Genomic DNA, 72,089 nt, shown 5'->3' on the forward strand with positions numbered 1-72,089 from the left:
TTTGGAATGCTGCACTATTTCATATCCTTAAATTAGGATGGATTTAGGGACTGTCTATAGTGATAAATCTAAAATTCACTTTCTCAGTCTCAGTACCCAATCTACTGTGTCTTCCTTAACAGAAGACATTGAACAAACCATTTAGACCAAACAAATCCACTTAAAAACAACACACTGAAAAAGTAAGGATAATGGAAATAAAAAGGTAGATTGTGTGGGGAGATTCAAGTAATCCTATGCTTTAAATGATAGAAATCTGTGAATTCATGCTGGCAGACCTAAGTAGGTCACCTAATTGGTTGTTTACTGTGCTGTTGGATATGAAGCATGATAAAGTAAGCAGGAAAGAAACAGTTTGAGCTCCATCTCCATAACAACAGAGAAGAGAACAATTACAAGAGACCCTGGTCAGCCACCTCCACAAAAGCAGTTTTAACCACAGGGTAATGAGGAGTGACATAGCAAAGTACTGCTGATGTCTGAACAACACAGGGCATTGAGCCAGGTAAAAACTTTCCTTTTTCAGAGGCCTGAAGACTTTGATCCATGGACAGTTTTGCTGAACCAGCTGAAACCATAAAAGAACCAAAATAACTACTGCAAGAATAGTGTAAGACTATTCTTACACTAGAATAAGAGTTTTTTAAGTGACTTAGTTGTAGTATATACTATATTAAAATGAAACATCTAGTAAATATTAAGAAACTGGTATATAGTCAAGACTTACCTGCATTATCAAAATTCATCTTGTCTTAGACTTGTTATTGTAAATAATAATTATTTCATAGTACAATTTATTCTTTTCTCTGTCTTATGAAATGTGAAAAATTAAACCAAATCAAACATTTAACTCTACTTTTTCAGGTCATGACTGATGTCCCTGAGTATTTCAACAGTTCTCTTCAACAAACTTTTCAAAACAATCTAAATTATTTTCTTATATTTATTTTTAATGCATAAGAGAACTTACTTGGGAGATTTGTTAACAGAAATTTTTGTCAGTACCTTAGCAATTTTATCTTTTGGCACAAAATCATTCATTGCATTCAACTAATCTACTTTTTAGATATGACCCAGGGACATTTGAACTTGACCTTTGCTTTTACATTTCTAGATATTTTCCAGAGAATTTAATAATTCTAGGAGAAATTTGGGGATTGGATGTGTTCTATTTTTTCCAATAAAGAATATATTTATAAGAATTGCTAGTAGCTAATTCAGGTATCAGTAGTTACATCTCAGCTCCTCAAATTCTTCCCAACAGGACACAAATCCCTTCTCCTTCCTTTCAACCCTGGTCCTTTATTCCTTGAATTCTTTCAGGCAGGAAAGTTCATTTGTATTGAGCAGCAGGAACTGTGTGTCTCTGACCACAGCCAAATTCTATAGACTATTGATAAATCAATTTTGCAAAGAGTTAGATAAACATCATTCAAGAAAACTTTCCTGGCTTAAGTGGACATAACCAATACGGATTTGGATGCCAGTCTTTGCAAGTCAAAATTGATGCCGGAAAGCTATAGCGAAAACTGTGCCACTAAACAGATTTGTATGTAAATTCATTCTAAACACTAAATGAATTCATTCCCAACATCTGGGACATTATTTATTTCCTTTTATTCATTGCAACATACACAATTAAATTAAATTTTAACTAGGTTAGTCTGTTGTAAAGAGATAGGATTTAATGTAATTGGTCTTTGGAGGAGGCCTGTTCCTCTTAACCTGTGCTGCCCTTTCAAGAGATCAAAACAGTATCAGAAATGGTTAAGAGCCCAGACTGTGATTGTGATGCACCCCACCTATCATTAGTCATTGTGCGAATTCACGTAACTTGCTAAAACTCTTTAAGGATTTGTTTCCCTGTTTTCAAAAAGGAGTCATAATGATAGTCTAATCTCCTCACCAGGATTTAGTGAGGAGCTGATGTAATAACATGACCTCTGTCAGTGCCTGATACAATAAGTGATTAACAAATGATTGTGACTGTCATGTTTTCACTGTATAGTGCTCTGTAACTGAGGTTTAATGGAAATACTCCTAGCATTGAAGACTTGATATTTCTAGAACATAAATTTGATTCTACTTCCTTGTATCATAATCTTTCAGTGATTCCTTATAATTTTGCCAAAAAATGTGCAAATCTATTGTTACAATGCAAAAATTTTCACTTCATCTTCTCTCTTCTCAAGTCACATTTTCCTAGCTTTACGTGCTACCACTCTGGGCTTTAATAGATAGATGCATAAGATGTTACTCACAGCCCCTTGACTATGCCATGTGTTCATCCCTTTGTGCCTTTGTTTAAGTCATTCCCTATAGAAGACCCTCTCTTTTCCTTCCTTTAATGCCTGCCCAACTTGCACTCCTCCTTCATTACCCAGCCTATGTATCTTTTCTTCTCAGTAATCTTTGCCAGTGCTTCTCATTCTCTAAGCAAGAATACTCACTTTTTCCTTTATACTTAATCTTGTCCTCATACAATGAATTAAAAGCATATATTTCCACACCTGCCTCCATTAAGTGATGTGTTTACTGAAGGCAAGCATGGGCATTGCCTTGTCTGTTACTTCCCCAGCAGAGAACACTCTGCTTAATTCATGTACTTCCTTACTAACACTTGTTTTAGTAAGTGAATGAATGACTGATGGAATTTATTATAATTTCTACCAGTTCTCACCACTTCCATTGCTGTACTTTGTTCTAAACAATCATTGTCTCCTAGTTGTTTCCTCTATGTCATCTGCCTTTTCAGTCTAGTCCCAACAACACAACCAGACTCATCAGACTGATATTTAGTACAGAACAAGTTTCTCGTCACTTTTAAAGTAAAGCCCAAAGTCAATACAATGTTGCCAGTCAGGACCTCATTGCCTCAGGATCCTCATTTCTTCTAACCACCACATTACTCCATTCACAAGGCCTTCTCTTTCCTTGTATGAACACCAAGTGTGCACTTGCTTCAGGACCTTTCATTTACAGTTCTGCTTGACAAGCTCTTCATCACACATGTATATATCAACGTCTCTTCTTTCATTTGAGAATCTGAGCTGTATTATAGAACCTTCTCTGATCATTCCACATAACCTCCCTGCAACAACTACTATATCCCCAGTCTTCCCAAATCTTTATTCTTCCTTTTCTTTCCAGTACCCATCTCCATCTAGTTTACATACAATATATTTACTTTTGCATTTGTTTGTTGCTTATCGTTCCCATTTTTATATAAGCCCTTGATAAATATGTATTGAGTGAATTTATATTACATTTAACATTATTCCTACTTCAGAATAATAACTCTCTTCTTGGCTAATTAATAGTTTTGGTTTACTCTATAATCTCTATTCATTAACAGGAAAAACTTAGAATGGGGCAAAGCTAAGAAATGTATATAACTTGAAGAGCCATATTTAGGAGGTTATTCTGTTTAAAGCAGAAGGGTAGGGCCTTGGGAAACATTGTAAGATAGACAATTGGTCTTTGAGTTTCAGTTTTTTGTTCCTATATACCCCACCTTTCCCACTCATTCCATATGCCTTAACCATTTCAAGTTGTCAGTACTTTGTACTTTTTCTCTTCAATTTGGTATTCTTAATAAACCATATTTTGATCACTACCCTTACTAGACATTTGAGGAAGACTTCTCTCTTTTTTCTTACTATAGTACTGTAAAGACTTCTTAGGAAGCATTGGAAGTCATGCAAGCTAAATCCAGAGAGGATTTGAATTTTGCTAGAGATTAAATTCTTAAAATAGAAAACTCAAATTTTGTTGTGGATTATGAAATGCCAACAGGAATGAACAGAAGGTTCATTTCTGAAATCACATTCTAGGAGGTTATCTCCAAAGTGCTAGGTTCTAAGCAAAACAGAAAACTAATTAATCTTCTCAGGAGTTGAGATCTAGCTTTTGTTAAATGCCTATAAGAGTATCAAGTATACAGTGGGCACTGTGTAGACCCATTTTCTTTATATTGAAGATTTTTGTGGCTCAATGAAAATGTAATAAACTTTAAAGGAAAATTATGCAAAATTTCTGCAATTATGGCTTTACTGAGTTAAACTACTTCCTTGCTATTTCCTCCATGATTTTCATATCTTTTCCAGGTCCAGAATTTCTTGCAATTCATGTTTGTGGACCATGATAAAAAGGCACCTTTTCCATACAACAATAGGAGCATGTTTTACAGAATTTTAAGAATCACTTTCACATTAAAGTTGCTCTTAGATCTCGTACAGGGGAATTGTGTAATTCTTCCAAGGTCACAGAGCTAGTTAGTAACAAAAGAGATGGATGAATCACACCCAAAGACCACAAAGGAGGGGTTGTGGTGTTGTATCATTCTTATATGCATGAACGACATTATGATTTGCTATTAGAAGGGTTCACACCTTGAGTTGTTTTCCAATAAGCAATGATAGATTTTCATTGATCCACCCACAAACTCCTAGTTACATTCATGACCTACAGGACATGTTTTTTGTTTTTTTTTTAAAGTATACTTGACTAATTGTGTAAGGTACAACAATTATACAAGATCCATACAGGGTCAAGTGTATTGATGCTCTATAGTAATGTGCTCTACCCAACTGTTTTATCCAGTTATCTACTGTGTAGGGCAGAAATCAACATAGTACTAGGTAATTCAATTCAGGAATTCCTATCTAATTAGAAGGGCCTGGAACTAAGGTTGCAACAGTTTTTGATTCTGGTTTTGAAAATTTTGTTGTTCATAAAATTTTGAAATGGTTTTGATGTACTTTTGTGACACAAAGGGTTCTAGATGAAAGATGTTCTAAAAGAAATTAATAAATAATGAAATTATAAATATTTTATGACGCCTAATCAAATCAAAATTACATTGTGCATTTTTAAAAGAAACATTTTATTTCATTATTTTTTACACCTACTCCAGGGAGGACTCTGGGTAAATAGTTAAATGCTAAGAACAACCAAGGTAGTAAAGCTAAACCGGTGTTAAAAGATTCCTGAGCAATTCACTAAACAAGCCAGAGACAAAACATCTTTTCCATTTTGTAATCTTTTCTTTAACATTGATGAGTTGTTAACATGAGACGCTGCTATCACCCTAATCACCACTGAGTATGAGCAATATTGGCAGATAATTCCATTTAATTCAAAATTCCTATTAAGTGTTCATTTGGAGATTTGTGTCATATGCCTTCATTTCTCTGTGATTGCTTCTGGATGTGTTCCTACAGCATAATTTGGGGAGGTCAAACATGTTTTGATTTAGTCAGCGAAATGCAGGCAAGGTTTTCTGGTTTTGAGAATTATAGCCAAAATATAACTTTTCAGTTTTTCCGTACAATCTTAATGAATTCTTAAGTATGAAAATCACATAGAATATTTGGAGGGGGGAATAGTAACACTAATACTTAAAATGAGTTGTCCCTTGCTCTTCTTTATTTACTCTATCCTGCCCCCTTTGCATTAAAAAATTTCAAGCACTGTACACAAAAACTGGCAAAGCAGTGGGAAGGGCAAGTGGAAAAAAGGAGATTGAGACAGATATAGAGGAGGAAGATGAGTAAGTTTTCTTGGAAATAAGTTCCTCACATCCACTTGACAAGAGGTTTCAGACAATGTTTTCTAAGCATAAGACAATCCTCTTGAAATATTATCTTCTGTAGAATTACACAAAGGAAAACAGTACTGTGTACATGTAGAGGTTACCAAAAAGTATCTGTGAAAGTGGAATACTTTGCTACACCTAACCACCAATTGTAATAAAGTTTTAGCACTTCTTGGTTTTGACCACTGTCGAATGATCCAGCCCCCAGTATGGAGTATTCAGTTATTTTGATGAGGCACGCTTTGAATTTTATTCATTAAAAGACGGGTACCAGACAGTCCTTCTGGGCACCTGAACAGCAGCTGGGCAGTAAAGGTGGCTGTTGTTACACATATGAAGTAATGCTAATGAGTTGACAAACTGTGCCAACTCCCCCCATCAACACCTAAAAGTTAACTTTATGTGAAAGTTTAAAAAAAAAAGTGAAAAGATAAAAGAAACGTGATCATTTGTGAGAAAACAAAATTTTGAAATGAAAGAGTGGCATTTTTTTTCTTTTATTGTTGCGCTAGGTTCTTACAATGTATCAAGTATATCATACTTGCATCTACACCCTCTATCACTCTTTCCCGTACCCCCTTCCCCGATTCCTGGAATAGTTTCAACAGGTATTATTTTTGCAGTTACATGTATTCACATTTCTTGCACTGTATTCATCCTCCTACTCCCTTTCCTTGCCACCTCCCCCTTCCTACTGCTGTCAATACCTCCCCCCGCCCCATAGAACCTGTTCTGCCCTCTGATTTTGTACAAAAGAAAAGAGATAAAATGAAAAACATGACATTTTTTGCTTGTTTGACATAAAGGTAGCTACACAGGGAGTTTCCTTGTGATATTTCCATGTATATATATATTGTAACCATTTGATAAAAAATTCCATTGATGCTCCATGTAGAAGAGAACTGCATATCAGCAAAGCATATAAACGTTGATCCCAGACTCCTTGGTTGTACTTCAACTGAATTCTTGTAAATCCCAGTCATTCGTGCCTTGGTTTTCTCATCTGTAAAAGAAAATAATGCTAGTGTAGTTCTGAAGGGCTTATATGAAAGGTCAAATTAGGTGATATTTATAAAGTGCTGATAATAGTGTCAGGCACATAGGACTATACTGTTATTTCCTTTAATAAATCCAGGCAGAATTTGTATGCCTGTTTCAGGGCAAGTTCTAGCCAAGACAAAAGTGACTCATCAAGTAAGAGAGAATGTCTTAGGAACACTCTAAAGAAAAAAAGTGCATGGGAGGTATGTGTACCGTGATGGAAATATGACTTTCAAACAAACCAGGAATGAACAGATATTTTTGTGACTCTGGGAGATTTTGCAGGATGCAACCTCACTGAAGAGGTTTCATATTGAGCTGATAAAAGCAACCAATAATTTCAATGGGGAGAAGCTTTCTGTGCCAAAAATATATGAAAAGAACTTCACGTTGTACTCAGCTGGTGGAAAATGAATATATCTGCCCTAAGGATGCATATGGGCTTTATTTTCCTAGAGCGATATCATCTGAGACAGACATATTGTCTTGATCTTCCTTTTTTTGCTTTGTCCAGCAGATTCCTTGGCCCTTGATAAATAAATGGGAATAACAATAATCATGACTTGATTATTTCTCAAGATACTATATGATCATAAAACATATATTCTCTTCCTTCATCCAGCATGTCAGTGAAACTGGCCTTCAAATAGGACTCTGATGCATTCCAGTTTACAAGGAAGTATTACTTATTGTTGCAAGTGCTTTCTAAAGATGAAGAATGCAGGTCTTATGCTATCAAGAAGAATAAAGCAAATTCCAAAGAGTGGTATTATTACCCACAAACCTGTTATCGTTAAAGTGAAATAAATGTGAGTGATTCGATTAAACTCACAGTCTGAAAAATAATTTAAAGGCCTCTTTCTCCATATTGGTGTGTATAAATTTTCAATTTTTTATTTTTAACTTTGCTAGGATTTGTAATATCAATATATCATAGAAGTGGCAGCTAAACGATTCATTTGTTTGGGGCAGAATGTTTCTGTGACTCTATATTCATAAACCACCACATCCCCACGTTCAACTGCAGTCTTCCTCTCAAGCAATTCACCTTAACTTAATTATTTTCCTGAGGCTGTGCTTAAACCTCAGCTTTAACAAGTTAATATGGCTTGCTCAAGAAAAAAGAAGTAACTTGAGATGTAAATGATAGGTAGCCACTGATGTCATTTGTCTTCATAACCAACATATCTCATCTCTTTACAAGGAAAATTAAATGTTATGTGAGTCCATTCACCTTAGATTTTCTTCAATAGTCATAGAAACTGGTGCATGCTATTACTGCTACTTTGCTTATCTGGAACTGAAATATTTTTAGGAGAATATTCTGAGTGATGTACAATCAGGAAATGATTCAAGCTGTGATCCCTGGCTAAATTCTTGTTATCATCTGTATACAGTTAAGGGATTAGCAGCGGGGCTTAATAACTACCCTTCACCAGCCTGGTTCCACAACTATTAATAATGTACTGCTTGAAAAACCAAAATGGCAGCAATATCTGTCCTGTCCTCTTCCCTATGCTTCTGAAAATTTCTAGGTCCTAAATCTTCAAGGCCATTTTGAGCTCTGAAATTTCTTCAATCATCTATGGATTCTATGACTTAAATCTTTGAGCCAGTCTCTTTCTCCTATTATATGAATGCCCAGAAGAAGAATTTCAACCCTTTCTCTGGTTTATCTCCTCCCCCTCAAGATAATCACTACCACTACTGAAGGTTTGAGGCATCAGTACTTTTCATTTGATTTAGCATTTTTTACATTGTAATATATAACAATTAGACATTGCTTGAGACCTCCTGTCTTCTAGAAAGTGCTCTCACCTTTCAGCCCCCTCATTTATTATACACAGGAGTTAGCTCACCATTCCCTGTTCAAGACTCGCTGCTACATGTCTGCAAATCCTGCTAAGATCAGACCCCTCTGCCCCAAATCTTATTCTTCTAGTAGTACAATAACATTTCAGAGTGTTAGGACTTTCTTGCTCTCTGTGCATGTTTCCCTGACTACTCCTCCATTCCTGGTGAGCCATTTACTGCTGTGATAGCAAGTCTTACCCTCTGGACCCTTTTGTACTAAAAAGTGGTTTGCATGCTTTGACTTAACTGTCAAGTCTGTTAAAAAATATTCGAGATGTTCCAAAAATAACTGAGTCAGACAGCTGACTTGGTCTTCCTTCCTTCCTTCCTTCCTGCCTTCCTTCTTTTCCTTCTTTCCTTCTTCCCTCCCTTCCTACTTTCCATAGTCATTAAAACCAATTTACAAAAAATATCATTCCAATTTCGAGGCAAGGAGGAAATCTGGGTCATGTAAATTTTATCTGTATTTAAAAACCCCTAGGTCCCCTCAAAAGTATTACTGTTAGTGTTTTTCTCTAAATGTATAAAGTTCTGATTTAATTATTATTTAATGTATCTTTGTGAATTGAGTTCTCATCTTTAATTTCACATGGCTAAAATAGAATCTGATTGTTTACAAAGTACAACCATCAAGATTGCACATTAAGCAAATGTCATATACTTTGTTTATCTAGACAATGGTCAATAAAATAGGATCACAGTAACACAGGTAAAAATATGATTTCTCTAATTCTGCTCTTATTTCCTTGATTAAAAACTCCAGGCCTCTCAAATGCCTCCCAAGTAATTCTGGAAGACATGTCTCATTTTATTCACAGCAACTACTAGACAAGAGCCATTTTCACCCTGTCTTGCTGGGCTCCCTCCCTGGAGCAATATCTGTTGCTAAGGATTTTGATGCCAGAACTAAAGGTTGCAGGGTTTATTGCTCTGCTCTCTCACCTCTCAATTACAAATGCAAATAAAGTGCATCTTCCTAGCTTCCTGTTCAGACATCTGTCATCTATCCTTAAATATTACTTCTTCTCCCACCTTCAGCAAACCTTTGCAATATAATCAACAAGTCAAGATTTATTGCCAGTGCTTTCTCTATCTTGCTGTGATTTTTTGGTAAAAACAATTATTTATTTTTTAATTCTAAAATGTAATTTCCTCTCTCTAAAATGCACACTGTATTGGACTGAGATACAAGTGTAGATGCTGTTCTCACTTCTAACTTGCTTACACCTCTCTGTCTTCTTTATTTAGGAAAGTCCTGTGCCCTTCAGAAATCCCAGAGATCCTCCCCATAGGATTTTAAAGATGTCCAGGCCTTGAATTAGTATAGTGAAGGCTCCAGGTTTATCAACAGGTGGGCACAGGAGAGGGTGACATAGAAGCTGGAGACAAGTCTTTCATCTATGTCTAAGTCTTCAAATATCGTGTTCTTGGAAATAAAGAAGATTGGCCTTTCCTCCCTCCCTCCCTCTCTCCTTTCCTCCCTTTTTTCCTTTCCTCCCTTCCTTCCTTTCTCTCTTTGTCCATTCCTCCCTTCCTTTCTTTCTCTCTTTGTCCCTTCAGGATTCAAACACTAATCCTAAGAAACACTGAGGGTTTTCAGAAACATCTTTATTGTAGCTTCAGCTCATGATTAATAACGTCTCGGTTTAAAGAGAACCACCAAAGAAGAAATCTTTATGTTTAAACCATGTGTTAGTGATATATAGCCAATCATTACTTTGTGCACTTTTCACATTAGAATAGTGTGAATAAATAAGAGAATAAAATATCTGTACAGAAGGCATATCACTCACACTATTTATTGAGAGGTCCTTGGGTGGCAGGCTAGTGGGACCAATTACCATACTCACTCCTTTTCCTCTGATGGTGGGACTGACTTCCTCTGAAAAGGGAGCAGGGGCTGCTGCCCTCCTGGAAGTTAAAGTGCACACTTAACTGTCAGGTGCCAGCTGGTGGAGTTTGAAACAAACTGAGTTTTCTGCGTAAGTGAAAAAGTAATTTCTTAAGTTTTTGAGTTACTTCTCTGAACTCAATTTCACTTTTCCCCTAATCACATGTTCTTTTGATATACTTTGAGGGGAGTTTTTCATCCTAAAGTCTTTGATCAACTGTCAACAAATCACCTTCAAATAAGCCTACAGACCAAGCCTTAAGTACCTTTACCATCACAAGCTTAGATAAAATGGTAGGAAAAGGAAGCTGTCACAACCAATTTTCAAACTGCTACACTCAACGTCAGTATCACTGGTAAATTGTTTGAATGATTGAAGGTATAAAGGAAGTTAACCTATGTATTGCAGTAATGTTTCAATTTTTCCCACTATTTTCAATATGTGTTGCAAATGTTTTAAAACAACTAAATGTGAGAATCTTAGACATGTTTATAATTTTATTTTGCTGTCTTGTTTTCATCTAGGCAAGCTGACCAGTGTGGTCTCTACACATTTACAATACCCTTGCTTTACTCTGTAGAGCTCAAGAGACTATAAAAGTCTCTACCCAAGCCAATGTAAGTGATGGATTAAAGGTAAATGCAGTCAGCTGTTTGAACAGCTTGATTACATATGCTGCAATAAATGATTAAATGGCCATATTGCTTAAAAGGAGCCAAAGTAAAAGTTAAGAGAATAATAGTCCATTTTCACTTACTATCATTGGTATATCTATGTAGAATATGCTCAGTGTGTCAAAACATTTTTAAAAATGCTAAGCTAGGAGTTATCTGCATATTCTATTAATTTCTACTTTCAGGAAGCAAAGGGTATATTTTTGACATTATGTATTTTTTCTGTATCATTAAAATAGAATTTCTTTCTACTCATTTAATGCAAATAATAATAATCCTATATGTAACTTTCAGATAAAAGATACAAAAATTTTGAAAAAGGTAGGTAATTTGAACTTTATGGTAGCAAACCTGACAGACATCACCTGAACAAAGTAATAAGCCATTCTACAGCCTATGCCCTTCATATGGAACGACACAAAGGTCACATCACCTCTGTGGTATTCTTCTCCAAATTTCATAACTTCAGTCCATTCATAAGAAGATATGAGGCAAACTCAAACTGAGGGATATTCTACAAAATACTTGACCAATACTCTTTAAAAGTATTAGGGTCACAAAAGACAAGGAAACTCACAGATCACAAGAAACTAAGGTGACATGATAACTAATTACAAAAGGACATTAATGGAAGAACTGTGGAAATCTTAACAAAGGCAAAAATTTGGTTAATACCATCACACAGGTGCTCATTTCTTATTTATAATAAGTAAAAGAAGGCAGGTAAAAGATATACAGAAATATTGTGCTATCTTTGCAATTTTTATGAGGCTAAAATTATTTCAAAATAGAATATTTCTTTTAAAATGAACTTATAGCTCTTGAGTTATTTATGTTTGGTAATTCAGCATTCTACATCACATTTAAATAAGGTGTCAAGAGTGATGCAAGAGGTTCATTTGGTATATATTTATATCAAAATCTATATCTAGAGATAGAGATTTACACACAAATAGTCATGCACACAAACATAAGCACACAGTTTAGCTTTCTCAGTAAGCATGATGGCAGGAATGTGTGTTGTGCTTTAGTATAGACAATAATATGCACATAAACTATAAAGTCCTAGTGAAATCTGAGAATGCTGTGTAATATTTTTTCCTTCCTAAGTCTATCTGCTCACTTCTCCATAATGCATCAGTTTAGAGTGACATCCATAAAAGTGTTTCTTGCCAGTTTGTTCTCTCTGAAATTCTCCCATCTGGCTTTGCAAATACATAAAATATATGTGTTGCATCATTATTTAAGGCAGCTTCCAATGACATTCACTGACTCCAAGTATGTCCTAACAGTTCCAGAATCTGATGCAAATGGCTTCCTTAATTCTCCTCAAATCAAGCCACCCATCTTTGGGTCTAACTGTTGCTTATCATCTGTGGAGCAGTCTGCTCTACTTTTCTTCCGTCTGTTCAGGCTTAGGCAAGCTTACTGTTGAGCAATTGCATTGCTTGCTATTGCCAAAACAAGTTTTATTTTATGTAATTTCACACAGCCAAACTGCTCCCCTGACAGTAGCCATCTCACTAGATCCAAGTTCATCAAATTAACCATAGTAGCAATAGAGACGATGTAGACAAGGCTCTGTAAATGCTGACTTCAGAAAACAAAGACACACATCTTCAGAGCACAAGTGTCTATTTGTTTACCATCCAGGACTAGATATCCAGTTTAGAAAAGGTACAGGTACTAAATGGTCTTCTATGATTTAACTCAGCAAAATTTAAAATGCCATTGGGAAAGTGATCTTAACCAGAAATACCATGGATCTAGCATCTAGTTATGCTTTTCAGGAGCATACTGAAAACAAGTCTCTTGATGAATAACAACTCAAGACCATCTTGGTGTCTTTTCTTTTGACATAGGATAGGAGTAACTGCTCACTTTTTCGTATTATACTTTGGAGTTTTCAAGATGATTTGGTAATATGTATGGATCCAATGAATTTTAGAAGAAAATATTTTAGGAATGTAGCAAATGACTAACAACATCGAAACAACATATTGATGTATGGATCTCCAATTACAATGATGATATTTAAAGGAAAAAATATGGGCCAATCTTGTTCTCTGAAACTGGGAAATAGAGCCTGTTTCACTCCCTTTTTCTCTTAACAAGATGAGATGGGAAGCCTGAAACCAGATAAAAATATGATGTTGTCATTTATGAAATATTCTTTCCTTTTGTCTGAAGATTAATAATGAAAATATCATTTTCTTTATTTTTATCTTACATTTTATACTTAAATTTCATATGATTTTGATCTAATAAAAATATAACTCAGAAAAATAAATCAATGATAATATACCTTTCATCAAAATGAGTGTGTGACACTTCATTTAATTCAATAACTTTCTGGTAGATGAGAGAAAAACATAATATTCCTTCCCATGGGCACAGATTCCCATTATTAGAGGAAGTGCTCACATAACTCATAGATACCACAAGGAAACATAACAGCAATGTTCCTAGCCAAGAGAACGTCCACTAGTGTGTGGTCTTATCTACTCGCCTACTTTATGCAGAAGAAATGAGCTAAAATGGGCCTGATGTGCCCAATATATATTCAGTAAGTGTAAGCACTTCATCTCTCTCTGCCAAAGCAGAAATAAACAATCTGTCATTTCTTGTTGTATCTTTATAAGGGGATGAAAACAAAGTATTCATCAGTCCCAAAAAGAATTGAAATGGTTGATAAATAAGTCATAATATAAAGTTATTAGGGGACTGGTGATAAAATGTATTGTTGATAATAAATAAAAGAAGCTTAATGTATAATATTCTATAGAAAAGTTACATTAATGTAAATATTTTTATTACACTATTGAACAATGTGACATAGATGCCCAACAAAATCTTCTATTTGCCTTTCATATCAAAGTGTTAGTGCTATGAGTTATTGATTTACCCAGAAACTACATTTCCCAGACTCCCCTTACATGTACAAACAATGTGATTAGTCCCCACCACTGGATGGAAGCAGATATAATGATTGTCATTTCCATACAGGGACTTTTAAACAACCAAGTTTAATTCTCCACCATCTTTCTTTTTTAATCTAAGAGCCCCTAAGGTATATAAAAGATGCAAATTCAAAGAAGCTAGGGTTACTGAATTACCACATTTAAGAAACTTCCTGCTTATCAGGAACAACAAGATAGAACTGTTAAGTTTGCAAAAAATAAACTTTTATTATATTAAAACTTTAAATTTAGGGTTTAGTTGTTACAGCAAACAAGCATTGCCCAATCAGTTTTCATCCATCAAACTGCAAAGATAAATAGATAGAAAGAAGTCAACATCATCATTAATAATGCTCTATGATGGAATTAAGGCATAGGAGGCATAATAAACACAAGACAGGCTCACTTATTTTAAGGAATTTGTAATTAATATTAAAGCAAGTCAGGTAACAATACACTTAAAATATATGTTTTCACATGTGGGGAAAGTGCTAAGAACATATGACACTTAAAAGTATGTGAAGCCAGGCTCAGATGGCTCATGCCTGTATCACTGCTACATAGAAGGTGGTGATCAGGAGGATCATGGTTTAAGACCAGCTTAGGCAAATAGTTCGTGAGACCCTATCTCAAAAACATTCAATATAAGAAAGGACTGGTGGAGTGGCTCAAGTGGTAGAGTGTCTGTCTAATATGAGTTCAAACCCTAGTACCACAAAAAGAAAAGTTGCTTCATAAAAACCTTCTCTTGTATTGAAACACATGATTTGTATGGTGAGAATAACTGAGGTCTTGAACTTGGTGCCCAATTATCTGATGTAAACATATACCAGATATTTTCTACCATTGCAAAGGTCAACCATGGAGGAGCTGGACTTTCCCTACATGTATCAGCTCTCCCAACTGTCCTGAACATTGGATTGACCTGGCCCCACCTTTAGTCCTCCAGTTCACAGTGTCACTAATTTCACCACTTGGTCACAATCTAGCTTTCAGTTCCTCAAAAACTTATTTCGGTCATTTAATCCACACTAAAGACACAACACTGGTTCCCGTATCATTCTGTGAACACCAACCTCCTGATATTCTCACCTTTTCTGCAGAGGTCATTACAGGCAGTGACCTGGGGTCTCCAGTATCTAGAGAAAAGCCTTCACTAAAGAATCTGAAAGCTGGGTTTGGTGACTCAAGCCTGTATACTATCTATTTGGGAGGCTGAGATCAGGATGATCATGGTTCAAAGCCAGCCCAACCAAAAAATAGTTCACAAGACCCCATCCAGCCAATAGCTGGGTGCAATAGTACATCATGCCTGCCATCCCAGCTACAGAGAGAAGCATAAAATAGGAGGATCTTGGTCCAGACTGGCCAGACAAAAAGTGAGACCCCCATCTCAAAATTAAGCAGAGCAAAAATGGCTGGAGGTGTGGCTCAAGCAGTAGACTGTCTACCTCACAAGTTCAAAGCCCTGAGTTCAAACTCCAGTACCACAAGAAAAAAAATCTGATAAAGAAAAACTGGGCTAGTGGAGTGGCTCAAGTGGTAGAGTGCCTGACTAGTAGGGGTGAAGCCCTGAGTTCAAACTTCAGTACTACCAAAAGAAAAACTAAGACAGAAAAAGTGAACTTGATGATAAAAGTAAATAACTTCCTTTTAAAAAAACTATGACAACTAAGCTCCAAATATTATAATTAGTGGTGTTTTTGGTGGATATCCCTTAGATTCCTCAAGTCACTTCTATAATAGATTTTTCTCTTATAAACTCCTCTTAATCTAGCAACTCAATTCTAAAGAGGTGCCATCCTTTCTCACAGGCTCTAGATTCTTCCCATAAGGAAGAACATGCCAAAGGCACTCTGAAGTTCACCTGGTCTAGTGGAAAGAGAGAAATTATTTAAGATGTAACAGACAAATTTGAAAGCAATTCTTTAATTGTGAACAGTATCCCTCTTCTTTACCTTCTCTTTTTCCCCATAGCATTTATCACATTTTGTCATACCGTACATTGTCTTTTCCCTTATTGGAATGTTAACAATATAAGGTGAAACATTTTACTCTGATCATTTCACTGATAGGTTCTAGGTCCAAGTATGCCTAGCATGGAACAGGCATTTAACAAATATTTTCTGAAAGAATGGATGAATGCCAAAGCAATCACCATTCACCTCACCACAACTTTAAGAATGAGCCAATTATATTCCCATAAATTAGTTTAGTCTTACCAAAACTAAGGTGGTAAGATATTTATTATCTCTCTGGGCTCTTTTCCATCTCTTGTTTTAAGTACAACAGAAAACTTTGTAATTTATGCTTTATGGAATTTGGCTTAGTAGAAGGAAACAAAAGCCTGTAATTAATGGTTTATCTTGCTTTTTGAAAATACAACAAGCCATTGAGGAAAGTATGTCAATTGTCCTGGAGGTGAAGGTCAGAGGAAGCACAATCTTGAGAAGCCAAATAGTAAGCAAAGCGAGTGGTTTCATGGCTTCAGACTGAGAATTGGCTGAATTCTGCTGGCCCCAGGCTAGGCAAAGACAAAGGTAGTACATGGTACCTCTTAGAACACTGCAACATTGGCACCACAAAGGAAAATGAAGATAAAGTAACTAAGGTTGATTTTTCCATTTAGTTGAATGGAGACTTAAAACCAAGCTTTTAAAAACAAATAATGTAGAATTTCTTGTATATCTGAGTTTATGAGATCTAAATTCTGCTACACAAATGTTACGTTATCGTAGGTTTTAAAAACTTAAGAAACTGAGACTTTTTGTCTATTGTCTGGATTTTCAAATCATCTTTCAAAGACTAGAAACTGTATAATGATCCTTTTGGTTAAAGAAGACCCTTTGGTTTGTCGCTGAATGGAATCTGATCGGGAATTTCTAGAGCTGACCTGATCCCTCCAGAGAACTCAAACACAGAAAATATCTCACGTTGATAATCAGAAGATAAGACTGAAACTGCCATCTGCTTGTCTTCATGTTCTCCTCTCAGCCTGCTACTGACGATTCATTAAGTTGCCTTGACTGAAAAGGAGAAAAAGAGAAGTAAATAGCTAGCAAGAATAGAAAAATTGAATAAATCCCAAGGATAATGGGATAAATAAAAAATCAGTTATCTGAACTCTATGCCAAAGAAAATTAAAAGGTTTAGAAAGGGATGCTGATGTATTTTAAGTGGGAGGAAGGTTGCCAGTGTCCTCACACTACTTGGGGAAATGTGCAGACAACTGGACTGGTGAGAAAAAATGCTCACATGTCCTGACACCAAATGCTGATGTTTAGCAGAGGGAAAAGAAGAGAGAAGAGCTTGAGTTTTATGCCTGATTTCCCAAGTAGAAGAAAAAGTGAGTTTATGATTAGTAGACCTGAAAAGCATTTGAAATACTGTTCTTTCTGAGACAGGAAGGATAACAAAATGTAAAGTTTTCAAAAGGGAATAAATTAATTGAATTAGAAATAATTGCTGCCCTCTTATTAGGAAATTTTCTAAGGACAAGGAGGATTAAGGCAGAATTAAAGAAGTGGGATCAGACCTATAGTGCTGGGTGTCCAACTCTATGGATTTAACTGCTTACTCACCTGTATTCTAGGGCTAAAGGAGGAGTAGAAAAAGGGCAAGGCAAGGGATCACTCAGATTCCTCCTCGAGACTCTGAAGTTTAGTCAGAGTATTTCCTTTTTTGTTAAAACATCAGTGCATTAGTGAAACATTTTTAATTCTCTATGCTTTCCTGTGTTCCCCGCCCCCCGGCTCCTTATTTTGGTCTGCTTTGGAATCCTCATAACTTTGTGTAATCCTCTATACAACCGCAATGAAGTGTGGGGAGGCCTTGCACCCTGCAATGAGAGCTTGAGAAAGTGGGCATGTCTTATCCTACTCTGTATACCACGAGACATTTCTTCATAAAATACTTAAGGATGATCTACTAAATTCCAGTCCCTATGTTAGGTACTAAAGATAGAATAGTGAACAAGACCAACATGATCTCTGGCCTTTTATGATAGATTACATCTTATAAGGGATAAACAAAAAGTATTATTTCAAAGTTTAATGATCTCATGATAATAAAAAAATGACTAAGAAATAGCAAAGGAGGGCCTTCTTTGGGTAGTGCAACAAAAGAAAATCTCTGAAGGGATAATTAAGCTGAGATTTGAAGAAAAGAAAGAGGTAGGTATGCAAAAAGTGTGTGTGTGAAGAGAGAGAGAGAAAGAGATTGGAAGAAGGAGAATGTCAAAGGCACTGAATCAGACAAGACTAAGTGCACTAGTTAGTGTGAATGCAGAGAGTGAAGAGAGCATGCCTGCACGGGGTGAGGCATAATGTAGTCTTGGAAATCATGGTAAGGAGTGCAGATTTTTCTCTGTACATTAAAAGAGCATTGCAGTGTTAAAAGCAATATAATAGTGTTAGCTAATTTGGATTTTAAGAAGAGCACTTATTTGTGTGGGGAATAAATTTCTATAAGGGATCCCAATAAGAGATGCTGAAAAATTGGATCAAGATGAAGATGACAAAGATGAAAAGGAAATGGATCCAATATACCTTTTAGCCATTAACTTTAATGTAAGGAATCCAGGGTGACGCTCATGCTTGAGAAACTGTTTGAAAAGCAAGATGGGAAGATGTGTTGTGGTAAGGTAAGCGGCAGGAACAGTGCAGGAGGATGTGGAGTGGAAAGAAGTCAAAAGCTCTACCAGAGTGACTTGACAAATGTGTGAGATCTCCAAATGCAGATGTCAAGTAAGCTGTTGCATAAGCTAGTCTAGAACACAAGGGAAATGTGAGTTGAATAACATATCTAGAGTCACTGCATAAGACCTAATTGAACCTACGGCTACTATCTATAGTTAGGGAATATGAAAAGAACTCAGTACCTTTCAGAGTGCTTAGTGTAGGTTTGTTGCATGAAGAATGAGAACAAGAATTCTGATTTCATCACCAGTGCCCATGTAGGTACCTAAGTCCCTGTCTCTACTCCCACCCTAGGCCAGTTGTTTGCTTTGATTTCTATATTATGTCTATTGTACAACTTCCCGGATATTCCATCCATTCAGCTCAATTCCCTCATAACATGTTTTAAGGAGTTCCTGTAGGACAAGTAGCGTCTCTCCCTAGTGCCAGGATTCCTATCCTTTGTACTTTGATTTGTATTTCTGACAGAAGGATTCTAATTCTGATAAGAATCCTTCTAAACAAAAAATATATGTCCAGATGATTCTCCAAACCAAGGGACATGGTGAGATCCATTAGAAAGTATGCATAAACAAAAATAGATAAAGGTGCAAAAAAATCCAGGGAACTGGTGTTTGGATATTTAGGGGAAAAAAAGCTTCATAGGTAAAAAACATAATTGAATATATCTCTAAATATTCTATACATTTTCCATTTAGAGTAAATTTTTATGTTCTTAAACAATTACATAACTAAGCTGTCAGTTTAAAAATATAAGTATTTTGAGATTGTGTTCCACTTCCCAATCAAACACACTATTTGTAAAAAAGGAAGCAAAGTATGATGCATGAGAATTATTTAATTGAAAAGAACATCATATTCTTTACTGACATGTTTTTTGATAAAAACTTCATTGTAAGTGATCTGAATTTTTGAACATTAATTTTACCCCATTACCATAAAATCATGATCTTTTAAAGGCAATTGAGAGTACAATTAACCTTAAGCAAAGGATGTCATCATTTTCTGATTGATTATCTCAGTTTTAAAGAGCTAGTCATTCAGAACCAGTGTTTCTAATAAATTAAGATTTTCAGAAATGGAATTTGATCTATATTTTCTTGGCTCTATGGGTACAAAACAGACATTGTGGGATGCATGCCTAATGAGTCATCCTTGTTTTTCATGAAAAACATGATTTTCCAGTACTGTAGCATTTTGCTCTTTACTGATGCATTTGCATAAAATGAATATATTACAACTTGGATGTTGTAATTTAGTTAGTTTAATTATGAAAGTTACACTGATGCCTTGATGATTTCATGAATCTAGAATATGCCCAAGTTTTCAGGAGTCTTACCCTCTGACATTATGTCTCTGTACAGTGAAACTTTCTTAATTGTATTTGATTATGTTAATATTCTCTGAGTCTTGGAATGGGTACATATTTACCACAAGTACAAAAAAGAATACAATGTCTCACTTCAGCAGCAAATCTGCCATAGAAGAATATAGAACAATACACAAAGGAACAATATAAAGTAATTAAATATGATGTTGTGTTATTCTTCCTATGGAAAATGGTTTAATTTTTATTCATTGTTTTCATTTAAGCAAGCTCCTAATTAGTAGTCACCAATTCACAGCTTCAGGACTTTTACACCATATGTGTCCACAGGCGTTTACGGGGTAAGAAATCCAGTCACTGACCAGTTGTTAACATCATCAATATGCTCAGAATACCTCCCTAAGACTCCACTTACCTCTGTGTCTGTTCATTCATTTACACATTCAGTTAACTTGTTTTCAAGTACACACTATGCTTTAGGCACTGTTCTAGAGGCAGAAGACACAGCACAGAATAAGGCAGACAAGATCCCAGCTCCCAATCTCTTATATTTTAATGTAGCAGACAGAAAAATAAGTGCAACAAGCTAATTAAATAATAGCTATTTTTTATAAATCTTATGAAGTAACTGTACGGCTATAAAGAGCACAATGGTGAGCAATATGATCATGTCTCCTTCTCTTGACTAAACTTGAAATAGGTTCCTTCCTGACTATGGAAATTTAAACCAATTAGCAAACACAGATGGCCTAATCACATTGTCAGTCTCCCCTCCAATGACCTCCAGTGCTTTTCTACCAGCTCAGTCCACTGCTAAGACACTCCGCTTTTGGTTTCCGTGGCATGAAGTTCAGTCTTCTCTTCTATTGCATCAGTCTTGAGTAAGTCTCCCTTGCCTATTTAATTTGTCCAGTGCAACTTTTTCTTTGACAATGGGGGAAGAAAAACTCTGCCCTCTTACTTTAGGCAGAGTGAAGGAGAGACATCTATGAAGAACTGTCTTTGTGGTGCTGATATAAATAATGAGAAGCAGTGAGGTCATGGAAGAGCAGAAGAAGCAGTGAGCATCAAAACCCTGGGCTTGGCAAGAACTTGGAATGTTCAAAAACCACCAGGGTGATACTGACATGGGTTAATGGGAAGGCAGGAGACAGGTTAAAAGTTTAGGTTTTATCCAAATTGTAATGGGAAACCATTGAAAACTTTTAAGCAAAGGAAAGATATAACCTGGTTTGGGTTTTAAGAAAAAGGCTAATGGCTAAAGAGTGGTCCACACATAGAAACTTCCTTTTAGTATTCAGTTTAAAAAAAATCAGTGTTTTCAAAGACTCTAAGTATAGTTTTGGAAACTGGGAGTTTAGAGAATTAAGAATAAATGCAGCAGTGGAATTTTTCCCTAAAGAAAATGTACTCCACATTTACATTGTCTTCTAGATAAAAGCATAGAGAGCACATATTAAAGTTTAAAAGTTGTTTTGACAATATAAATCAAATGCAATCTACTCCAGTTACATTTAAGAGCATTAAACATGTTAATTCATCTACTTTTAAGTATCAGTAGGACTCCATCAGGACGTTTATGGCCCTACTGACTCGGGTGATGGTGATATGCCTGAGACTTAGACCTACTTCTCTCCTTCTGCCCCTATCAGAAATCTAACCAATGAACAATGAAGGACCAGACATCACTAGCACCACACATCATGTAAACCTACTTGTGAATTTGGGACCAGTAGACAGTCAACCAGTTAAACCTAAAACAACTTGGGTCAAACCTATAGGCTATCTTATCACAGTCCCATTCAGAATGATTTACAGAGGCAAAATTTTCCCTTTATGGCACCACCACCTAAAATTTAGAGCTGAATTTGACTATCTTAATTTTTTAATTGAGACAATAAGCCATAATTGTGTGTTGTAATAATATAATTGTATCATGATTGTTGACTGACTAAATGAATGAATTAGTAAAATAATACAATTCTCCAGCTGCTGTAAATAACATCCATCCTCTATAGTTAGAAACTATTAGCCAAAATCTAAATGAGACTGGTTATTTGCAAAAATAACCAACATCCAAAGCAGTTTTAATTTATTAAGTAGATATTAATTCTCTACTGCAGGGTCAACAAACATTTTCTGTAAAGTGTTAGAGACTTTGCAGGCCACATGCTCTCAGTTTCAATTACTCAATTTTGACATAAATTGCTGTGTTAAATTTTTATTTATGGGCACTGAAACCTGAACTTCATATTATTTTTCCAGGTCATGAACTACCCTTCTTCTTTTGATTTTGTTCCCTAACCACTTAAAAGTATAAAAACTATCTTAGCTCACAGGCTATGCAACGTCAACTTGGATCAGCCATAGTTTGCTGATGTCTTGTGTCAGGTATTGGAGAGACCAGGGTACAGAAGATAGTTTACTAAAGGTGTTGATGATAAGACTAAGTTATCTACCAAACCCAATTTACATGACCAAGGATTAAATTTCAGAAGACCAGTCTGATGGAACCTTGAAATTTTGTATTAAACTTGTCTAGTATGAGGTCTCAACGTTCTTGATAATCAGCAATGTGAACGTGGAAAAGTAATCATTTCAATGTATTTGAGGGCAAAAGAAATTCACTTTTAGAAAGGACAATATAGAACGAAGCAAAAACAAGCCTGCAGGCAATTTGACTTATGAATGAAACATCCCACAGTCTATTCAACTCCTTTGGCTCTAGCATCATGCTCATTAGGAAATGTTCTCATTTCCATTTCCTTTCCCAGGTAACTTGATATGGCAAAGGTATAGCCTGAGTAGCAGATATAATTATTTCTACCATTGAAAATGAAGTTTCCCTCTATGAATTAATAAACTGGCAAGCTTGGATAGTTTTAATCAATCCCCAGAGTCTGATATACAAAAACAACTTTCTGTATGTAGAAAACTGAGAGACAGATCCCAACCCCTTGCTGAGCCCACCAAGGTACTGAGTCCCTGAGGAGCTGCACACATGGCAGGCACACTGCTCTTCGCTGCCAAGTTCTCAGTCAGGCATGACACTTCTCTCCTGAAGAACTTTCTCTTAAACACTTTGTGAATCTCTTTACATTTATTTTTCATTTTATCTGTGAATATTTCACTATGTATCTCTTTAAGGACTCATTTTAATGCCACAAAACCATCACTATACATAAAATAAATTAACATTAATTACATAATATCAAAAAATATGTAGTGCTCAAATCTCACTGTCTCATGAATGTTTTAAATTTAGACTTTATTTTGTTTGCATTGATATATGCTTTTCTTTTCAATATTCTATGACTGCAAATATTTACAGGGAAGCAAATGATCTCTCTCTGTCGTAGAAAATGAAGTTCTATGAATTCAACCTAAAACTCTGTAAGCCTATGCAATAGCCTCTCTGTGTAGGAAATAGGGAATCAAGAAATTGATCAGGTTTGGAGCCTTTCTCTGTCACATTGAGACAGAGAAGCCACAGAAGCTCTCTGGGACACTTTCTTCACCCTGGGAAATGCCCTTTTTCACATCACATTTATAAGAATTTTAATTCTTATAAAATAATTTTATAAAGGTACCTTGTCTGTCACTTTCATATTTGTTGATACAGGTAATATCTTTCTCAATTCTAGCACAGTTTATTGAAAAATGAAAAATCATGTTATCATTCTTTAAAAGGAAACAGTTACACGCATGTGAGAATTTAGGTAATTCACATAAGCTGTGTATCTTTTCTGATTTACTAACAATGATATTGCTTAGACAGCATAGAAAGATCTATCCTACCTAAAATATCAAGTATCAATGCCGAATATAATTGGGTCTTTTCCTTAGACTAAAGAACCTTTCAGCTTTAGACAAAAGAATCAGCATTGAACAATATCCATATTTAAGATCTTCTTTTTCTTTGAACTTTTAGTAGGCTAAATAAATAATAGTCTATTATAAAACAAGAGAGGTATATATGATGTGGTATCAAACACAAGTAACTAACTGTGTTTCCTAAATGTCTAGTTAATATAGAAACTTCAAAGTGAAATTTCTCTCTTGTGGTTTAATATTCTCTATCACCTTCTTTGTAGTGGGTAAAGAAATTTCTCTTTTAAATGTGAAGGTCAATTGCAGCCCAAAGTCTTCAAAAAATCAGTGGTCCAGTGATAATTAAAGGTTACAATGTAGAGAAAGACTTACAATATGATGTTAAAATTCAATAATGAAGGTATAAAAAGTGGTCTAAATAACCAATACTAACATTTATAAATGTAATTAATAAAAGAACTCTTTCTAAACAGCTTCTCAAAACATTAAACATTTTATTGTGGTCTAGCATTCAATAGAAAGTCTAAGTTTGTTCCACTCACTATCTGAATTACACATTTACAACTGATCTCAGCCAATTGTCCATGCCTATCTCTGTTTTTCATGTAGAATTAAGGAGTCATCTGATTTTTATCCCCAGTAAATGTATTATTTTCTTTTTATAACATAGTCTTTAAACTTAAAAGATTAGTATTATAAAACTTGACTAAAAAATAACCTCTTACATTTGCTATAACACAAACAGGACTAAAGAAACATTCTTGTGGAGGAGGAAATCATGTCTCTCCCTCCTGAAGTAAAATAGGCTCCATGATGATAGAGAGGCCCTACTCTCCATTGTCAAGAGAGAGGGGCATCATCTTCAATATCTGCTACAACTACATCTGAGTAAATACATATGATACAAAAAAAATGTATCACCAGAGACAATTCATGTTTAGAGAAACAGGACCAAATGGGGTTCACCAACAAATGAATAGCAACTCTGTAATTCTACATTCATTACAGTGGCAGGGCAAGAGTTAAGAGTAAGTTATTTTTATCCAACAGCTCAGCTCACAAGAAAATGAAATTAGGTTTAAAATGTCCTCGATTGTCCTTAAGCATCTCAACAGATGTCATGTACATTTCCTGTCTATATCCACATTTTCTATCTGATGATTCCAACTCTTTCACTCCAACTAACCATAGGTGACCACATAGGGTTAAAAATCTAATTCAAGTGATTTTTTTTTTTTTATATGCTAGCAAACACTCTTAACTCTGAACTAGATCCCCAGCCCTGGAAACCTAATCCAAGGGAAGTCATTTTAAGGATGGCAGAGACTTATGTCTTAAGTTCTATATCCAGATATGAAAAGTTGAGTGGAAAATCAGGTTCTTCTTTTAGGAATCTGGAATTAAAAAATCTGGTATACTTGAGACAAAAGGCTGCACCAGTAGGTACTATATCAAATGAGCTGTGCAATCCAACATCATATGGAAGAACAGTTTTTTGAGGCCTTTGTGGCACCAGTCAGGGGCTGCTCCTCCTGTTCTTGGTGATTTTACTTAAGCAGTTAGAGTGAGTCTTGTTCCTAGAAGCTACATAAAACTGACAGGCACCTAACAAAACAAAACTCTCAAGGTCACCATTACCTCTAATTCAAAAACATCCAATGGTTACCCTATTTTTATTTTGTTTGATTTATCCACATTCAAGAAGATTTTGTATTCTTTCCTCTTAAAAACACTTCCTTTAATTGTCTCCAAAACTGTAATCTCTTGGTTGATCTTCTCCCCATAGGCAGTTCCTACTCAGTCTCCATTGCAAGTCTCTCCATACTTTAAACGAATGTTCAAGGTTCGATCTTTGGTCCTTTCTTATATCTACATTCCCTCACTTGGTGATCTCATTTATTGGCTCACAACTCCCAGAATTATACCTTCCACCCAGACATGCTTGCATTTACCTCCAAGGCTGTAACACCCTCTAGCTCTTCCATCCTTCTGTAAAGCATTCTCTCCCAGAATTGGTCTACATCAGCTATATCACCTCTCCGCTCTTCCTTAAACATGTGTTTATACTCATGACTCAAAACCTTTGTGTTTGCATTTGTGGTCCCTTCTGTATGAAATACGTTCCTTCTCTATATGTGTGTGGCTCACTCTCTCACCTACTCAAGCCTTTGTTAATGTCACCTTATTAACAAGGCCCTTCCAAACTACATTATTTAAAATTATACACCCAACCCATCCTGTGTCCCTCATCCTTCTTATTTGCTGTATTTTTTATTCTTAGTGCTTATATTTTGTATTTATCTGTCTCTTCTCACTATAATGTGAGCCTCAGAAGACAGAGAATTTTTTTTCTCTTTCTTAAGCCATACTTTGGTACCTAGAACATGCCTGATACACAGTAGGCACGCTATAAAAAGTTTGTTAAATGAATTAATGAGTGAGTCTGGAAACCATAGGCTCATTTAGAACTTTTAAGGATATCTTATTTTAATCTTCCAGAATACATTTTCACTTGATGCAGATTTAATGATCCTTGGATTGTTTGCAGGTAGCTAAAACATAAAAATTTGCTAATGCTTTACTAACTACCAATCAACATGCTCCATTGCCAGGGATATTGGCTGAGTAATCACAGAATAAAGATCTTTGACTCTAACTTTCTATTTTGTCACTCTGCAGAAAAAAGTTAACATAGAGGCCTGAGACTGTCATTCTTAGAAAAGTCTTCTTGCAAAGGTGGCCTTTGACTGGCACTAGGAACTTAGATTTTTGGAAGGGTTCTTTGGTTTTCACCATCCTAACTGATAAAAGGGACTTACCTGCATAACCTGAATCTACAAACAGTATGATTTGTGCTAACACCTGCTTTCCTTCTAACAGTCTGGAATTCCAGGCAAAAGCTATTTGCATGAGCAAAACAACCTGAAACTGAGTTTCTGATAAGCTTTCCTGTTAGACAACATCCAAAACTCATTCCAGGGTTAAGTAAGCACATCCTACGTAATCTCAGTGGGAAAGGACTCTTTAAGTTTGACTTGGTTTCCTCCAGATTTCATTCCATGTCCCTTTTCCTGTTGCAGTTTTTCATTGTGTCCTTTCACTGAAATAAACAGTAACCATTGTGCGATTATATCCTTAGTCAAAGCGTCCTCCTAGAAAATCATCTAACCTGGGTGAGAGGTCATGTGGAGCTTTGTCTTGACACTCATTACACTCACTTAATGTCTACCATGTGCCAAGCATCATGCTTCAACCCTGGTGAGTTGAACTAGACCATAAATAAACATGCAGGTCTTATTTATTTTAACCTTTCCTTTAAGGTAAAGGTTTTTGTTTTGGTTTTTTTCTTCTAAACTGAAACAACCTATATTTAGCTCCATGACTATTTCCTCAGAGACATCCCCTTATTGGGAAGCACTTCTGATCACAGTCATGTGGCAGAAATGTGAAGAAAAAAATACCACAGAAGAGAAGAATCTATAAGAGACAAGATCATCCAGGCTCCAGAGCCAGCTTTACAAAGTGAATATTATCGTTTTTAGAATGCACCATTAATTCTAGTATTTGGTTTGAATTATTCACTCCGTAATCTAGATGAGAAAGCCTTCCTATAGCTTCTATTTCTGACCAGAAGAACAATAATAAGTGCAAACCATATGTCACTTATGCTACACATAATTCCTATTTTCCTGCTTTCTTTACTTCAGAAGACTATCCTACTTTGCACAAAATACTGATTGGCTTACAACATTCATTCCCATTCAGATCTAATCACTGCTCTGTAGGAAAAATATTTTTAAAAGACCAGAAAAAATAATGAAGGAGATGGATGCACAGTTGTATGCAAACAGACTACAGCGATTAGGATTCTTGGGCCCAGAAACACAAAGGTTTAACAAACACGTAAAGTGCTATGAATAATTCCTTTGCTAGATTCCTAAGTAGTGACCACATGAATTGAAAATAAGAGAGCTAAGTTTTAGACAGAAAATATCAAGCACTATTTTCTGTAGTATAAACTTTAAAAATATCAGAATAAGCAGCAGAGATGGGGATTTTTCTGGGTTTTTTTCTTAAATCTGTGTTGTTTCTATTGCTGGGTAACAAATGATCACAAACCTGGCTGGCTAAAGCAGTGTCATTTATTCTTCCATGTTCTGTGGGTCAGAAATCCAGGAACAGCTTACCTGGGCATGCTAAGCAGGGACCCACAATCAGAAAGTATCCAGACTATGGTTCATTTTGAGAATCTGGAAAAGAATCCATTTCCAAACTCTTTCAGGTTGTTGGTAAAATCCATTTTCTTGCACTAATGGGCTGACGTCCCCAACTTCTTGCTGGTAATAGGCTAGCAGTCATTGTGATCTCCATTATTCCTTGCCACATAGTCCCTTCCATTCTCAAAAGCAGCAATGAAGACTCTCCCTTGAATAAAATTGTTTTCATGCATCCAGTTTATTTCCAGAAAGAGGCCACTCCCTTTTAATAAAGGGCTTATGTGATTATATCCACCAATCATATTTTCCTCATCTTAAAGACATCTTAATATTTGGGGCCCTAATTGCATCTGTACGATCTTTTAACTGCATCTAGATGAGTACATGATTGAATAATTGGGAGAAGGAACCTGTATATTGGGTGCAAATTATCTTAAGGGCTATTTTAGAATTCTGGGTACCACAAAAATCTGTTGCATAACTCAACAGACTTATCTGTTGTCTCATAAAGTTAGAGTTCTATACATGTTTCTGTTTTCATATATATAGATATGACTAATAAACTAATATATATATATATGTAAAACTAAAATATTTAGCACAGCTTGACCACCAGAATTCCTGTCTTTTTACCTAACTTCATATTGGCAGTCAAAGATTAACTTGAGTGAGTTGCCAATGGTCTATTATTTAACAGCTATGCCATGCCACCATATCAAACATATTAAACTACAACCTATCATGATACATTTTGACTTAAGTTCAATAGAAGTCAAGCAAATTATTTCATGATTTAATTTTTAAATATCAGTCCTGTAGGTAAATTCCCACATGCTATAGTGAGGCCTAAAGCAAGGTTTTGCTGCTGCCAGACTCTTGAAGGTAGTCTCCTTTGATAGAATCTGGGACACAGAGTACCATTTTGTTCCATATCATCCCATTTAATTGAATGTCCAAAGCATGAATTTCAAAAGGGCATTTTCTCCTAGCATAGGTCATATTCTGCAAAGCAAAGTAAAGCAAAAATCAAGTATGAGTGGTTTTTATGCAGAAATGGAGATATGCAAAACCAGTGGTATACCTGACCCAATTATTTTAAATATAAAGAGATAAGACTTGGAGCTTCTAAACTAGCCTCCTAGAGTCTTCATAGAAGAACATGGACTTCAGATTATTCCTGAACAGTAACAGGACATTTATCTCAAAGTTTGTCTGTAAAATGTAGATAGCACCTTTTATATATTGATCCTGTGTATTGAAATAAAATATGTAAGATTCTTGTTCCAATTTGCCACACAGCATAAATGCTAGATTAATGACAAAGATCACCATTTATCAGTAAAGGCTCAAATTGGCATAATTTTTAATATTTTGCTGTGTGATGACCTCGGTTTTACAATCAGGTCAGATAACATTTTCACTGAGTTTGTTTTAACTACTAAATTACACAAACCTGATAATTTTTGTACTTATAATGTGCTATGAACAGTAAGTCAAGTCAGTCACTCAGTCAGTGGAAAATGGATCTGTGAAGGTTAAAGTTGAAGTAGTCGTTATAGTCCCACCCAGTTAACATCCGGGACAGTGTGGAGTGGTCATCTCTATTAAAAAAGTTTACTATCTTGTCTTTAATCTGGTTTATAACTGGTTCCCCTTACTAGATTTTTATTGCAATTATAGCAAACTACTACAAACCAGGTTAATAAAACAACATATATGATTACCTTGCAGTTCTGGAAGGCAGAAGTTTGACACGAGTCTCATTGGGCTGAAGTCAAGCTGTTGGTAGGGCTGGTTCCTTCCATTTTGCTTATGCTAATGTTAGAATGGTTTTCTTTCTATAAACAAATATCAACAAATGGGCAGCGGAGAAGAGATGCATGCTGAACTTTAGAAGGAACCAGATGTAGGATTCCTATATACAAGGATAGTTGAGTTAATCCCTACCTGGATGAGGGCTCACCACCACATCATTTTGGTAGAAGAAATTGATACTTGAACTGTAACCATTATCTGTAAAGACTATTGTTATTTTTTTCTTAATTTATAAAAACAGATTACCAAATCTATAAACTTTCGTGTTAGAATCTTTTCTTTCTTAGTTGTAGCGGAAGAATACACTTATTTGTGGACACAGAAAATTATAGATGCAAATATAAATAAAATCAAGTTTACCAGGCACATGTATAGACTCAGAAGAAGAATCACATGTGGAGTGAATTTGGAATATTTAACCAAGGAAAGAAAGAATTTGATGAACCTGGAAAGCAAGAGGGAATTGAAATTAAACTGATTCAATGTAATCTTTGTGTTTACACATTAGGTACGAGAATATTACAATGATTAAGACCCATGGGCTTCCCTTTTCTTGGGGGACAATAGAAACATAAACAGATAATTTTAACATGATATGTTAAGAGTTGTTTTTATGACATGTTCATGATAGTTGTGTTAGAAGTATATTTGCATACTGTCATGAAGATATGATCTTCACTAGCTTAGTGCCATTGTAATTTCATGGTCCTTAACCTCAAAAAGATCAATGTCACCTTGTTTTCCCTTTCTTCTCCAAGCCTAGTTAAGATCCATCCTTATCTCTAAAGTAGGGGCACTAATGTTCATGTGATTGTTTTGAGGATTAATTGAACTAGTTCACATAAAGTTGCACAGCAAACAGGCTGAAACATGCAGTTCAATAAATGCTTGCTGTTATCATGACTCTCAAACTGTTGATTGCTAGAGCCATCCTCCTTCACCTTCCCAGCAGACGACCCTGTTCCATCTTGACAGAGAAAACAAGGCATCAGCTTGAAAGTGCCCCCAAATTCTGCCCCTAACCCCAAAATGTAACTTGTAACTATGTCCATTTTTTTTTTTCTTTCCCTTCTGTTATAGTGAAAGAGTTGCCTCCTCCTCCTATTTAAAGCTAACCTTCCCACCAGTTGCCTGGAAACTTTCCCCTTTAGTAACTGAGTCATTTTTTATCCTTCCATCTCAGCATATTCTTTCCCATCAATATTTGAACATGCTCAAGCTCCACCCTTTTAAAAGCAAAATTCTCCTTGAATTCATGCTTCTCTCACTTATTGCCTTTCTCTCCCCACTCTCCTTCATACTCCAAATGCTCCAAAGCATAGTCTATGCTCCCTGTCTCCTCTTTCTCACCTCCCCCTTCTTTTCCCAACCCATCACTTTTTTCCTTGGTACTTCTTCCTCGCAAAAAAAACTGAGCCATTACCAAGCTTGTTAACAATTATCTCCTTGTCTAATGCCATGATTAGGTTTTAATATTTACTATCCTTGACTTGGCAGCAATTGACACAGTTAATTACTGTTTCCTTTATATATGTTTTAAAAACCTCTCTTTTCCCCTTAAATTTGGGACATAACCCTGCACAGAGTTTCCTCCTACTTTAGTAGCGGGCCTTTTTCTGTTCTTTCTTTGTATTATTTAAATGAAGTGTCTTGGCTCTCTACTTTTCTTACTCAACATATTCTCTTGGAAAATGTCCATCTATTCCTGTATCTTTAATTATTACCTACTGTTGATATATTTAAATGCATAGCTAATGCCAAGAAAATTCCTATGAGCTCCAGACTCATACATCTTACTAACCATTGACTGTAAGCTTGTGATAATTCCATAGATACTTCAAAATTATCCTGTCCAAACCTGAATTTATTATTTCTCTTGATACCATGTCTCTTTCTATTCTAAGTCAGTAAATAAGATGACCAACTACCTATCTTTAGAGTATTATAGGGCTTGCCATATAGTGTGCATGAAGGTCAGGCTCTCAGTAGTACGCATTGCTGCCCTCCATTTCCATATACTCACTCTGTCCCATAGATCATCTTCCCAAATATCTCTACTTTCCTTATATTCCACTACCATTCCTCCAATATTAGTTTCACCATGTATTTCACAATGAATCTTACTTGACTACCTTTCTTCCTTTCTTGTATCCAATTAATTTTTCCTCCCTCTCAAATTAGTTTGAGCTTTTTAAAATTGAGTTATATCCTCTTAGATACGTTTGCCTTTAGTTCTTTGCTATATCCATGAAAATGTAGTCTAAAATCCATCAAGACCTACCCGTGTTTGCTTCTCCTTCCCCCAATTCACATATCCATCCATGATAAATAATCCATGAACCCACCATACTTTCCTTTCTCTGGACCCTTGCAAAGTCCAGTGTTTTTATGTACAATACTTTCTTCTTTGTTTATGTATTACTGCTTTCTGAGAACTAGAAGGATGTCCCCTGTGATTACCCCCAAAGTATTCTCAGATTCTATGAGGGTAGGAAACATATCTGTCCTTTACAATATTGTGTCTCCAGTACTCAGCACAGCTAGTATAATTTGTTTTCAGCATATATATAAATAAATGGATAGATAAATATGAAACCCAAAAGTAAAAAAATTGTAAATTTACTTTATGGTAAATACATTCTAGCTTATTATAAGATAAATGGAGTCTCTTGGCCAATTCAATTGTCAGAATTGGTAGAAATTAATAAATGAATCAATAACTAAAATATGATGCATTCAATATTGTGATGAAGCTTTTGCTATATATCTGAGGATCACTGAGGAGCAATGAAAACCTGGAGAGACATTCCTTCCCATGACCAACTTTTCTTAGTTAAAAATATTTATCTTTATGCTAAATATTTTTAAAAATGAAATGTTTGAATAAATGTATTTTAAAACTTTTAAAATCTATCTTTCATTATGAATTTTATATAATTATACACATAATTATAAATTTCCAGAAAGTAAACAAAAATCTTTAATGGGTCTTGCATAGTAATAAAAATTCTGACATGCACAGTAGGCATTTTAGTGCAGAAAATATGTTTACGACATCTTAAAACTGGTTCTTAGAAACATAGACAACTATTCATTAAGTCTTCGTTCTTAATGAAGGAACAGATCTCTTAAAAATTTTTCTACAAGGTAGAGATAAAATTTGGGGTAGTCGCTGTTCTTTCTATGTCCTGCTAGTATTTATATTATTAACGGAGATATTTTCATAAAGAAGACATTTAGAGAATGGGAATCAGACCTGGAGGCAAGAGACCAATATGCTCTAAGCCAACTATAAGATGAAGTTGTACTCATGTTTATCAACAACTGTCCTAATTTACAGTATATGGTTTTTTAAAAGCCTTTGCAAGTTTTTCTCAAAATGATACTTTGGGTAATTAACATGGTAGATCTCCATACTGTTAGCAGGCAAAATTAACACATTGACTTAATTAATTCTTACCCAGCCCAGAGTATCTGTGTCTAAACAAGTGACTTGAACATTTTCATTCTAAAGAATTAAAGAAACATTCTTTAGTAACTTCACAGATTAAAATATATATAAAGATGCAGAAAACTTTTCACTAGTCCCAATTTTTTGCTCAATGAAAGCAAATGAATTTTGTTCTGAGAGGTAGCATTTGTGGGGGACTCTGATATGGCTTTAAATCATTGTCCATTACCTTCTCACTGGATCTGCACACAGAAATTTTCAGTCTTCAGTTCCTGACCAGCAAACAATGATCCTGATTTTTAAAATTCTGGGCTATGTCTTCTAAACCCTGAGCATGGGAAAAGCTTCCCCTACCTGGTTTAGGGGAACCAACTTCTCAGATTCTGCTTACAGCCCTTCCTAGCCATGTCTTCCTTTTCTGGGACCTATCCCAGAATAGAGGAGGATACAAAAAAAAAAAAAAAAAAGAAATTTTCAGTCTTACTCTAGCAGAGTATTGGTCTAGAAGTCCACACCAAATGCTGTCATTTACTTTCTCTTGGTATTGATGTCTAGAGACGAAAATATGGATAGTGACTATAAAAGTCCTTTAGAGGGCAGATTCATCAGTCAAAGAAAAGTAAAGAAAGAGAACCAGTCATAGAGATGGAGTATTTCTTAAAAGGATAAAAGGAAAACTTCTCAACTGTATCTGATGATCCTGAGAGTAGAGTACAGAAGGCTGTTCAGGGCTTAAGGATGTAGAGAGTGAAGAGAAAAGTAAAACATACAGTGGTGTCTGCTGTCTTAAACAGCTGCATAGAAATAAGGAAAAGTGAAAGTGATACAAATGGGGCAAGGGAGGAAGTGAGTTCAGCTTAGTTTAAACAAAATCTGCTTTTCTTGAAGACACATGGGTAAGCCCTTAGGGGACAATAACATTATAGGGACAGTACAACCAATAACAGATACTGAAATTGTTGAGAAAGGTGAGTAGACATAGTAGACTTAGTGATGAAACTATGTCAGAAACTTTGTCACAATGCAGCTGTGAGGATTGGTAGATTTCAGATTATAAGACCCCATGTAAATCGACATAAACTAATTCATGTGACTTTGAAGGTAGTGACTGGACAATCACACTGTGGTATGGAGCAAAGGAGAAGTTAAAAAGAAGAGGCAAATGGTATAGATTATCTATTAAGATGGTTGCTAGGGAAGAATTGCCTGGTAGCTGCAATACAGACAAGATTAAGAACATATTTCTAAAGATTGCAAAGAAGTCTTGAACAGCTGTTAAATTTGAAAGAAAATTAAATAAAAACAGAAGATAGGTAGAAACAAAATTTAAGTTTCAAGGATATAATGGGCATGTCTCAAAAATGTGCATATGTTGGCTGATAACAAGAATCCAGAAGCTCAGGTCAAAATGATACCAATACAGGAAACTCATGTCATCACATGAACAAGCTATAAAAACATAAACAAATTTGTAGTATCATCTTCTCATTTCAACACTTATTCATCAGTAATGAAGAATACTTACAATGTTTAATTGACTTAGCTCTTTCATTTGTACCATTGTTAACTAAATTCCATCTAAGCTGTCCTATACTCTATTTCAGCTTAAACTGTGAAAATATTAGTAGATCCAAATTTTTGTAATGGTTACCATAAAGTTAATTTTCAAAACAAGTAACTGTCCTAAAACTTTTGAAATCATTAGTATTTCAATAGTTCAAGCTTATAAGATTTTACCAACTATCTGATAAATATAGCATTTTTCTGCTAATGATTGGATTTAAAACTACCAAGGAAAAAAACTTCAGTTCTATGAAGATTGCCAAACCAATTTCTTCATTATTTATTGCTATTAATAGCTTTCATTCTATTTATTAAATTAATATTTTTCCAAATAATGATACAGATGATGAACAACACTTATACAGTACAAATAGCAGGAAAACAACCTAAGATTGAACTCAAATCATTGCTTTGTGAACTTATTCAGCCCTGGCTAATTAACACATGGATATTTCTGTATTCAGTGTTTATTATGTTATTATGTTTGCTAAAATAAATAAGTTATTTCCATTCTATTCCAATAAAAAATATAACCAAAAATTTATAGTCTAATTAAAATTCTATACACTCACTTTTTTGTTTTTAAGAGAAAAAAATGAGCATTTTAAAATCGAAATAGATTAAAATTAGCATCTTTTCCATGCATATTTTACATATGTGTTTGTTTCATAAGGAAATTTTTAAGGTGAAATACAACAACTTGTAGAAAAGAAGTGTTTTAGAGGTTCTATTTCCCAGGCACTTTATTTACTAATTCACTTATTTCTCATAACAGCCACCTGAGAGAAAACCCATTCCTATTTCCATTTCATAGATGAAAAACAAAGAAAAGTGGTTAATTTCACCAATGATATACAGCTACTGGATGACAGGAACGATTTGAAGTGAGGTTATATGGCCCTGAAGTCAAACATCAGGACAATAGTGCCATTTTATATTCATTGGCTTTGACTATGTTAAATTTCTGATTTGAGTTATTCTTAAATGATGCCAAAACAATGCATTAAAGTGAATATTCAAAACATTAAGCAATCTTGAGTTCATAATTTCAAACAGACTACTCAAGTTAAGTCAAATTACAACAGATATATTCTGAAATTACATGTATCAGATTTTTCCTAGACCCCAAATGGATAATGAATCAAGAAAAGCTTCCCATTTCAGCAAGCAACTACTCAAATTTAAATCTGTCTTCCTGTGAAAGTTGCATTAACTCTTTCAAGACCTAAGGGATATCATTTGATATGTGAGCACACAGGAGAAGCAATTAACCTTATCTGTTGTCAGGATTTTTTGAAAAAAGGATCTAAAACTTGATTCATTGTGTATTTCATGATATACAATATTGACTCCTTTTGCAAAGAAGCTTGTAAAACTCTCAAACACTCAACTTTCAATGGCAGATTTTTTTCCTGTACCTAAAAAATGATCCCAGTTCATTGGATCCCAAATCTGCTCTTGTGGAGAGCAACATGGACTTTGTCCTAGCCAGAATGCATCGGAGCTTTCTATGCAAGGGGATTCCTGATAGTATATAATCTGAAAAACATGAGCTTGGAAAAAGCTGCCATGTGTTACAAACTCTGTACGGTTTGGTTGAACTACACAGATTTTTTTTCTCCTACTTCCACTGGTACAATTGAACATGGATAGCACTGCCATAATTTCAACTAAGGCTATTTAATGCAGTCAAAATGTTACATAATCCATAAAATGCTTGCAGTGATTCTGTTTTCATTTTGTTTTGCAAAAGAAAACAATGCATATCAGGGGGATAGCAAACCTCTATATGCTCCTTTCTCTTTAGATGAGTGGGGAAGAGAGAAAAGTGCTGAGTGAGACTACAGCATATTTTTGAGCAAAATATTTCACTAAATCTTTGGACATAAAAAAGTGGCCAAATCGAGCTTAAAAACTGGGACTAGAGGCTCTAAATTACTATGATAAGAATTAACCAAGCTAAAGACCAAATTGGCAAGAAATGACTACGTTTTTAAAGAATGTAAACGTCTGGTACTCAATTACAAGTTTCCACTGTGATTTCAAATTCTTTCCATGTCTCCAAAATGTCCAAGTCTATTTTCTATTTGTGAAAACTTGATCTGATAGGATTTATGAATGTATGGACTTAATTTAAGGAACGGGATGGAGATCTTTCTGGGCATCTCCTATAGCAGAAAAATGGAAAATATATGTGAGATTTCAAAATAATCTAGAAACAGGAAATTAGTAGGAAATTATGGACTGAGATATCTAGGAAAATGGTAAACAGTTCTCCTGGGACTCAAATACATTTAATTTGGATTTTTAGGAACAAAGCCCCTTGGCAGTCATGTGGATAAAGCCACAAAGCTCTCTGTCTTTAGCATCTCTATCTCATCTGCTTCAAATTGGAACTAAACAAATTCCCATGTGAAGGGGATGTTTAATATTGTATGACACCGCAAAATCCAGAATGTGGTGTCACTGCATAAAACCAAGGTGGAATTTACCCTCTCTGACAATCTCAACCCTGATTCCAGCAGGGAAGGCCTCACATTCTCCACACATTAATCTCAGGCACTGCACTGAACCTGTGTTATTCTAAGTTTCTACAAAAATCTCTCTAAAAAGAATAGTTCAAGTGTCTTAGCTTTTTTTCCTCCTATGCTTAAAAAAATTATGATGAAGATCTGATAACTTTTATATTTAGTGTTTAAGACTGTGTACCCTTCTTGCAGCATTCACTTCATAGAGATAGGATCAAATACCCTGATTTGGTACTACTAAATCATTCAATTCTTTTAGTTTACACTTTTCAGGTATCATTTCAAGATGAACAGTAACAATAGTATAGTCACTCTACATGTTTGTTATGAAACAGTCATTTAAAACTTTGGACTATTTTACTTCTAAACAAAGGAAAAAAGAAAACTCATTAATCATGCTCTGCAGAATGTCATTATAAATGCTGCAATGAATTGCCACAGTGGCAGAGAAATAGTCAAGATTTTTGAAAATACCAATTGCAAGATATAGCTGGATCTTTAAAAATGTTATTTGGAATATTTTCAGGGAACTGAATTTTTTTCTCTTGCTTGCATAATTACCTGAGGCAAGTGCTTCCTTTAATGGTCATTCAGGTGAAAACAATCCTGCCCACATGTTCACAGGCCTTCAGTAAGAAAGAAAAAACAATCTTTTCAAAACCCCAATTGTACACATTTTCTCTCCATCTGGAAATTAGATATCCTTTACTTCTAATCATTAATTATTAAGTGGGGAAAAAAATCCCTTATGATAGCCAAGGCCTGAAATAAGCCGTGGTTAAATGTCTTGTCCCCTCGTCTAGTCTAAATCATCAAGAAGATTCATTTAAATAGAATTGTCTGTGTCTACACTGGCTACTACAGTGGGTTCACAAGAATAATCTGTGTTTACATCTTGACTACTATTTGACATTCAGTATCAGGGATGATAATTTGAAAAAAATTCTCTTAAATTTGGTGTTTTTTATCTTTTTAAATAATAATGCTGACCGAAAATGCCTACATGATAATTCCAAGAACAGTTGAGTATCTTGTTTTACAAAGCAAAAGGACTTACAGATGTAAATAAGGACCTTGAGAGGAGGAGATTTTGATTATTCCAAATTAGTTACAAGGGCCCTCAGAGAATGGGAGGATCAGTCAGAGAAGGAGACGAGATGAAGCTGGAAACAGCAAAGATACAAATTGTCTCTTAAGTCCCCAGAAGGAACAAAGCCCTGTGAACCCATTTTAGATTTCAGACTTCCAGGCCTGTAGAGAACAAATTTGTTCCTTCAGCTGCTAAGTATATAGTAATTTTTTACAGCTGCCAGGGGTGCCTAAGGTGATCACTTTCATCATTTAAAAAATAAAACAATAAATTTTGCTGTCACATTTCTAGGGAAATAGTATAAAGTTAATATTTATGACACAATAACCAGAGACATCATGAGAGACAAATTAACTTTACTTGGCTTAATTTAATAAATGTTCTGACCATCTGATCAGATAAACAAAAGTTCAGTCTATACCATTTCTCTGCATTTTAAAGAAAAAATAATAGTAAGTTAAGACTTTCCACTTACCTATTCCTTTTTCCACCTCTAATAGTAAGCAAAGGGTTTCCTTTAAAATAAGAATAAAATTTCATTACCTCCTGTCAGGGAGACAAACTTTGTACCTGACCAGTTTACTTCAGAATAAATGTAATAGCCACTCATGGGCAGACTAACTGCATAAATACATCTTTACAAAAGGCACTAAGACTAGTAGCTCTTCAAAGAAGCAATCATTCATTGCAGTGACAGTAAAATATTGCATAGCCTCTAAAAAGCTGAGATAACAGTGTTTCAAATGTGTATGTTAAAGCCCTTTGAACACGGAAAGCATGGAAGGATTGCAGTCACAGAAGCAGACAGCATTCAGGCCTGAAGTGCTCCCAGTTTAGTCAGTGAAAATGAAAAGAGTTTTAAAATCTTGAATGTGGTATATTTTTCAGGGCAGCATTAGAAAATTTTAGAATGTTAATGCAAGAGAGTAAAGATGGAACAATTTGTCATCATTAAGAAAGGGGAATGAAAAGTACTCCGTGAAGAGAAAAAATTGTGTTTTTCAAAGTGCATAATAACTCTGAAATTGTATAGTCGAGCTGGTAATCACAAAGGGAACTAATCTCCCCTATAACTAAAGGAATAATTGACTTTTAAGGTCCTTTTCTTGATTAACATTCTGTGATTCTATTCTTCTAAGATACCATTAAGCAGACATCTCAATTGAACTGCATTATTCTGATCAAGTAATAGAGCTTGGGGGTATAAAGGTCAGGACAGACTTAGATATGTGAATTTTTTTGGAGGGGTACTAGGGTTTGAACTCAGAGTCTCATGCTTGCTAGGAAGGTGCCCTACCACTTGAGCCACTCCACCAGCCCTTTTTTGTGTTGGGTATTTTTGAGATAGGGTCTTGCAAACTATTTGCCTGGGCTGGCTTTGAACCACCATCCTCTTATCTCTGCCTCACAAGTAGCTAGGATTACAGACGTAAGTCACTGGCACCTGGGTAGCTAAGTATATTCTTTTGAAAGTATCTGCTGGATATAATGACCCCTTCTTTTGTTCCTTAAAAAAGGAAATGCAGAGATAATAAATACATTTGGAAGTCATTTTCTTGAGAAAGAAGAAAACATCCAACATCAAAATAAATAAGATTTAAAGCAATTACTTAAAACCCTGACCAGAATTATAAACCAATTATTGGGAATTCTCTCAATTTAGTTTAGAAATGCATACTCATGTAAAATACAGTAAATACACAAAGCACTTTCACCTAAGTTATTTTTTGGTCAAGTTGTGGATCTTTAATAAAGTATACTGAATATACAAATTATATCTCAATGATTCCAATAGCCACCTTCTTAGCCAATGTACAATGTAAGGCTATTCAGAACTATCACAATGAATCCCCCCATATAACAAGTATATTCTAATAAAAATGGGGAAAAAAAAAGAGGAACCATTTTTTAAAAAGAAAAAAGAGTCCAGAGGGAAAGTCCAAGTCTTTGAACTTCAGAATCAGTTTTTTAATCTTAATTATTTTTTAAAATTTTATTAGCAGATTGTCTTGAACTTTGGGACATAGCCAGTGCTGCCAACTTAAAAAGCCAAGAATAACCATAAAATCCCATAGTTGCTAATTCTTACAGAAATATTGTGAGGAAAATTAAGCATAAGAGGTGAAAATACTTTGACCATTATGGTGCCTAATATAACAACACAACTGTCAGATGAACTCAAGGTTGGAAGGAGAAAATTGGATTAACTGATAAAGACAGGTTGCATTTTCATAGGTGATCTGAGAAAAATGTAATATTTTGATATCACAAATAGCTCTTCAGTATAGCCTTAAGTCCTATCTTTGACATTGGTAATGACATTGAAATTGAAAAACAAGTGTCTCTCTTATGGAAGAACATATGGTATTGAGTTGGCTTTTTGCTCTGTTATTAATATTTCATTGGAAACTGGGATGGATCAATTGACGAAAATTTTGCAGTGGACCAGTGCCAAATCTTGCAGGCGACATTTAGATAGTGATTAAGGAAATTCACAGAGGAAGTGGAGACTATGAGTGGGGCTGGTGATGGGGCTATTTCCTTTAAAAATAGTTCCTTAATCCATTTTGTCTCTATTCATTATTGAGACCAATAAAAATGAATGTCACAGCCAGTTAGAATCAACCAGTTTTAAAATAAACTCTCAATCCTAAAAATACTTATAGAAGGAGTCTGCCAAATATTAAAAAAGAAAGAAATTAAAAGCGTCATTTGATAGGAAAGCATTGCAATAATTATCACGATGTATATCATTATCTTTTTTCATTACTAATCACTGTTCATTCTGGCTGGTTCACTTAACTGGCTATTTTCAATTACTATTTTTTTTTCAAATTTAATTTAACTAAATGTAGTGGTGTCAATTACAAGCGGTGAATCAGGGAGAAACTAATGATTATAGATAATGCAATTGTCCTGGTTAGTTGCTCTAAGAGAATATGCTAAAGCTTTATGAGAAGGAAAACACAAGCACAGCAGGCCACTGAACATGAATACAATGATATCATTTCTTTTGGCAGCACTAAGGATTGAACTCAGGGCCTTGCCCTTGACAGGCAGGTGCTCTATGATTTGAGCCACCACTTACAGCCCTTTTTAAAAACTTTTTCAGATAGGGTCTTGCAGATTTTTTATTTTTTACTTTTTGCTTTAGCCAGCCCTAGACCACAATCCTCCTGCCTTTACCTCTCACATAGCTGGGATTATAGGAGTGAAACATCTCACCCACCTTATTCTTTGATATAATGTCTTGCTAACATTTTTGCCAGGGTTGGCCTTAAACCACGATCTTCCTATCTTCACCTCCCAAGTAGCTAGGATTACAGGCACAAGCCAATGCGGCCAATCTGATTTTCCTTTCAAATCTTGTGTTTTGGCATTAAGTATCCACAGTATACCAAGATCTGAGCAAAACACGTAAAGTGGCACAGTCTTAACCAGCAAGTACATTATGTCAGGACAAATTACAAATAGTTATTGAATCTAAGTTTTCATTTATAACAACAAAAGCAGTTAAAATGTCTATTGGATGTATTAATATGCTAATTAATATCAGCATAAACACACTATTACTGTGTTAGCTTTTTATTACTGTAACAAAATATCTGAGATAATTACAGAGAGAAAAGGCTTATTTTGGCTCATGTTGTTAGAAGTTACAGCCCACAATTTAAAAAAAAAATTCCTTTTAGGTCTCTAGTGGGGGTGCCAGACAGCAAAGGGGAGAATCTGGCAGAGCAAAACTGCTAGCATAAGATATCACTACTCAACAAGCAGATTTGGCATAAGTCACAAGCTGGATTTTTCTAGAGGTGCGGGAAAACCTTCAGGTGCTATGGTTAGTCACTATATAGATTCTTCATTCATTCACTTCAACTCTTAACATAAGCATGATGAATGGCAGAATCCCTGCTTCCTGGCATTCTGCTAATGTCTTGCCAGAGTTAGGGTTGAGACTGGCCAAGTGCCTTCTGTGAGTTCGGCTTGTGCATAACTCTAACAAAATCCCTGAACTTGGGTCATTAATAACTTCGTGTCCTTTACATATGCAGCAGCAGTTCTGATTCTGTATCAGCAAAGCATACTCTCAGAATTGATTTTCTAGTAGAGGTAATACATTTGCATTTACCTCATCTGTGCTTTCTCTATCAACCAAGATAGCTGACCAGGGTTAGAAATGCAACTTGTGGTTCACATAAAACTGACATTATGTGGCAAGTGAAATGCCCAGGATTCAAGCTCAGTTGAGAAATGCTCTGTAACTGGTCATCATTGTCTGCCAGGAGCTCAAAAGGAGAATGGTGATGAATGTACATCACAATTTATTTACCTGCTTATTTACCATTCCTGCTGAGAACTGAAATTATGATGTGGATTTTATTTCTATATTGCTGTAATCACTAATACATAATAGTGACCTCATGAAATAACCAACTAACCACTGGAAGACAAAAGGGATCCCTGAACACATTGGAAGACTATGGAATTTTTGAGGTGTTGATTTAACATTACAAAAAAATCCTAAGGACATATAATCTTAATTTCCCCTTAGAAACACTAGGGAAGAACAACAGTTAATTTTGATCAAATTGAAAGAACACCAAATTTAGTATAAAGATTATAAATTCATTAGCAATATTAGTGTTACTAAATCTTTATTCCTATTTTATATGGTTGTGGGTGTTCTTTAAAGTTCAGATCATCACAAGGAGCACATATTTCAGTCCTATTCTAAAAACGATTATGAATTCAGAGATAAAAATTTTCAGCATTACTAGTATACCTTTAAAAATTATACAATCTCATATGGAGGACTATATCAGCCTCCTAAAGGTAGTTTTCTGAATGGAGAATGAATTAGTTCTGTAACAAATACAGATAATAAAATGATTGTAGATTCCTGACTTAATTTAAATTTTGAAAATGAAATGTAAAGTGATGTTTTATTTAAAATTAATCTATTGGAAATTTAAAACATCTGTCAATTTCCTTTGTTGCAACCCATATAAGTAGTTACTCTGTGTTTTATTTGCCATTTATCTATTGTTTTTTCACTCTCCATAAAGTTGCTTATGGCAAATAAAATATTTGTATATCCAAACAGATCCCAATTATCAAATTTCACCCTTGAGGCTACTGTAAATTAAAATATACAGTAACACCACATTCATTTGTATGAATGATTATATCAAGAATATAACCTATAATCTTTACATTCTCTCTGATGACAAGAAAGGATAAAGAAACATTTGGTAGAAATAACACTAGGAAATATGGAAATAGTACCAATTGAGTTAGATATTATACAGCAGCTTAATCGTGTCTTGTCTTTTTAAGCGCCTGTGTACACAGATTCCTGTTCTTACAAGACTCATCTTTAACCATTAACCAACTCTGGCAGCTTTTGCTGCAATTATACTTTATTATCAAGATTGAATTAAATTTTTTATGTACTTGCACACATATTTATTTAAAGCACCTACAACAGCTTCAAAAGACATTTGGCAACATAGACACAAAGTTCATCTTATGCAACATTTTCAACCAGATAGCATGTTAAAAATGCTGAATACCATTTTATTTAAAGTCTTCCACTCCAGAAAACCTGAGACCATCTAGACCAGAGATTTCCATACTTGTTAGATTGAGCTAGCCATTTTTCTAAATTAATTTGGCTACCTAAATTAGAAGACTGTGTTAACATACATATCTTAAATTGGAAAGAATGTACATTTTAAGTAGCATTATCTCAGAAAATGCTACCCAGTAATATCTGAGCTTCTTTTTCCTACCTAGTTACAGGTTAAAGGAAATGGCAACAACTATGCCTGCTTCCTACTGACCTCACAATTTACGTGTTCCTACACAAACCGTTGTTGAAAAGACACTAAATCTCAACTGGAAAATGATTGAGTTGATTGAGCACAATAAGCTCTTCTGAGAAATTAGAAATGATGTATAACCTTTCAATTAACCAGAGGACCCCCATTCACCATAGCACTTTATCAAGAAAGGAGAATTACAAAGAAATAAGCTGGTCAAGAAAACTTCATCAAGGAATGCCCAAGATAATTTCTCTAGTCTTCCATTCATTTATTTAATGAATTTTTTGAAAGATTTCTATATGCTAGGTATCATGCAAGATATTTGATCAACAACAAAACTAAGGCTGACATAGCTGCAGCATAGGGAGACTAGTTGGAGAATCCAATAGGCAAAAACAATACCAGCTGATATGTGAAACAATAGGGATATATACTGTGGAAAACTAACTTAGAATTGTAGAGCTAAGCTCTTCTTAGAATGTTGTCAAGTGCCTGAGCTTACAAGTAAAAGACAATTAAAGTTGGTCAATCAAGGAAAAGGGATAATTGTAATCAGAATGCATGAACAAAATATGCAAAATCTAGAGGCTAGATAAAATCAAGAAGCTTCCGGAACCTAGAAGAGGTCTCAAAATGAATCCAACTAGACTTTCATGATATTCAAGTGTTTGTGGCCTGATATATGAAGAAAAAGGAGAAGGAAAAGAAAGTGAAAGAAGTATAAAAAGGGGAAAAAGAAGAGAATGGAGAGGAGAAGGAGGAGAACAACAGACATAGCAGAGATTTCAAGGACAAATTGACTCATATTCTACCGGCAAGCAGAGCTCTTTATTCTGAAGCAGCTCTTTGGGGCTGGCAGAGTGGCTCAAGTGGTACAGTGCTTACCTAGCAAGTGTGAGGCCCTGAGTTTAAGCCCCAGTACCCCAGTACCACCCCCCTCCAAGAAAAAATCTGAAGCAGCTCCTCAAAGGCTAAAAAATGAATGGAATCAGTTTAAGAAAAGACCAAGGTTTGGGAAAGAGTAAAGAATGACAATAGAGCCCCATCTGTGATCACTAACCAAAGGGATCAAGTTCTATTGTTACTCTTTAAATTCCAATGCATGAATTTGAGAGATGCAGACAAACCATAAATATGGCTGAAAACAATGAGTTGATTCATTCCTTTAAAATATTATAATTCAGAGCTATAAGTAGAGCTAAGGCGTAGAGCACTTTCCTAGCATGCTTAATTTAAGGCTCTGAGTTTGATACTAGCACCACACGAAGAACCTAAACAAACCACAAAACAAGGAAACAGTAGACTCTTCAAGAATCATTGAGCCAAGATATGAACAACTAGATTAGTCTAATAAGTCATTCTCAGGTTCTAACCCTTGTTAGCTCAAAGAAGAAAGGATGAAGCCTTTTTTCTTCTCTAACATTTTGAGGCACAAAGTTATATAGAAATGTTAGTCAGCTTTCTGTTCCTATAACAAGTACTTAAGAAAATCAGTTATAAAAACAAAGTTAATTTTGGCTCATAATTTTAGAGGTCCTGTCCTTGAACAGTCGAGCTCATTGCCTTGGGCTGTGGTGGCACATTGTGGTAGGAGCTCATATGAAGCAAAACCATTCATTTCAGTGTCTGGAAGTGGAAGAGAAACAGAAAGGGCCTGGGTCAACTATCTCCTTCAAGGTCACACACCCAATGACCTAAATACCTCCCACTAAGTCTCAGCTCTTAAAGTTTCACCACCTGCCAATAGTGGTAAACTGAAGACTAAGCCTTTATCATATAGGCCTTTAGGAGACATTCTAAGACCAAACTAAAGTAGTGAGAAAATTACTTTTAAAGATAAGGTATATTTAAGATTTTTAAAAAATTGACCAAATAAGATAGCTTCATAAAGTTATATTACTCCATGGAACTATTCAAAATTAATTTTAGTAATGCTTGGTTTCTGAAAGCTGATCAATAAATTTTAAGAACTTTCATAAGCTGGCTGATGTCATGCATGTTGGAAATATTTTTACCATGGAAATTGGCAAATGCTACAAATGAGAATTTCCCTCCCACCGAGTGCCAGATATTAAACATTGGCTAGCATATCACTATGTACATTCATGGAGAAGCAAATAACTTCAATGCTATAAAATTATTTATTAACATATATATTCTAATCACAGTATTGTGTATGTATATATTCTCAATATCTTCTCCAGGCCACTATAAGATTGAATGCAGTTATTTTATTATTTAATGCTTCTCCGACCATCAATTATCAAATGTGTAAAATGCATGAATACCATTAAAACTAAACAGATTTATTCTCAGACTTGCATTTTATAAATTGGCTAATAGGTATATTACATTTTCTTAATTTTTAAATTGTTCTTTAACTGCTTATAAAGTAAAATATGAATTCAGAAAAGAACACTGGTTTTTTTGCCATAATGATAGATGGATAGATAGATATGCATAGATGTATGCATTCTAAAGCTATAAAATTCAACCTTAGCAGGGCTTCAGATCTTAGTAAGTAAGGAAAATCAAGTCAACTCTTAGAAAAGCAGCTGAATAACTTAAGTAAAAAATGTTTTGAAATGACCAAATGAGCTTACAAAACTCTTGTACTAAATTTTAAGGTCAGTCAAGACTACAGAGTTGAAGCATACATTTAACACAACACTCCAAACCATTAAAAAATTAGCTCACCTAGTCCCAGGTCCAGTAGAAATGCAACAAATGTGTGATAAGAGAAACTCATGTCTTCATTGCTTTGCATCCATTCATTCCTCACAAGCTCAGTGTGGGATTGAAATCAAGCAATCAACATTACAACCAATAGTAGTACATCAATTTTTAGAATCATCAGCATTAAAAATTCTCTTTTAGATAAATTACGCCTACAATACAGTGAACGAAAGTTCAGTGCCTCACTACCCATGATTTTAAAGCCTCCTTTTCCTACATGAAGAGCTTTAAAGAGGGCTTTCAAGTGTATGATGTGTTCAGAAGTCACATTTACACACAGTCCTGACACTAGATGAAAAATTCACCAAAAAATACATTGTATTTTTTGTATTTGAGGAGTAGTAAATGAGAGACACATTTGGCACTTACTCTAATTGCTTTGGCACATCTTGACAAAAAAGAAATTGAACAACCTATATTAGAAATCTTCAAAGACAAAGGAAACACCTCTAATTTGACCCTGATTTTCACTCTTCAACTATGAGCAGCCTTTTAGGGGAAAATATTTACCTGACCTTTGCTGAAGTGAAATCAAATGTGTTTGGCAATGATGAGGGAAAGGGTTAACATTACAAACACAAATCAAAATTTAAGAAAACAGCAATCATTGCATGTATGCATTATTTTATTTAATCCTCATAGTCATCTTATGAAAAAGGTGTTTAATCCCCTCTTAACAGATAGAAAAACTGAGACAGTTTGGGCAAGGTCACAGAATAAGTACAAAAGCCAGGATTTGAGCCCAAATCTTTCTGACTCAAAAACCTGGGCTCTTTTCACTGTTGAAGTACAACCAAGTGAATAAGGAACTAAATAATAAGAGTTACTGTACAATAATTTATAGCAACTTCCTCATGTTTATTACTTTCCTTATCCCATCTGTTTCCCTACAATAATTAGTAACAAAGGACCTAAAAACTAAAACACATGACCTTTGTTTTGGTTTTAATAAGAAATGTTAGAGTTTTGTTGAAGCATAGGTACTGTTACATAACCAAGCTCATAGAAAAAGGCTTCCCCAAGTAAAAAGCAGATGACAGTGGGAATTGAGAGGATTTTTTTTTAAAGGCAGGCTAATTCATAGGGAATATAATAAGGAAGAAGAACATAATTAAGTCTATTTGGTCCTTAATATGAAAACTGAGTCCAGGAGTCAAAGATTTCAGGAATGTTCTTTAGTAGCAACTTTCAGCATCTCAGTTTATATTTAAGCAAAAAATTTATCCTTAGATCTATATGTGTACTCCTTTCTCCAAGTCTTTACCTGCATTATTTTCCTCACTAATTTATTTGTTAGTGGGCTTCTTTGCAACATAGTCTTTCTTGGAGACCTTGTTTACAAAATTATTTATAAGGTTATCCTTCTCATTAAGTCCATTCTACATTAATAGCTGACCTGCAAACACACACAGTCTGCAAGTGTCTCAGAAAGATAGCCCTAGACCAAAAAACTCTTGATGTCCAGAATCTTGGGGCTAATGTACCTCCAGTTAACTGAGCCTCCTGCTCCCCTCCCCACTCCTTCTGCCATTGCAACTTATTGGAAGACAGGTAGAAAAGAAGATGGAAGGGCAAAAGAATAGAGAAATTACCAAATACCTTGTAGCTACTATTTCAGGTGCCAAAAATGTTTACAGACTTTATTTTAATAGTTATAACACTCCTCAACATCCTCTTTTATAATTTCTGTTATTTCAAAATTGATGATAGTTATTTTAACTACATCCTACTTATATCAAAGAAAAAATGTGGGGGTGGCTTCTGTTCAAAATAATATAATAAGTGTATGCTTCAATATTCCCTGCTACTATAATCACAAAGCAATAATGGGAAAAGGAGAAAATTGAAAAACATAAGTAATAAAGATCTCTGGTCAAGTCATAAGACAACAGCAACACAATGAGACAAGAACTATAAGGTTGGGTGTTTCAGAATTTAGAAACAAGCAAGGTTTTCCAGGACCTCTTCTCTTGTAATTTGTATGGACCAACAATCCCTTTACTCAAGAAAAGGAGGTAGACAATGCCATAAATAAGTACAATCACTATGTGTCAATTGAAAACAACATAAAATCAAAAAGTAAAATAACAAGCAAGAAAGAAAAGGAGACAAAACTCTGCTTCTAAATGCTGACATGGGCCAAAGCTCCTCATGACCCTCCGCCCTTGGATTTTATAATTATGTATTTGTGGGTCTCACTATTATAGGGACTTCACCTTCACCCTACTACTGCAATGGAATAATTACTCAAAATACTAAGTGAGAATAAGATCAGCTTAAAACTTTATGCAATGATATTCAAATGTGAGGAAAAATTAAAAATGTGTTTACATATAACATATGAAACTATTTATCATTCACAAGCCCTCAACTAAAAGACCTTTCAAAAATAAATTTTACCAAAAGGAAAAATGAACCCAGATGCAAAGCATGAGATAGAACAAAGATATTTATTATTAAAAAACAATTAATCTTTTTGGGTAATTTTAAAAGAGTTAATGAAATAAACTTTTAAATAGCAATTACAAAGGGATGGGTTATTTGTTTTGTGTAAAGTATTTCATGGTCATTGGTGACATCTGAGAAGGCTAAAAATACTACATAACTCTAAAATTTGTGCAAAAAATCACAGAAGCACACAAAAAAGTCACATAAACATCTTTAAAAGATACTAGAAAGCTTGAGGTCTTGGGTTCATCCCTCTTGTTACCCAAAAAAGAACTTTTAATGATAATCATTAAATGCTTACATATACCATATGGATTTTTTCAAATCTTCATAGGAGAAAGGAAAAAATAAAAATGCTATTAATCCACCATTGAGCAAAAAATATGGGGTAGGAAGCAAAGAGTAAGCATGAAAAGTAGAAAACACAAAGCAAGACAGTTAAAGTAAATTCCAATATATAAATAATCAAAAGAAATAAAGATCATTGAAACTCATCATTATGAGGCAGAGATTATCAAATAGTAACTAAAATACAAGTTAGCTTGATGCTACTTACTAAAGACCTTTGAAAAATTATACTTATTGAATACATATACACACAGGGATAAAAATACATTCTAACAAAAAGAAAGCTTCTATAGTGAAACCAACATCCTACAAAATTGAATTTAAGGCAGAAGGAATTAATGCAAATAAGCAGGGATGATGCATAATAATAATAGGAGCAATCTACCAAGAAAGATAAATTTTTACATACTAAACAAAGTATCTTCAAAATCTAGGAGGCAAAGATTGTTAGAATTACCAGGAGAAATTTACAAATCCATTTTGTTGATGTATTATTTTAATATTTATTTCAGAAGATAACTTGAACACACAAAATAAGTAATGTTTTGTGTGATCAAATAGATAAAAATAGAACAAAATATCCAATAAATACATAATATATATACTTTCTAAGTATATGTGGATATTTGCAAAAACAACCTTGATTAACTCATAAATAAACTTAATAAACCTCAAAATTGTTCTTTGAACATAATCCCATTAGACTAATGCTTAGCTAGAAGAGATTAATTCCTATGGATTTGAAAGTTAAAAATGATTTCCTAAGCAATCATCAGGTTAAGAGAAAATTATAAAAATTTACAAAATATCTAGAGTTGAAAGCACTGTCCATTAAAATTTATAGAATGCTTCTATCAGAATTCTTATAGATGAATTTATATCCTTGAGTGCAATTTTACAAAATAAGAAACACCAAAGACAGAGATAAATATGTATCTCAAAACAATAGTAGGCATATATTTAAACAAAGTAAAAAATAAGAAAATGAATGTGTGGTAAGCAATAGAATAGAAAAGAAACAATAGAAGAAACACCAAGAACATATGCTAATTTTGTGAAAAAAATAATAAAATTACTTACCTCTGATAAGATTAATGAATAAAAACTGATATTAAAAACATAGGAGATAATTATGCATACAATAGGCATTAAATATCATATGAAATTAGTACTATGGATAACTTTATGTAAAAATTGCCATTGTAAGTAAAAGTTGTTATCTTATAGAAAATTTGAATCACCAAAATTGACAATAAAAGAAAAATTCTAAAAATGAATAAACTTGTCATGACTTATCAGGAACCTGAGATATTACCCTACCAGGAGGCTAATTCATTTGCCTCCCCCAGTTTCATAGTTGTTGGCAAAAGACATGAAACTCTTGAGTCAGTAGTTTATTGCTTAGAGCAATAACAATAGTAACAGCATCAGTAGTTTTTGAGTGACCAGTTCTTACAAAGCATCTGAGCAGAGTTCAGTTCCCTTCATGCATTGAGTTATGTTACAACAAAGCAAACCTAATTTAGGGAAACTGAATTTTATATAAGGAATTCAAAACATGTCAACCATGGCTCTGGAAGGAGGCATTGTTGTAAACAGACCTGAACTTTGCTGGAGGGAGACAGTATCTGTATCTTCCAAGGATGTGTGGACTGCAACATCTGGAACAAAAGGACAATAAATGCCTCACTGAAAGACATGGAGACATCTCGCCTTGAAGAGGAGAGACAGACCAAATAGTCTGTATCCACTTTTAAATGTTCCTGAGATTGAATAGTTGCAACTATAGCAGCCCAGTGAACAACAATGGATTTTGGATTAGCTGAACCATCAATGAGTCAGAATCAAGAATTTATGAAAAAGCTCAGGAATTTATGATAACTGCTGAGCCATGAATCTACCTCAGGTAGTTGAGTGGAGAGTAATGCTTTCCCCAAATTCTCCAAAGTGTTGCGTGAGACTTACTTGTAAATCCAAGAAGGTGTTAAAATCAGTTCAGTTGCATTCTGTTTTTTTTTAATGGGTGGGAGCATTAAGAAAGGATTTCACTGTGTAGCTTAGGCTAGCCTCAAACTTGTGATCCTCCTGAGTGCTGGGACTCAGGGATGCAGCATGCCCAGCTTCCAGATGCATTGGTGAATACCAGTTTCATTTCACAAGTGAAGTTTTCTGAACCCCTTACACATGGTTAGTTGATGGGTTTGAGTTGACCCATCCCAAAATGCTACTAAAAGGACACCATGGGCCAGGCATTCAGTTTCAACAAGAGTCTTGTAGAAAGCTAATGGTTTCATTTCAAAAAGAGCGAATCTCTTGCCCATGTCAGGGCGACAAAACACTTCAAATCCCAACAGATGCCTCTGCTGAAGTCTGTCTCTCTTTACCCAAGAGTTTAGAAAGTGAAATCATCAGTCACGGAAACTTGCGGTTGAAAGAAATCAGTGGGTTTGTAGCGGCTCCAATCATAAAGAGTGTGAAACATTTGCGGGACAGCTTCCAAGGTAACTTGTGGCTTCGGCTTCACTTAGAAAATGCTGGTTTGTGTGTTAGCAGATACAAGGTACAAGTAGAACATCCAAGTGCGGTACATATACCTCCAAAATTCAAATAGCTCAGTAAAGTGTTAAATCAGAAGAGCCGGTGACCTCCTCCAGCTCACCGCAGCTACAGCCCCTCACAGTGGCACATCTGACCACCATCTTCAGCTCCTACCACCAAGATAAAACACAGACCGGGTAAAACTCCTCTTGAGATCACATCCTGGAGCTGCCTGGAGTTACAACGGGGTATTTTCCATTTGCAGATGTCAGGCTTACATACAGGCCTGCTCTCTAACGGGACAGAAACCTGTACTGTGGCACAACTACTCCCCCTGTCCTACACCACTGATGCCTCAAATCTTCCTCATACCCATCGCTCATTTTTTGAGACAATGAAGCGCCAGCTCCCTATCTTTGGTAACCTCGCCACATGGCTGCTGCCCGTTACCACCCTTCTCATTGTGATCGTGTTACTATTAACTTTTCTTCCTTGCTTTATTAGCCTTCTGCAAAGATTTCGATCAATCGAGTGACCGCCATATCCCAGACCACAGTACACGAACAAGTCGAGACCGTACTCCTCCTCCAGATTATAAGGGATCCCCGTGTGTCATCTGCGCCCCTCCGTCAGCAGGAAGCCGCTGGAATACAATAATGTCGCCCTGCTCCTTCTTAAAGCCGTTTAGAGTCTGGAATAATGGAAGGTTACAAAGGACTTGAACAAATAACCCCGCCTTGAGGCTACCTCAAAATTCTTCTCCTCTCCTGAACAGTTGCACTAACTTGCAAAATGACATATTTCACCCACCTGTTCCCCCTTCCTGGACCCAGCTATGCAGTGACCTTTTCCTTCCTCCTCCCTCCCTACTTAACCACACTTTACCACAACCATGCGCCACTTATTATCAGATTTATCTGGGTGTGTTTGGTGCCCCTCTCTGGCTTTTAATAAAGGCCCATCAGTCTGTTGAGGTCAGTTCATTTTCTTTCTCATCTATCCTGGCTTCGTTAAATAGTTTGAACCTAACAAAGTGTAGGGCCTGATTTTTGGTAGCAAATAACAAACATTTTGAATCTTCTCACATATTCACCAGAAACTACTTGGCAAGAATACTTTTGATTTTTCTCAAGATTTATCTGCTTCCCTTCTAGCTGAGGCTTCTGACTTATCAACCAACACAATGTCATGTATATAGCCAATGTTTCTGATATCAGAAAGTAGAAGCACTGGTGACAAACACAAACCGATCACTAATTGCATACAACAGAGGAATTTTAGATGACCTCCCAGGAGTAGTGAACATGTATGTATTTTGGAGGTTTTGCTGAATAAATGTGAATTTGCCTTGATCTGCAGGTGTTAATTTGATAGGGAAAAAACACACACTAGTAATGTCTAGTACAGTACAAGTGCCTTCAGTCTATAAAGATGACAAAGCTATAGTCACATTTGGGACACCTAGAACATCGGGAGCAGCAACTGAATACAATTGGTTGTAAGCCACTGTAAGCCTCCAGCTCCTGGTAGCCTTTTATAATGCTACTATACTGAGATAGCATTTCTTGGTTTTCATGAATTTTTACATTCTTATTTAACAACACCCTTACTCAAATAAAGGTTTCCCTGTATCCTCCTAGTATTCTGTATCTTTTCTAAGTTAAAAGAAAAAACACAGGAAGACAATTTGGAAAATGATTTATATGCCACAGTGTCAGCATTTTTGTGTTGGTCCTCTAAGCTTAAATTTCCACGAAGAAGTGCAAATAACATTTTAAATAATATAGCAGATTTCACTAAAGGAGAGGACCTCTCAGTTTGGGAAAATAAATATTTATAATGGTTAGTAACATCTCTCCCCTTTGCTTCAGAGGAAGATGGTATCTCTATCTTCCAAAACCAACTTTCACAAACATTCTTATATGACAGTCCCACATAAAGAGCAGTCAGTGTCTCACTTGCAGAGTATTAAAAAACACATGGATTTTGACTCATGTAGAATTGTCTCCATGAGTCAATATATAAAGGAATCTTGATCACATCATTCATTGGGAAAATGAAAACTGGATGACATAACGTACTGATTACATTGGAATTAAAAAATAGAAGTTTAAAAGAAGGAAGTATTGGCTATGCTACAGAAAAATGGAAAGTCTTATATATTTATGGTGAGAGTGTAAATAGATCCATTCACATTAGAGAGTAATCTGGCAACATCTAATAAACCTGAAGAAGCTCAGACTCTAGGACCCAGGGATTCCACTTTTTGGAATATATGCCCATGAAACTCTTGCACGTGTAGACGGTAAAATAACATTGTCAGTGTTTCTTGTATAACATTGTTAGTAAGAGAGAAAAAATTGAATTAACCTAGGAATCCTTCAGAAGTGAGTGGTTAGGGAAACTCTAGACCATAGTCAAAATAGAGGACTCTATAGACAAGAGCTGATTAGACAAAAGTTATGTGTATAATCATGTAGAATTCTTTAAAATGTTTTGAGCATGTCATTTAATCATATAAGACAAGGATTCTTAGAAGATCTTAACTGCAGTTGTAGTATTTTCCTTAACACAAATGTAGTGAAAAAGTAAATCTTCTTAAGCCTAGGTGTGAGTGATTGTTAGTCTACATTCTTGTTTATGCATTTGAAATATTTATACTAAAAATACTAAAATAACATTGGTTATAAGGGACTAACTATTAATTATTTCTACATACTATTATTTAGCCACTATTATTTTAGCATTATTTAACTGAGAGAGGAAGTAGAATTTAATGATTAAAATTTGTACTCCAATCTAAAAATATCTGAGTTCAAAACATAGTTCTATCTCTTTTTGTAAACTTAAGCAATTTAACTAACTTTTTAAAGCTTTGGTCTAGTAGTAAAACTAGAAAAATAATATACCTTACATTCTGGGGTTGTTGAAAGTGCTACATGAGGCAATAATTAAAAGTAGATTGTCTTGCCAATAGAAAGTATTTTAATTTTTTTTCCTTAGCTTGATATTTGGCATAGTGACAAATTTAATGTACATTCAATTAGTTCCTTTTGATGTATTTGCCCATAATGATCTAATATATCTTTACAACCTCTTCAGGGAAAAGGTTTCCTTAATCAAAGATATGGTATACATTTTCTCACTTCTCTTAACACACTTTTCATGCCAGCTGTCTAGTCATCTCACTGTCCACCAAAAAAGACAATCTGTTCACTTTAGCTTATGTAACTGAGTCTAGTCTGTTTCCTGGGGTTTAATACCTTTCCACATTCTGTGGTTTCCCATAATTAAACTCTTCTAAATCTTACCACTACACTTGCACCAAATGGCTTTGTCTGAATAAAAACCTATTACTATTAATGATCAAAACTAATTTCAGTGTTCTACATTTTATGATACTCCCTAATTTCAAATCACTTACATTTTATGTCACTACATGGAATTCAGGCAAAAATGATCCACTACAGTGTAAAGTATAAAGCTGAGATTACAGCCACTGATTACAAGTTTGTTACTTGGCATCATATCACTTGTTGAATACTGAGATCTTTTCCAAAAGCTCATCTTCAAAGGTATATCCCCTATCGTTTTTAATAAATATTTTCTCCACATAGATCTTAAGACCTGAAATCCATAAGATCTCCTAATTGCAAGCATTAAATGGTTAGTGATAATTAAAGTGAGCAACATTATCTTATAATATCTTATTTGAGTGGTATGTTCAGAGGTTCTGTTCTGTCTAGACACAAAATAATTAATCTAATAGTGGGTAAATATGTAGCATATGAATTAAAAATATGGACAATGGCAGAAGCCTGTGACTCTCCAAGAGAAATCTTTTTATGCTTAGATCTGTTTAAGAACTCAGAAGGTAAATATATCAGATCAGTCTGCAAAGAGCTAACCTTCTCTGCATACTCTTTCTCTATCTGTTTGGGTCATATGACCAAAAACCCTGACCTTGAGGAGCCCTACTGACGCAGGACAAAAGAATAGGAATGATTCAGGTTACAGAAAGATTAGAACAGAACTACAGTCTTTACTTTTGGCTGCAGGAACCATACAGGTAAGCTTTGGTTCAAAGGCCAGAATGTTAACTGGTTACAAAAATGGATTTAGCCAGATCAGATGTAAACACCAGTTAGAAAACTGGGAATACTGTTTAGGTAAATTTTTCATCTCAAAACAGGAAAAATAGATCCAGTTATATCTAATATACACAAATGTACTTTTCAAATAAGTTATAAATGTTTATTTACTGTGGATCTCTATAAAAATAATAGTGGGAATTGTGATGGAGAGTAAGACAAAGCATGTAAGAAGGGAAGCATGCCTGCAGGACTTGAAATGTAAACACCAAGGAAAATAGATTTTCCTTAATGATTCTGGATTTGAAACAAATGAAAGATAAGAAAAAAAATTGGGTTTTTGCATGTCCACATACATTCTGAATTGACATTAGCTTTGACAGACCAAACAGAATTAACCCCCCAGAACTAAAAATGATCTAAAACTTACTTGAGAAACTATACAAAGTTGAGTTACATAGGTATGCAACTTTGTTCCTTTCCTGAATTGTATTTTATAACTTATGATGACTCTTTTATGTGATTTAGGATGTGATTTTAAAACTGATTTTTATGGAAAGAGCAAAGAGAAGTGGCAAATGCTTATAGGTCTAAGTTCTCAGATAACTTCACTCACCTCTATCCTCACATCACTTGGAGAATCTCGTTTTGGCAGAAGAATAATGAGAACCCATTAAATTAGTATGGTGTTGTTAAGAGAATAGTTTATAAAGATAAGGAACTTAGTTCCTGAAAGATCCAATATATATCCACACCTATTTCCTGCAGCTCAGTGGATCCAAAATCCCAGAGAAGACAGAGATCAATGAAATCGGAACTCAAGGACAGCATAGAATAGATTCTCATTCTTTTCAAGAAACGTTAACATTGCCTATATTCAGTGATAGTGACTATGAGATTATGAGTAGCATTACTGGATCTTTTGCATAACTTCAAAGGTTAAATTACCAATTCCCCTCCACTTTGAAGTTAGCCAATGAGTGCGACAGCATGAGCTATCCATGGTGCTGAATCCCTAACCATAATACACTTGTTACTAGGATTGATTGGTGAATTAGGAATGAATACACATAATGCTCACAAGTTTAAAAAGTAAAATATGAGTAATTATAACAACTAATGCAGGTACAAGGCCAAAGATGAAATAGTAAAGGCAGAATAAGGAATCCATTAAAATAAATTCCTTCCATACCAGGAAAATATTTTTTCTGTAGATTCTTAGATGTAAGCAATTTTTCTAAGCAGAAGGATTGTATGAAAAAAGTATTGTTTTAAACATTTTATTTACTATTGTTATGTAGAACAAATTGTGAGAAGTACATTTTAAATGAAAAAATCCTTAAAGAATACAACTACTTTCATTAGGACCTTTACATATATCAGGCTGTTTCCCTAGTGAATCAGTAATAACCTAAAAGAATCATAAATGTAGGCACTTAGATATAATACTTTTCAACAGTATTCATAAAGAAAAGTTAGTGGAAATTTAACTTTTTCTGGAATTCATCCACAAATGTTAAGGGATTATTTTTGTAATAGTTTCACATATGAGGTCCTATACATATCAACAAAGATACTTGTACTTAAAAGGTATTGAAATTATCCACATTGATTTTATGGGATTATTGTAAAATGCTTGATGGATTATTTATTGGTACAAAGATTAATGAGGATAAAGACAAATAAATAGATCTAAATATAAATGTATACACAGAATTTCTCAGTAAGTGAAAAGCTATAATGTGTTTCTGCTTTGTTTATCTAAATGCAAATAAAAATCAAGAAACCCTTTGATAAAGTTACAAAATAACCTCAGAATGATGGATATCATGGCTAGAACCTATAGTCCTAACCACTCAGGAAGCAGAGATTGGGAGGATTGTGGTTTTAGGCCAAACCAAAGAAAAAGATCTTGTAGTGGTGCATGTCTGTCATACCAGCTGCTCTGGGAGACATAAGTAGTAGGATCGAGATTCAGGCCTCCCTGGGCATAAAGTGAGACTCTATATAAAAAATAAACATTGCAAAAAAGGCTGGCAAAACAGCTCAAGGAGTAGAGCATCTGCTAGCAAGTGTGAGGCCCTGAGTTCAACCTCAGTACTGCCAAAAAAAAAGAAAAGAAAAACAAAACAACAACAACAAAAGACTACTGCTTTTCATGAAAGACAAATTCTATTTGTCATATAATGACATTTTTTTCCTCAGTTTTGGAATACCTTACAGTAGGTCATTTGGGGAAAACTCTCAATTTGAAGAAAGCTTCCTTTTTCATTTAAGATTACATAGTAAGTCAACAAATGCAGACATTGTGGGATGAAGTGATGTCATAAATTTTTTAATATAATATGTATGTGTAGCAAGAAATTCATCTCTGCTAAATTTCAAGTTTTTTTTCAGGAGCTAAAAGTCTGATTTGGGCAATGTTCCCAGAAGTTTCTTTGGGGAAAATGATACATTCAAAAACTGTAGAACTCTAGTTGTATTTGGTCAAAATAATTATTTTGGACTGGTGGTTTTCTGTGTCTGTGCTTGAAGATCTGTTTTGTGTATGAGTCCACATTTGAGAGATGACAAATTATGTGGGCTCCAGGCTATATAATGTCACAGTTGATAATAAGTATTAGTACTGAGTTGTAATATCAGCCAAGGATACTCACATGTCCTTATTTTTGGTGAGATAGTACTGCCTTTATCAAAGAGAATAAAAACCACATACCAGAGTAGCACAGCTAGATTTTGGACAAATGTGGCACTAAGAATATTTACTTCTACCTGAAGTGGGAAGTAATTTCTTCTTAAAAAAGAAATGTGCCTTATGGCAAAATGTGCAATTACATTGTGATCTTAGTTGTTGTATATACTTCCCTGAGTGATCTGAATAAGACCAAAATGTTCCCACACTGAGTCTAGGAAGGGTGAAAGAGGTAATTATCTTTCTACACAATGCTGGATTTTTTTCATAGACATTATTGAAAACTGTTTCCTTCAAAAATTGCATATATAGTTAGACACTTCTAGACAAACTGGAATCACAATGCTGAAAACATCCTAAGGACCTTTTATATATACATATACACATATATAATACTGTGTGTATATATATATATATAAACTACTATATATGTATACACACACACATCTATACATATATATACTATATGTATAAATATATAGTATAAAAATCACTTAGAGTGCATCATTAAACTTAGAACTCAGCTGGGCGCTGGTGGCTCATGCCTATAACCCCAGTTACTCAGGATGCAGAGATCAGGAGAATCATGGTTCAAAGTCAGCCCAGGGAAATAATTCATGAGACCCTATCTCGAAAACCCTTCACAAAAACAATTGGTTTGGTGGCATGGCCCAAGGTGAAGGTTCTGAATTCAAGCCCCAGTACTGAAAAAAAAAAAAAAACTTTGAACTCATAGGAGGTTCTAAGTAAAGCAAAATTGGCAAGGCATTAGAATCACTCTTATACTTTCTTAATCAAAACTAAGTTAAAATTCTGTTCTGTGTTGCCAAGATAAAAATGATTGGAAAAGAAAAAAATGAGAATTCATGAGTGATGATATATCAATAAACTGTGGATTCCTAGGAGAGAGTAGAAATGTAAAAATAAAGACAGCAAAGAGGAAAAAAGTGTTAGAACAAATGTCATAGTAATAAAGTGTTTAGGCTTCCTGTTAGGAATGTTGGTTCAACATTAATGATGTTTTCAAACTGCAAACTAAAGGGATATTACTGACACTGAAAAAGAAAAAATAAAACTTTAAAGGAGTTTAACTTTTTTGTTTGAAATTATATACACTCTTCTCTCTTTTACACAAGTCATGCAGTGAAAAATTTATCTTTAAAGCCTCTTTTTTTTTTTTTTTTTGGCAGTACTGGAGTTTGAACTCAGGGCCTCATGCTTGCTAAACTCTACCACTAGAGTTACTCTGCCAATCCTTTTGTGTGTGTGGGGGCGGGGATATTTTTGAGATAGGGTCTTGAGAACTATTTGCCTCAGCAAACCTCAAATGGTGATCCTCCTGATCTCTGCCTACCAAGTAGCTAGGATTACAGGTGTGAGTCTCTGGCACCCAGTTTGAAGATTTTTTTTTTTTTTAATCAAACTCAACCCTAGCACCAACTACCACCAAAATATATTCTACACATGAAGATCAAGTTTTAAGATGTATCTGCTTCATTTTATTACCTTTTATTACCTTATGATAAAAAAAAGGTTTGTTTTAAATAGAAGGAGTTTAGCTTTCATGATTTTAAAGCTGTCAAAATTAATTTTGGTTGTTTCTTTTCCAATTTCTTTTTGATTTTTTGATATATATTTTTCTTTCCAACCATTCTAATATCTAGTCTATCTGCAAAGAGTTGATAAATATCAATTTAGAAATCTTGTTGGTACAGACTAAAAATATTCTTTTTTCCTCCCATTAAGCTCTAACAATGACAGAAAAATCTATTCCCAGTAAAATTACAAATAGAGATATTTTGGTGAACTATTTATATTGCAATCAAATCAGAACACATTCTGTTTTGAGTAAAACTTGATATAAATGAAATTTGTTATGAACATTATGATGGTTGATACCATTTGTTGAGTACCTTTTATGTGTTTTGGTCTAGAGGAACTAAAAAATGAGTAAAAATATGCTCACTGCTCTTATGGTGTCTAAAACATTATAAAGTCACAAAAGTGCAAATAGTGTTTTAAACAATATTAATTTCTGAATTCCAAGATGGCGGCTAGAGGTAGGAAGCAGAAAGCGAGCCTCCTATAGTGAAATCTTGGAGAGACGCTGGAGACACACTTTGCAGGCATAATCACCGAGAAAAGACATAACTTTGACCCCTCCACATCTCCAGCCGGCGCAGAGAATCTCCACTTCACGTTAAACAGAGAACCGAGGAGGGCCCCGGGCAGCCAGTGGCCGGCGCCCATACGGCTTGGGAAGACGTGGACCAGGTGAGCTTCACGGTACCGCGGTTCCCCCACAGACAAGCCTGGGCCAGAGCAGCATAGCCCCCTGGACAGACTGACCTCCACCCGGGAAAAAAAGAGAAACTGAGTACTAAGCAATAAGAACAGTTAAGACACGCTGGAAAGAGGGTGGGGCGCCCTGAGCGCTGAAGATTGGGGGAAGGGACTCCTTCCCGGGACTGTAAATAAACAAGCCGGGCAGGTGGAGAGACTCTGGCGGGAGCGGGGCGTGCCCAGCAACCAGGAGCGGGGACGCTTGTGAGAGGAGGGAAGACCCACTTCCCACGTGAACTGTAAATAAACACGCAGGCCTGACAACGTGGGGCAGTGTCACCTTTCCCAGTGCTTGGAAAGGGGAAAGCCTGTAGCAGAGGCCCCCCAGGAGAACTCTGAGGAAACAAAGCCTGTGGGACCAGGTGAGTGCTACCTCACCCCAGAGATCTGCATAAATAACGCCGCCAGCTACAGGCTGAGAGCAGCAGGCAGGCAAGCCACAGTTGCAGATACCACTCTCAGAACTGTCTCCAGACGCTTTTTTTTCTTTTTCTCCCTACCTTTGATGAGAGAACAACCGAATTACACCTGCAAGCCGAAAAACTTACTGAAACTGTATTGCATTTGAACTGGGGACACTTGGTGGGGCTTTTTTTTTTTTCTTCTGTGTATGTGTGAGTGTAGTTTTGTTCTACTTTATGCATCCTATTTGATGAGACAACTACAGAACAACATCTGAGGCACCAACTCCAGGACTGGAGATTGAGACGGACATCCAAATTATTAAGACTGAAATTGCATTGCATATAAACTTGGAAGTTTTTTGGTTTTTTTTTTTTTAATTTTCTATTTTCCATTTTATTTTAATTCATTTTTATAAATAGATATTACTTTCATATACTTACTTTTTGTTTTTTTATCTTTGATTTTCAATCCTCTCTCTGTCTCTCTATTGTCTGTTCAGCTTACTGTCGATTAGTACACTAACACTCCCTGTTTATACCTTTGAAACTCTCTTGTCTGATACCTTGTTCTGCTTTCTCCCTCTTGTCTGTATATTTGTTTTCCCCTTTTCTTTAACTTCTTGCTTTCCATCTCAGCTCACTCTTCCATTCTAAATATTACCATTGTTATTATTACAAGCTAGAAAATACTTAATTACACACAGTACAGGGACAGTAACAACACCAAGGACAATGACAGGAAGACAGAAAAAACAAGGAAACCAGTTTCCCCACAGCAAAAAATTAGTACAGGAACCAGAGGGGAATGAAGAGAACAGAAACTCAGAGCCAGACTCCAACAAAATGAAGATAAACTATGCCAAAGGACCCAATGAAGCCTACAAGAATAATTTAAAAGAAGACATACTACAAGTACTCAATGAGAATTTTATAGAGATGATACTGGATAGGGTCAACCAAAATGTACAGGAGACACTCAAGAAATTCCAAGACAATAAAAATAGAGAATTTGAAAAAGCAAAAGAAGAAATTAAGGAAACCATAGAAGCACTGTATAAACACCAAAGTGAAAGAGAGAACACAATGAATAAATGGATAAATGAACTCAGGAAAAAAATAGACAACAATAAAGAAGAAAACAGCCAGGATATGGAAAACCTCAGAAAAAAGAACGAAACAGAACTGCAAAACAAAACGGAAGGCCAATCCAGCAGAATAGAACAAACAGAAGACAGAATCTCAGAACTTGAAGATGAAATGGTAATTAAAGGAAAAACTGAAGAACTATTAATTAAACAACTCAAGACCTGTGAAAAGAAAATGCAAGAACTCACCGACTCCATCAAAAGACCAAACTTGAGAATCATGGGCATCGAAGAAGGAGAAGAGGTGCAAGCGAAGGGAATGCGTAATATATTCAACAAAATAATAACGGAAAATTTCCCAAATCTAGAGAAAGATATTCCCATACAAATGCAAGAGGCCTCCAGGACACCAAACAGACCAGATCAAAATAGAACTACTCCACGACATATCATCATTAAAACAACAAATTCAGAAACTAAGGAAAGAATATTGAAGGCTGCAAGAGAGAAAAAACAAGTAACATACAAAGGTAAACCCATCAAAATCACAGCAGACTTCTCAACAGAAACATTAAAAGCAAGAAGAGCGTGGGGTGAGATCTTCCGGGCACTGAATGAAAATAACTTCAACCCCAGGATACTCTACCCAGCAAAGCTATCATTCAAAATAGATGGAGCAATAAAAGTCTTCCATGATAAGCAGAAACTAAAACAATATGTGACCACAAAGCCACCATTACAAAAGATTCTGCAAGGGATCCTGCACACAGAAAGTGACACCCAACTTAACCATGAAAAGGCAGGCGGCACCAAACCACAGGATAAGAAAAAGCAAGACAGTAGAGAGTAACATCAAGTTAGGTACACACAATCAAACCTTCAAACAACTAAGATAACTAAATGGCAGGAATCACCACATACCTATCAGTACTAACACTTAATGTTAATGGACTTAATTCACCCATCAAAAGACACCGTTTGACAAAATGGATTAAAAAAGAAGATCCAACAATTTGTTGCTTACAGGAGACTCATCTCACCGACAGAAATAAGCATATGCTTAGGATGAAAGGCTGGAAGAAGATTTACCAAGCCAATGGCCCCCGAAAACAAGCAGGAGTAGCCATACTTATCTCTGACAAAGTAGACTTCAAACCTACATTGATCAAACGAGATAAAGAAGGACATTCCATACTAATAAAAGGGGAAATAGACCAAAAGGAAATAATAATCATCAATCTGTATGCACCCAATGTCAACGCACCCAATTTCATCAAACATACCCTGAAAGACCTAAAAGCATATATAAACGCCAACACAGTGGTTGTGGGAGACTTTAACACTCCATTATCATCAATAGATAGGTCATCCAAACAAAAACTCAATAAAGAAATCCAAGATCTAAAATATGCAATAGATCAAGTTGACCTAGTAGATGTCTTCAGAACATTTCATCCAACCTCTACACAATATACATTCTTCTCAGCAGCCCATGGAACCTTCTCCAAAATAGATCATATCCTAGGGCACAAAGCAAGCCTCAGCAAATATAAGAAAATAGAAATAATACCATGCATACTATCTGACCACAATGCAGTAAAAGTAGAACTCAACAACAAAAGTAAAGACAAAAAACATGCAAACAGCTGGAAACTAAATAACTCATTACTTAATGAAGAATGGATCATCGATGCAATAAAAGAGGAAATTAAAAAGTTCCTAGAAGTCAATGAAAATGAAAACACAACCTACCGGAACCTATGGGACACAGCTAAGGCAGTCTTGAGAGGAAAGTTTATAGCCATGAGTGCATATATTAAAAAGATTGAAAGATCCCAAATCAATGACCTAATGATACATCTCAAACTCCTAGAAAAACAAGAACAAGCAAATCCCAAAACAAATAGAAGGAGAGAAATAATAAAAATAAGAGCTGAAATCAAAGAAATAGAAACCAAAAAAACCATACAAAGAATTAATGAAACAAAAAGTTGGTTCTTTGAAAAAATAAACAAGATCGATAGACCCCTGGCAAACCTGACTAAAATGAGGAGAGAAAAAACCCAAATTAGTAGAATCAGGAATGCAAAAGGGGAGATAACAACAAACACCATGGAAGTCCAGGAAATCATCAGAGACTACTTTGAGAACCTATATTCAAAGAAATTTGAAAATCTTAAAGAAATGGACAGATTTCTAGATACATATGATCATCCAAAACTGAACCAAGAGGAAATTAATCACCTGAATAGACCTATAACACAAAATGAAATTGAAGCAGCAATCAAGAGTCTCCCCAAAAAGAAAAGTCCAGGACCTGATGGATTCTCTGCTGAATTCTATCAGACCTTTAAAGAAGAACTGATACCAACCCTCCTTAAACTGTTCCATGAAATAGAAAGGGAAGGAAAACTGCCAAACACATTTTATGAAGCCAGTATTACACTTATCCCAAAACCAGGCAAAGACACCTCCAAAAAGGAGAACTATAGGCCAATCTCCTTAATGAACATTGATGCAAAAATCCTCAATAAAATAATGGCAAACCGAATTCAGCAACACATCAAAAAGATTATTCACCACGACCAGGTAGGCTTCATCCCAGGGATGCAGGGGTGCTTCAACACACGAAAATCAATAAACGTAATAAACCACATTAACAGAAGCAAAGACAAAAACCACTTGATCATCTCAATAGATGCAGAAAAAGCCTTTGATAAGATCCAACATCATTTCATGATAAAAGCTCTAAGAAAACTAGGAATAGAAGGAAAGTTCCTCAACATTATAAAAGCTATATATGACAAACCTACAGCCAGCATTATACTTAACAGAGAAAAACAGAAACCGTTCCCTCTAAAATCAGGAACCAGACAAGGATGCCCACTATCTCCACTCCTATTCAACATAGTACTGGAATTCCTAGCTAGAGCAATTAGGCAAGAAGAAGGAATAAAAGGAATACAAATAGGTAAAGAAACTGTCAAAATATCCCTATTTGCAGACGACATGATCCTATACCTTAAAGACCCAAAAAACTCTACTCAGAAGCTTCTAGACATCATCAATAGCTATAGCAAAGTAGCAGAATATAAAATCAACATAGAAAAATCATTAGCATTTCTATACACTAACAATGAGCAAACGGAAAAAGAATGTATGAAAACAATTCCATTTACAATAGCCTCAAAAAAAATCAAATACCTAGGTGTAAACCTAACAAAAGATGTGAAAGACCTCTACAAGGAAAACTATACACTTCTGAAGAAAGAGATTGAGGAAGACTATAGAAAGTGGAGAGATCTCCCATGCTCATGGATTGGTAGAATCAACATAGTAAAAATGTCGATACTCCCCAAAGTAATCTACATATTTAATGCAATTCCCATCAAAATTCCAATGACATTCATTAAAGAGATTGAAAAATCTACTGTGAAATTTATATGGAAACACAAGAGGCCACAAATAGCCAAGGCAATACTCAGTCAAAAGAACAATGCAGGAGGTATCACAATACCTGACTTCAAACTATATTACAAAGCAATAACAATAAAAACAGCATGGTACTGGCACAAAAACAGACATGAAGACCAGTGGAACAGAATAAAGGATCCAGATATGAAGCCACACAACTATGAGCAACTTATCTTTGACAAAGGAGCTAAAAATATACGATGGAGAAATAGCAGCCTCTTCAACAAAAACTGCTGGGAAAACTGGTTAGCAGTCTGCAAAAAACTGAAACTAGATCCATGTATATCACCCTATACCAAGATTAACTCAAAATGGATCAAGGATCTTAATATCAGACCCCAAACTCTTAAGTTGATACAAGAAAGAGTAGGAAATACTCTGGAGTTAGTAGGTATAGGTAAGAACTTTCTCAATGAAACCCCAGCAGCACAGCAACTAAGAGATAGCATAGATAAATGGGACCTCATAAAACTAAAAAGCTTCTGTTCATCAAAAGAAATGGTCTCTAAACTGAAGAGAACACCCACAGAGTGGGAGAAAATATTTGCCAATTATACATCAGACAAAGGACTGATAACCAGAATATACAGGGAACTTAAAAAACTAAAATCTCCCAAAACTAATGAACCAATAAAGAAATGGGCATGTGAACTAAACAGAACTTTCTCAAAAGAAGAAATTCAAATGGCCAAAAAACACATGAAAAAATGCTCACCATCTCTAGCAATAAAGGAAATGCAAATTAAAACCACACTAAGATTCCACCTCACCCCTGTTAGAATAGCCATCATCAGCAACACCACCAACAACAGGTGTTGGCGAGGATGCGGGGAAAAAGGAACCCTCTTACACTGTTGGTGGGAATGTAGACTAGTACAACCACTCTGGAAAAAAATTTGGAGGCTACTTAAAAAGCTGGACATCGATCTACCATTTGATCCAGCAATACCACTCTTGGGGATGTACCCAAAAGACTGTTACTCCAGAGGCACCTGCACACCCATGTTTATTGCGGCACTATTCACAATAGCCAAGTTATGGAAACAGCCAAGATGTCCCACCACTGACGAATGGATTAAGAAAATGTGGTATCTATACACAATGGAATTTTATGCAGCCATGAAGAAGAACGAAATGTTATCATTCGCTGGTAAATGGATGGAATTGGAGAACATCATTCTGAGTGAGGTTAGCCTGGCTCAAAAGACCAAAAATCGTATGTTCTCCCTCATATGTGGACATTAGATCAAGGGCAAACACAACAAGGGGATTGGACTATGAGCACATGATAAAAGCGAGAGCACACAAGGGAGGGGTGAGGATAGGTAAGACACCTAAAAAACTAGCTAGCATTTGTTGCCCTTAATGCAGAGAAACTAAAGCAGATACCTTAAAGCAACTGAGGCCAATAGGAAAAGGGGACCAGGAACTAGAGAAAAGGTTAGATCAAAAAGAATTAACCTAGAAGGTAACACCCACGCACAGGAAATCAATGTGAGTCAATGCCCTGTATAGCTATCCTTATCTCAACCAGCAAAAACTCTTGTTCCTTCCTATTATTGCTTATACTCTCTCTACAACAAAATTAGAGATAAGGGCAAAATAGTTTCTGCTGGGTATTGAGTGGGGGAGCGGGAGGGGGTGGAGTGGGTGGTAAGGGAGGGGGTGGGGGCAGGGGGGAGAAATGAACCAAGCCTTGTATGCACATATGAATAATAAAAGAAAAATGAAAAAAAAAAAACCAATATTAATTTCATTATAGAGCATTTCATCTATAACGCCAATTATTTTAGACACGGCAATAGCAAAATTTCTTTTTATTTATGCTAGTATTCATATATATATGTATTCATATTTCAAATATCTTTAGCAGCAGAAAAAAACAATGGGCATAATGTTTTACTTTGAGAACATTTTCAGATTATTGAAAAACTAAGAGAATTTTTAGTTAACTTTATTCTTTCTCTTCACTACTCCTCTCCCAGAACTATGACACTAATTTTAATGGCAATATCTCACTAAATAGCATTTCAAAGGAAGATAAACAGCTTATCCTTTCATTTACTACTTCAATTTGAAATATAAATTTGTATATTTCAATTTATAAAAACCTCAAATGTTTCTATTGATTTTTGAAATATTTCTTATAATCACTTAAAAGCATGTTAAGAGATTTGTCTTCAACCAAAATATTCATGACCACCCAAATTAGAATGCTTCTAAAAACTACCAATGTGACAACTAAATAAAGCACTAAAAAATGAAAGACAGCCAGGCACCCCAGCTCACACTTGTAATCCCAGCTGCCTGTGGGGCTGAGATCAGGAGGACTGTGGTTGAAAGCCAGCCCAAACAAATAGTTCCAAGGTCCTATCTCTAAAATAACCAGAGCAAAATGAACTGGAGACGTGGCCCATGTAATAGAGTACCTGCTTTGCAAGTGTGAAGCACTGAATTCAAACACGAGATCCCCCCAACACTTACACACAAGGGAAAACTATATGAGTATTGTGTTAGATATGTATTAACCACACAGTGGAACCTAACTTAGATCCACCTTGTCATTATAAAATTGTCACATAACTTTTGTTAACTTTACTTAAAGCAAAAAACCCCACTTTTTCCAACTGCATTTTTTTCCCCGTACTGGGGGTTGAACCCAGAGCCTTGCACATACTATGAAAGGCTTTTATTTTATTTTAGCCATTAAAGTGTGTTTTTTAAAGAGGACCATGTGCAACATTTGTTATAACAGTAAATTACTGAAAGCCAATCATTAAACTCTTAACAACTAGCCTATTTATAGACAACATTTCTCTCCCTATTCTAAATGTAAAAATATAGACTTAGCAAGACTACATAACTTGCATAATGATCAAGCTAACAAATCCTGGTCCCAGGAAGAATTGAAGTCTCAGCCATCTGAGAACTGAATAAACACTCTTAAAATTATAAAAATATATTTCCCAAAAGGTATGAGTAGCCCTTTAATTTAGAAAGCACTTACTATTTCCCCATATAATTGTAGGACTTGCTCACATTTCATTATATATGAGGTGTTACCTTGTGTAGTTGTTATAGAATCTAATCCAGGTAAATTGGTAAACAATCCCTTGAAATCATTTCAAAAGACAATGATTTAGTTGAGAAGAACAGGATCCTGATTATAAAAAAAACTTTATGGTTTTATAACATATAACATAAATACAAATATATACACACATATATGATAAATTTTTTTTAAATAGACTGTGGTTCTGTTCTGAATCACAAATCCCCTATTAGGAGCCAGAGAAGCTTACAAAAGGACTTCTCAGGTCCCTAGTGGAGGTTATTTTAGGTAGTTATTTCTCACTATGCCCTGATGTACTTCAATACATCACATTAATTCTTAGCTCATGGTAATCATTGCCAGTTCACACACATGTGGTTATCCAGTTACATAAAACCTAATACACTAACTACATTAAGATGTTCTTCTACAGTTTGTGGTTACTCAAATTTAAATCTTTAAATACACAGTTTGACTATTTCTGTGCCTACCTGAAGATCCATTCAAATGCAGTAACTTCTAAAGGTGTGGCTATTTTCCAACTCAAGTTTTGAGTAGCACATATTGCATAACATACTTCTTCCTTATACAATTGCACTAAAACAAATTTATAAGTCTTCCTGGGCTGAGCATGTAAAAGAAGAAATTCCAGGCTGACTACTACCTGTGACTCAGTGTTCTTATCTGAAATGTTGTGATAACCTGATTATTATAATCAGTTGTACTGTTTGTCATAAGCAACATTTTTGATAATGAAGTTCTAGAAGGCCCTTTCTCTGACAATTCTAGTTAATTTCCTTCTCTTCATTCAACTTGTAATTACTAAAGGATATATTTTGTGCACCTCTACAAGTAGACTATACCTTACTAGATAGAGACCTGGCTACTCTGTAGTTATATCCAAAGTTCTCAACAGAAGTGCACATTCTCTAACAGAGTTTGAGAAATTAAAGAATGAATAAAATCTTGCCCCTTCTAGTCCCACCTTCCTCAATGAAGTTTCACTTATATCTCTGAAATGTAAATATAATCCTTTGGTTAATCCTAAAACTTTCCAATGGCTTCCTAATTCCTAAAGTTGAAACTTACAACTCTTCATAGTATGCAAAACCTTTCATTATTCAAACTGTCCATATCCAAACCCCTATCTCCCACCTCAACATTCAACCTTTGTTTCATGGTTTTAGAAGTGCTAATATCTCTCTAGTATTTCAAACCTCCATATTTTCCCAGACTTTGAATATACCATACCATACATCTTGAAATCTCTGTTCTCCACCCAGCCCTTCACTTCTGACATGGTCTAGCAAAATATTTATTCCTTCTTTAATAGGTTATTCAAAAATTATATTATAATTTCAGTAATGTTTTTCTTAATACTCTCAAAATTCATCTTTTATTCTCATTGCATTTTACCTACACTTTTGTCATAGCAGCTATCATACTATAATCATTATTTACTTTAGCTTCTGCTTCCTTATAAGACTGCAATCCCTGTTTAGTGAGGATTAGCTTTCATCTATAAATTACCAGTAGTTTTCTTTAAAAAGGCCCTCTATGAAAATGAAGAGAATGAATGAATGAATGAATGTCTCATCATTACTTAATATCCATGTTATGAAGATGGAAAATCATTGTATACTGATTTTTCTCTACAGGATGGAAATAAATTCAACATAACTTAGAGTATCATTCTAAGAAATGGATTTAAATGCACCTGTTAAATTGAATATTCTACAAATGCTTCCTCAAGGTATTTACATATTAAAGGCAATTTATAGACATGAATTCAGCTTAGAATTCTAAATCAGAGAGTTTGCAAACAGTATGGCTTTAAATTGTTCATTACATTACACAATAAAAATATTTTGTTTAGTATAGGAAGCATGCTATGAAAGCGAAGTTTTCTCTTATCTCGCTGTTCTTCATTTCATCATTCCACCATGTTTAGAAAATCTCCTAAAATCTAAAACAGATTCACCATATAATAACCCCTTTAGGGACTAATACTTGAGAGCCACTTAATTTTATAAATGGCCCTTTGAAAGAGCTAATTTCCAGTACATATTTTTTCCTTAAAATAATTCAGAATTTGAAAAAAAAACTTTATTTTGGTCAGGGGTGATGATTATAAACACCCTGAAAGTAAACCATGAAAATTAAATATCTCAAATCAAAATCTTTATCACAAGTAACAGGTCATCCATATACTATATGCATATATACACATATATATGATTTTTGTTACAATAGCGGATATTTCTCCATGTTTCCATAACAAAGTTACCTCAAAAAGGGCAATTACACAGACTGTATTTTTGAGCTGTGAAGTACAAGTCTGAAAGTAATATATTTTCATATCAGTTAAAAGCAAAGGTCATAAATGATATTTATCCTGGAAAAAGTACTGAAAACCTACTACTTATTAAATAATCTGCTATTGTTGGACTTATTTAAATTAAAGGCCCTCAAAGAGCTAATAGTAAATTATGAATCAATTCAATAATGAATCACCTA

Source organism: Castor canadensis, chromosome 2 (assembly GCF_047511655.1).
Source record: "Castor canadensis chromosome 2, mCasCan1.hap1v2, whole genome shotgun sequence".
NCBI lineage: Eukaryota > Metazoa > Chordata > Mammalia > Rodentia > Castoridae > Castor > Castor canadensis.